Below are 72,089 nucleotides of genomic sequence, written 5' to 3'. Positions count from 1 at the left end.
CTCATTGAGGAAGGCTTTCTTATCTCTCCTTGCTGTTCTTGGGAACGCTGCATTCAGATACTTATATCTTTCCTTTTCTCCTTTGCCTTTCTCTTCTCTTCTATTTGTAAGGCCTCCTTAGACAACCATTTTGCCTTTTTGCATTTCTTTTTCTTGGGGACGGTCTTGATCACTGCCTCCTGTACAGTGTCATGAACCTTGGTCCACAGTTCTTCAGGCACTCTGTCTATCAGATCTAATTCCTTGAACCTGTTTGTCACTTCCACTGTATAATCATAAGGGATTTGATTTAGGTCATACCTGAATGGTATAGTGGTTTTCCCTACTTTCTTCAATTTAAGTCTGAATTTGGCCATAAGCAGTTCATGAACTGAGCCATAGTCAGTTCCCAGTCTTGTTTTTACTGACTGTATAGAGCTTCTTCATCTTTGTCTGCAAAGAATTTAATCAACCTGATTTCAGTGTTGATCATCTGATGATGTTCATGTGTAGAGTCTTCTCTTGTGTTGCTGGAAGATGGTGTTTGCTATGACCAGTGTGTTCTCTTGACAAAACTCTGTTAACCTTTGCCCTGCTTCATTTTGTACTCCAAGGCCAAATTTGCCTGTTACTCCAGGTATCTCTTGATTTCCTACTTTTGCATTCCAATCTCCTATGATGAAAAGGACATCTTTTGGGGGTGTTAATTCTAGAAGCTCTTTTTGGTCTTCATAGAACCATTCAACTTCAGCTTCTTCAGCATTACTGGTTGGGGCATAGGCTTGGATTACTGTGATATTGAATGGTTTGCCTTGGAAACAAACAGAGATCATTCTGTCATTTTTGAGACTGCATCCAAGCACTGCATTTTGGACTCTTTTTTTTTTTTTTTTTTTACTATGAGGGCTACTCCATTTCTTCTAAGGGATTCTTGCTCACAGTAGTAGATATAATGGTCATTTGAGTTAAATTCGCCCATTCCAGTCCATTTTAGTTCACTGATTCTTAGAATGTCGACGTTCACTCATGCCATCTCCTATTTGAGCACTTCCTATTTACCTTGATTCATGGACCTAACATTCCAGGTTCTTATGCAATATTGTTCTTTACAGCATCGATTTTACTTCCATCACCAGTCACATCCACAAGTGGGCACTGTTTTTGCTTTGGCTCCGTTTCTTCATTCTTTCTGGAGTTATTTTTCCACTCTTCTCCAGTAGTATATTGGCATCTACCGACCTGGGAGTTCATCTTTCAGTGTCCTATCTTTTTGCCTTTTCATACTGTTCATGGGTTTCTCAAGGCAAAAATACTGAAGTGGTTTGCCAATCCCTTCTCCAGTGGACCATGTTTTGTCAGCACTCCACCATGACCCGTCTTGTCTTGGGTGGCCCTACATGGAATAGCTGACAGTCCCATTGAGTTAGACAAGGCTGTGTTCTATGTGATCAGTTTGATTAGTTTTCAATGATTTTGGTTTTCGTTCCATTGAGGAAGAAGGATAAGAGGCTTACAGAAGCTTCCTGATGGGAGAGACTGACTGTGGGGGTAACTGGGTCTTATTCTGGTGGGTGGGGCCGTGCTCAGTAAATTTTTAATCCAATTTTCTGTTTATGGGTGGAGCTGTTCCCTCCCTGTTGTTAACCTGAGACCAAACTATGGTGGAGGTAATGCAGATAATGGCGACCTCCTTCAAAAGGTCCATGCAGGCAATGCTGCACTCAGTGTACCCAACCCTGCAGCAGGCCACTGCAAACCCACGCCTCTGCTAGAGACTCCTGGACACTCACAGGCAAGTCTGGGTCAGTCTCTTGTGGGGTCACTGCTCCTTTCTCCTGGGTCCTGGAGTGCACAAGGTTTTGTTTGTGCCCTCCAAGAGTCTGTTTCCCTAATCCTGTGTAAGTTCTGGTGGCTCTCAGTTCAGTTCAGTCACTCAGTCATGTCTGACTCTTTGCTACCCCATGGACTGCAGCATGCCAGGCATCCCTATCCATCACCACCTCTTGGAGTTTACCCATTAAGTTAGTGATGCCATCCAACCATCTCAGCCTCTGTAATCCCCTTCTCCTCCTGTCTTCAATCTTGCTCAGCCCTAACACTAACCCTAACCCTAATTTGTCTTTTCTAATGAGTCAGTTCTTCAAATAAGGTGGCCAAAGGACAGGAGTTTCAGCTACAGCATCAGTCCTTCCAATGAACACCCAGAACTGATCTCCTTTAGGATGGACTGGTTGGATCTCCTTGCAGTCCAAGGGACTCTCAATATGCAAACTTGATGTACTCCTTTCCTGATTTGGAACCAGTCTGTTGTTCCATGTCCAGTTCTAACTGTTGCTTCTTTACCTGCATACAGATTTCTCAAGAGGCAGATCAGGTGGTCTGGTATTCCCATCTCTTTAAGAATTTTCCACTGTTGGTTGTGGCCCACACAGTCAAAGGCTTTGGCATAGTCAATAAAGCGGAAGTAGATGTTTTTCTGGAACTCTTGCTTTTTCAATGATTGAACGGATGTTGGCAATTTGATCTCTGGTTCCTCTGTCTTTTCTAAACCCAGCTTGAATATCTGGAAATTCACAGTTCATGTACTGTTGAAGCCTGGTTTGGAGACTTTTGAGTATTACTTTACTGGTGGCTCAATGCTGGGGTTAATGTTGACCTCCTCCAAGAGGGCTTGTGCCCTACCCAGGTCTGCTGCACCCAGAACCCCTGCCCCTGTGGCAGGCCACTGCTGACCCAGACCTCTACAGGAGACACTCAAACCCTCAAAGGCAGGTAGTCTGGCTCAGTCTCTGTGGGGTCTCCTGGTGTGCACAAGGTTTTGTTTGAGCCTGCTGAGTGTCTCTGGTGGGTATGGGGTTTGATTCTAAACGCAATTTCACACCTCCTACCATCTTGCTGGGGCTTCTGCTTTGCCCTTGGACATGGGGTATCTTTTTTTGGTGGAATCTAACATTCTCCTGTCGATGGTTGTTCAGCAGCAAGTTATAATTTTGGAGTTCTCACAGGAGAAGATGAGCATACATCCTTCTACTCTGCCATCTTGGGTTTTTTCCTGGATGGTTCAGGACTCTTGAATTCACTATACTCAACTGATTTACTCCTGATGAACTAAAAGATCAAACTGATACTAGGTTGAGAGTCATAGCAAAATAATCAGGTGTGTGGAGCTTGATGTCTTTTAGTTTTGAAATACTAGCAGGGTGAGTTTTGACAGATTTAAGAGATAATGGTAATGCTAGCTTTTACAATAGTATTCTACTGTAGATATTTCATAATCTAAAAAATACATTATATTTGAATAACATTGTATCTTTCTTTTTAATTTATTAAGCCATCTTATTTTTTTCAAACAGTTTAAAATAGGCATTTGTTAATGTTTAGCTTTGCCTTTAGCACCTTTTGTTTCTGACTTTAAAATTAAGGAGTCAGTAACAAGGGAAGAGTTATAAGCTGCTCAACAGTGACATATATTCAAACTGCAAACTTTTATAGGGATGTCTTTAAAAGATGAAAAAACAAAACAAAAACTTCCCAACTTGAGCTCCCCAATATTGGGTTAAGTATTAAACTTTAGACTAATAATAAATGGAGCTCTAGAATACACAAAATAAAGTGGGTTGAGCTTGATTTGCACCCTTAATGGGTACAAAAATGCAAAGGATAAATTTAAATTTTATTAAACAGGATTCTCAGAAACAGAGAAGCCATTTTTTGATAATATGGAAAAATGAGAAGAAAGTGTTCCTTTAAAAACTCTCTACCTGAAGATTATGAAAAGGTTTATAATAGAGAAAGCTGTAGGGAAGAGAGAGATATTTTTAAATTTAGTTTTTCAAAACTCCATATGGATATTTAAATTTAGAATTATCAAGCAAATTTATTTTATAAAATATCAGAAACTTCTGCAACAAGCATCCAGAGAAATCTTTATTTTAGGAGGTATCAAGTATTACATTGGTAGCTTTGGCAGTGGTTATACTTGGAGATTTCATGCTCAGCTTTCTTCCAAACTCATCAATATTTTCTTCTTCAAGGGAAGAATAAGAGAGGAGGCAGAGGAAAGATAGAAGTGTTCTTACCATACTATTCTGGAAATTTGTTTCCCTTCAGTACATGAAAATGGTGGGAACAAATGTGCTTTTCTAATACACATCTATAGGGTGAGCAGAAGTTTTGGTGTGCTGGCTTAGTTGCTCAGCTGTATCTGACTCTTTGTTACCCCCATGGACTGTAGCCTGACAGGCTCCTCTGTCCATGGAATTCTCCAGGCAAGAAAAATGGAGTGGGTTGCTCTTTCCTTCTCCAGGGGATCTTCCCAACCAAGGGATCAAACCTGGGTCTCCCACATTTCAGGCAAATGCTTTATGTGCTAGGGAATGTCACAATTATACCCATTATCCCAGGTGATTATTGGTAGTGCACCTTTTAACTCTTAATTTAGCTCCATTCCAGACAATAAATATGTACATCCTAGCATATATAGTAAGTGCCCTATATAGACTGAGTAGAAGAATAACACAAATCTTTCTCAATTTACCATGGGATTAAGTCCTTGTGGCTCAGCTGGTAAAGAATCCACCTGCAATGCGGGAGACCTGGGTTTGATCCTTGGGTTGGGAAGATCCCCTGGAGAAGGGAAAGGCTATCCTCTCCAGTATTCTTGCCTGGAGAATCCCATGGACTGTATAGTCCATGGGGTCACAGAGTTGGACACAAATGAGTGACTTTCACTTTCACTTTCTTAAGTCTCAATAAGGCCATTATAGGTTGAAACTCCATTTAGTAAACCTAACCTATAGAACATCATAGCTGTGTGTAACCTACCTTAACCATACTCAGAACACACACATTAACCTCCTGTTGGCCAAAATCAACTAACAAAAGTCTATTTTATAATACAATGTTGAATATCTCATGAAATTTATTGACTACTCTAAGGAAAAGGAAAAAAAAAAAAAAGAACAGAATGGTTGAACGGGAGCAGAATGGTTATAAGTGTATGAGCTATTTACCCCCATGATCATGTGGCCAGCTGGAAGCTGTGGCACTGCAGCTGCCCAGCATCACAAGAGAGTAAGTAGGGCAAATCACTAGCCCCTGGAACAGATCAGAATTCAAGACCTGAAGTATGGTTTTCATTGGATGAATACTGCTTTTGCATCATTGTAAAGCAGAAAAATCATGGAACCACCCTAAGTCAGGAACCGTCTGCACCAAAAACAGAAATTTCAAATTTCAAGGATCATTTCTATGAGCTTCCCTCATGGCTCAGACAGTAAAATCGTCTGCTTGCAATGCTGGCAACCCGGGTTCAATCCCTAGTTCATTATGAAAGAAGTTTCTCTGAATGTGTAGAGCACCCGAAACACTAAGTAAGAAGCTCAGTGTTCCCTCTTGAGTGTGAAGCTGCTTCTTGGTGTTGGTTCTGCAACTGCCATTTGCCACTGTGATCATTCTTCTTTTCCTTTGGGGCAAGAGGGAGAGGACACTGCCTGAGTAAAACAAAGGACAAAAAAATAAGCTTTAAAGTACTTTCTAATTTGCCTACAAACTGGAGTAATATGTGAAATTGCAAAAAATGTAAAATCGAAACAATAAATTGGTGACATCAGTTGATATGAGAATTTTATTAACTTTATTCTTTATTTATGGAAATTTAACAGCTTAGAAATGAGTAGGTTTTTTTATTTTAAAATTTAACTAGAGAATTATTTATACTTTTTCCCCTCTTTCTTCTCATGAGAGGAAAGTCTTCATATAATCTTTGGTTCAAGTTAGTGAACACATTGAAATATTTTATATATCTGCAAAAGAATGTTAACATCCATTCATACAGAATAAACAAAAATTTCTTTTCTGGATTCATAACTACAATGCTACTCCCAATCCTGCTAAATACCACTTAAATTTAAGAAATAATAGTTTTGGACACATAAATTGATGGAACAGAATATAGAGTTCAGAAATAAATCCACTTATATACATAGTCAATTAAGTTATGAGAAGGGAGCCAAGAATATACAGTGGGGAAAGGAAGCCTTTTCAATAAATGGTGTTGGGAAAACCAAAAAGCCACATGCAAAAGAATGAAATGGGACCCCTAACTTATACCATATGCAAAAATTAACTAAAAGAGGATTAAAGTCTTGAATGTAAGACCTGAAACCATAAAACACCTAGAAGAAAGAACAAGTCACAAATTCCTTAAATTCATCTTGGCAATGATTTTTTTTTAATTTGATACTAGAAATAAAGGCAATGAAGTTGAAAATAAAGAAGTTGGATTACATCAGAGTAAAATGTCTACACAGCAAAGGAAACCATCAGCAAAATTAAAAGGCAACCTACCGAATGGGAGAAAATATTTGCAAAACATATAGGATCAAGAGTTAATATTCAAAATATACAAAGAACCAAAACAACTCAATGAAAAAAAAATGATTTTAAATGGGCAGAAGATCTGAATATTAATTTTTCCAAAGAAGACAGAGAAGGCCAACAGGTACATGAAAAGGTGCTCAACATCACAAATCATTAGGAAATGCAAATCAAAATCACAATGAAATACCACCTGACAGCTATTAGAGTGAATATTACTAAAAAAGCTAGAAATGGCAAATGCTGGTGAGGAAGGATATGGAGAAGGAGAACCCTTGTACAGTAAATTGGTGTAGTCACTATGGAAAACAGTATAGAGGTTCCTCAAAAATTAAATGTGCTACTATCACATGATACAGCAATTCCACTTCTGGGTATTTACTAAAGAAAACAAAAATATCTAACTAGAAAAGATACATGCACTCCCATGTTCAATGAAGCATTATTTACAAGAGCCAAGATATGGAAACAATCTGTGTTCATGGATCAATGGATTAAAAATGTGATACATACTTATGTATATATAATGAAATGTTATTTAGACATGAAAAGTTATATCTTGCTATTTTCAACAACATGGGTGGCTCTTGCGGGGATTACATTAGGTAAAACAAATCAAACAGAGAAAGGCAAATACAATAGAGTTCACTTATATGAGGAATAAAACCAAGCTCATACAGACAGAGAACAGACAGCTGGTTGCCAGATTAGGGAGTGGGAAGGAGGAGATGGGAGAAATGGGTAAAGTGAGTCAGAAGGTAAAAACTTCCAGTAATAAAAGAAATAATCCATGGAGATGTAATGTACAGCATAGTGATCATCATTAATAATACTGTATTTCATATTTGGAAGTTAAGAGAATAAATATTAAAAATTCTCATAACAAGAAAAAAATGTTGTAACTATATATGGTGACAGATAAGTTAACTAGACTTATGATGGATACCATCTAGCAGTATATTCAAATATTAAATCATTATGTTCTACACCTGACATTAATTTAGTGTTGTATATACGTTATGGGGCTTCCCTGGTGGCTCAGACTGTAAAGCAGAAGACCCTGTAAAGCAGAAGACCTGGGTTCGATCCCTGGGTCAGGAAGATCCCCTGGAGAAGGAGATGGCTGCCCACTCAGTATTCTTGCCTGGAGAATGCCATGGACAGAGGAGCCGCTCCCCTGTTCCACGGGGTCGCAAAAGAGTCAGGCATGACAGCAACTAACACTTCACTTCATAGATTATATCTCAATTTCTTTTTTGTTTTAGTTTTTAAATGTTGTAGTTTCATAAGATTATTTCAAGTGTTTCAGTATAAACCAAAATTAATAAGAAAAATAAGTAAACATCAAAATTGATCACATCCACATGAGTCAACAAAGGACAAGAAACGAGCAGCTGACAAAGGAAAATTAATGAGGCTTCAAGAGAATGAAATAGACAGAAATACAAATAATAAATTATGTTTCAAAATAACATTGAGATTTGAAATGGATGCATATTATACTAGAAAGAATTTTTAAATGCAAAGAAACAGTGACTGCATTCTAATTAAATCATAACAGATGACAGACTTTTTTGACTTTTCAAGTACCAAAAGAAACATCTATTTTTACTTTATAATGAATTCATGTACCAAAAAATGTATTCAGAAAAAAATTCATATTGGGATTGAAGTCAAAGAAAGACCTAGTTTAAAATGCAAGACATTCATTGTAGAAAAATATGTCTGCTAAAAAGAACAAAAAAAACAAAAAATATGGAGCCAAAATGAATAAATAAAAAGTGATTAACAAAAATGTTAACAAAAGAATTCATAATTGCCTTTCACAGTAGTACATATTTGAAAAGATCTAGGAAAATGAACTGCTCATGAAAGAGTAAGGAATTGAAAATATTACCTAAAAAGGAGCTATGAAAATAAGTCATTTTTTTCTTGCCTCATAACAAGAAAATTACAAGCAATGTACAATTAAGAGATAACACATCTTTATGTAAGGCCATGAGGGGAAGGAAGAGAAGAGAATACTTTGAATGTGAATCAGTCAAAGAGAAGTGGCACTACTATTTAACAATATGAGAGAAGTTTGGAATAAGTCTACTGATGTATTTAGAGTTAACTGATAAATACGGGTTCCTCACCTGAATGACTGTAATACCCTCTTACAAGTCTTCCATGAGCTTCTCAGGTGGTGCAGTGGTAAAGAATATGCCTGTCAATGCAGGAGGCCCAAGAGATGCAGGTTTGATCCCCGGGTCTGGAAGATCCCCTGCAATAGGAAATGCCTGGAAAATTCCATGGACAGAGGAGTCTACAGTGGACTACAGTCCATAGGGTCACAAAGAGTCAAATGCAACAGAGGACATGCACACACACACACACACACACACACACAGAAGTCTCCCAACTTACACTCCTGCATCCTCCAATCTAGTTGCAACATGGCAACCACGGTTCAGTTGAGTTCAGTCGCTCAGTCGTGTCTGACTCTTTGCGACCCCAGGAATCGCAGCACGCCAGGCCTCCCTGTCCATCACAAACTCCCGGAGTTTACTCAAACTCATACCCATCGAGTCAGTGATGCCATCCAGCCATCTCATCCTCTGTCATCCCCTTCTCCTCCTGCCCCCAATCCGTCCCACCATCAGGGTCTTTTCCAATGAGTCAACTCATCGCATCAGGTGGCCAAAGTATTGGAGTTTCAGCTTCAGCATCAGTTCTTCCAATGAACACCCAGGACTGATCTCCTTTAGGATGGACTGATTGGATCGCCTTGAAGTCCAAGGGACTCTCAAGAGTCTTCTCCAACACCACAGTTCAAAAGCATCAATTCTTTTGCACTCAGCTTGCTTCACTGTCCAACTCTCACATCCATACATGACCACTGGAAAAACCATAACCTTGACCAGACGGACCTTTGTTGGCAAAGTAATGTCTCTACTTTTCAATATGCTATCTAGGTTGGTCATAGCTTTCCTTCCAAGGAGTAAGCGTCTTTTAATTTCATGGCTGCAATCACCATCTGCAGTGATTTTGGAGCCCAAAAAAATAAAGTCTGACACTGTTTCCACTGTCTCCCCATCTATTTCCCATGAAGTGATGGGACCGGATGCCATGATCTTAGTTTTCTGAATGTTGAGCTTTAAGCCAACATTTTACTCTCCTCTTTCACTTTCATCAAGAGGCTCTTTAGTTCTTCTTCACTTTCTGCCATAAGGGTTGATGTCATCTACATATCTGAAGTTATTGATATTTCTCCCAGCAATCTTGATTCCAGCTTGTGCTTCATCCAGCCCAGCATTTCTCATGATGTACTCTGCATATGAGTTAAGTAAGCAGGGTGACAATATACAGCCTTGACATACTCCTTTGCCTATTTGGAACCAGTCTGTTGTTCCATGTCCAGTTCTAACTGTTGCTTCCTGACCTGCATACAGGTTTCTCAAGAGGCAGGTCAGATGGTGTGGTATTCCCATCTCCTTCAGAATTTTCCACAGTTTATTGTGATCCACACAGTCAAAGGCTTTGGCATAGTCAATAAAGCAGAAATAGATGTATTTCTGGAACTCTCTTACTTTTTTGATGATCCAGCGGATATTGGCAATTTGATCTCTGGTTCCTCTGCCTTTTCTAAAAGCAGCTTGAACATCTGGAAGTTCTCGGTTCACGTATTGCTGAAGCCTGACTTGGAGAATTTTGAGCATTACCTTACTAGCGTGTGAGATGAGTGCAATTGTGCAGTAGTTTGAGCATTCTTTGGGATTGCCTTTCTTAGGGATTGGAGTGAAAACTGACCTTTTCCAGTCCTATGGCCACTACTGAGTTTTCCAGATTTGCTGGCATATTGAGTGCAGCACTTTCACAGTGCCATCTTTCAGGATTTGAAATAGCTCAACTGGAATTCCATCACCTCCACTAGTTTTGTTCCTAGTGATGCTTTCTAAGGCCCACTTGACTTCACATTCCAGAATGTCTGGCTCTAGGTGCGTGATCACACCATTGTGATTATCTGGGTCATGAAGATCTTTTTTGTACACTTCTGTGTATTCTTGCCACTTCTTGTTAATATCTTCTGCTTCTGTTATGTCCCTGCCCTTTCTGTCTTTTACTGTGCCCATCTTTGCATGAAATGTTCCCTTGGTATCTCTAATTTTCTTTTCTTTTTTTTTTTTTTTTTATTAGTTGGAGGCTAATTACTTTACAGTATTGTAGTGGGTTTTGTCATACATTGACATGAATCAGCCATGGTTTTACATGTATTCCCCATCCCGATCCCCCTTCCCACCTCCCTCTCTACCCGCTCCTTCTGGGTCTTCCCAGTACACCAGGTCCGAGCACTTGTCTCGTGCATCCAACCTGGGCTGGTGATCTGTTTCACCCTAGATAATATACATGTTTCGATGCTGTTCTCTCAAAACATCCCACCCTCGCCTTCTAATTATCTTTAATTTTCTTGAAGAGATCTCTAGTCTTTGCCATTCTATTATTTTCCTCTATTTCTTTGCATTCGCTCTTATCTCTCCTGGCTATTCTTTGGAACTCTGCATTCAGTTGGGAATATCTTTCCTTTTCTCCTTTGCTTTTCGCTTCTCTTCATTTCACAGCTATTTGTAACCACAGAATGGCAACCACAGAATCCTCTTAAAACCATTAAGTCAGACCATACCGCTCCTGTGCTCAGAGCTCTTCAATGATGCGCCATGTGCCTCAGCATAAAAAAAGATTTTATATGATCCTGGAAGGCCCTGCACGATTGGGACACAGTTACCTACCTCTCTAACTTCCTCTCCTGACTCTCCCCAGGATCACTCTCTGTAGTCACATGGGCACCCTTGGAGTCATGACAATAGGCCAGTGAGGTGCCTTCCTCAGAGCCTTTGCACAATAAACATTATATCTATTGTCTACCTCTACAAATCTAGAATGCAAGCTTTGAAAGGGTGAACACCATGGTCTCTTTCATTCACTGATCCATCCCAAGAACATGGTAGAGTCTCTGATACATAGTAGATGCTTGCTGAGTGAATAAATGAATGATGAAGAGTTAATAAAAATAGATTTCCAAGATATGTTGAATTAATAGGTTTATAAAATAAAGCAAATGCTACACGCATTCATCAAAATTTAATAATTGGGGAAAATGTTTGCACTGTGCTTAGTTGCTCAGTCAGAGCTAACTCTTTTCAACCCTACAGACTGTGTAGCCCACCAGGCTCCTCTGTCCATGGGGATTCTCCAGGCAGGAATACTAGAGTGGGTTGCCATTCCCTTCTCCAGGAGACCTTCTCCACTCCGGGATCAAATCTAGTCTTCCACATTGCAGGTAGATTCTTCACTGTCTGAGCCACCGGGGAAGCCTGTAAACACATAAACAATAAACAACAATAAAAAGCAACATAAAGGCTACAGCTTTATTTGGTGGAAACAGTGGCTGACTTTATTTTTGGGGGCTCCAAAATCACTGCAGATGGTGACTGCAGCCATGAAATTAAAAGACGCTTACTCCTTGGAAGGAAAGTTATGACCAACCTAGACAGCATATTAAAAAGCAGAGACATTACTTTGCCAGCAAAGTCCATCTAGTCAAGGCTATGGTTTTTCCAGTGGTCATGTATGGATGTGAGAATTGGACTGTGAAGAAAGCTGAGCACCGAAGAATTGATACTTTTGAACTGTGGTGTTGGAGAAGACTCTTGAGAGTCCCTTGGACTTCAAGGAGATCCAACCAGTCCATCCTAAAGGAGATCAGTCCTGGGTGTTCATTGGATGGACTGATGCTGAAGCTGAAACTCCAATACTTTGGCCACCTGATGCGAAAAGCTGACTCACTGGAAAAGACACTGATGGTGGGACGGATTGGGGGCAGGAGGAGAAGGGGACGACAGAGGATGAGATGGCTGGATGGCATCACTGACTCGATGGGTATGAGTTTGAGTAAACTCCGGGAGTTTGTGATGGACAGGGAGGCCTGGCGTGCTGCGATTCATGGGGTCGCAAAGAGTCAGACACGACTGAGCGACTGAACTGAACTGAACTGATGGCAGAGGAAAAAAATCTTTGAAAGACTTTGCATCAGTAATTATATGCTCTTGTCTGGGAATTACATATAACACTTCCATCACAGCTCATTATTCATTAACTAGAAATAGTCACGTGGCCCCATCCAACAAAAACAGGGACCAGAACATACACTCCTACCATTTATCTGAAGGCAGGAAGCTAGAAACACTTGATGAATTAAGTGTTCATGATTGAGTATCAAACCCAAGTCTCCTGCATTGCAGGTGGATTCTTTACTGTCTGAGCTACCAGGGAAGCCCTAAGATATGCTACAGTCACCATAACGAATTTCATTAATGATTTGGACTTGAGGGCATTAATTTGTTACCCACATCTTTCCTTCCTTCCTTCTTCACTTTCTTCCTTTTTCCCTTCCCTCTTCCTCCCTTCAGCATAATATTTAGTGAACGCTTCTATGTACAGCTAATGGTACTGGACTAGGAAGACACAACAGTTCATAGCAAGATTCCTGCCCCCACAGAGCTTATAGTCTAAGAACAATAAACAGATGAGCACAATTTTAAAATGTAAATAGTTATGGATTGTAGTAAATGCTATAATGGATATAAACACTTGATAAAGAATGAGCAGAATAGTCAGGAAAATCTGAAGAGATATTAGAGATGAGATCTGGGGACTCTGAGGCAGCTAGGATTGCAAAGACCCAGCTGAATTCTGAAGAGAATTCCAGACCTAAGGCACATGATTGAGAAATAATAGAGTCCTGTATGGTCTAAACTGTGAGAGGGAGAAGGAAAGTGATGAGGAATGAAGTTAGAGAAGCATGCAGAGACCAGCCCATGCAGAACCTTACCCATGCAGTGCCTTGTTGATGAAGGTGATGGGTTTCGATTTTATTCCAAGATCAATGGAAAGTAATCAAAGGGTTTTAGGCAGGATTAATATGATTTTTTCTTATGTTTTTAAAAGATTACATTGACTTCTAGGAGAAATATAAAATAGATGGGAAACTATTAGGAAGTCAAATGCAGAAATAGGGTAGGTTTTGATTAATTTTAGAAAATGAAAATGGGAAGAAAGGAAAGGATTCAAACATATTTAATAAGAAAGTCAACAAGATTTCCTGTTGGATTAGTTGTGGAGATAAAAGGGAAAACTCAAAGACTGAGGAAATTGACTGAAGAGTGAGGCCATTTACTGAAATGGAAAAGACAGAGAAGAAATAAATCAGAATTGAGGACAGTCAAGAATTCTTTATTTAACACACTAAATTATAAAGGCTTCTCAAATATCCAAGAAGAGATGCCATGTATGCTAGAAGTTTTAATCTTGATTTAACATTTATTGAAGCATCCCAGGTAGTGCTAGTGGTGAAGAAACTGCTTCCCAATGCAGGAGACATAACAGACACAGGTTCAATCCCTGGTTGGGAAGATCCCCTGAAGGAGGGCATAGCAATCCACTGCTCTATTCTTGCCTGGAGAATTCCATGGACAGAGGAGCCTGGTGGACTACAGTCCATGGGGTTGCAGTCAGACCTAATTGAAGCAATTTAGCATGTACACACACACACTTATTATGAGCATTGGATGCATTATATGTATATGGATGCATCTAATGTATATAGCATGGTCATAATTTTAAGTCATATTGTGTCATATATACATTTCACATATATATGCTTATTTATGAATGTACTTATTGTCTTAAAAAAACTAAATAAAATGCAACCACTTTGTCTATAACCACTTTGGTTTTCAGTTTGAATCTTCTACATCTGAATAAGAAAAATTTTAACTGTCCAATTCCATTTAAATTTAATCCAGTCTAACCTCTTTAAAAGAATAATGTTTCTTTCTACAGTATCTGGTCTCCTCAATTTTGCCTCTCCCCTAGAGATGGTGTCCTTTCAGGCAGGGGTACGTGGGGGCAACTCCTACAACCTCAACAGGGGTCTCAAGTATCATGTCCTCTGCCTCTTCTGGTTTCAGTGGAATTTCTTTATCCAGCAGGCTGTTGCTGAACGCTCTCCAGCCCGATGTTCAATTTCTTGAGGTCAGCTTATCCTATATAGGCTCAAAGGCAAAAAGGAAGCCTAAAGCTCCAGGCCTTCCTCCGCCTGAGCTTGGTTCATTCTCAGGTTGGGATATGACCGCCCACGTGTTTGCTTCCTCCCAGAGCCTCAGGTGCAGAGTAGAGGCTGAAAGTGAACATCTCCACTCTGGGTGTTCCTCTCACTTAAAGAATGCCCAGCTCCAGATGGGAGCCACAACCCAGAGAGGGAAAAGTGTAGAGAGACATCCTTTCTCTTTACTCTCATACTCTTCTCTTCTTCCCATAATTACCCTTAATTTGAAAGTGGTGAATTTTACCCTACAGAGGGCCTGGCTGCTGCCACAGGTAGAAGGGGTAAGATCTCTCCATCACTGGTGAACTGCTAAGCCAAATCCTCCAAGCTTATAAGGCTGTCATCTTACTACACGATCCAAATATATAAGTCAGAATCAGAATTTATTAATATATTCTATTTGTATTCCTCATATAACAAATTTTAGCTTTATCCTGCACAGATAGAAACTTTCTTAAGACCAAGATAAAAGTCATGAGTTCAGAAAAGCCAAAAAGAAAATTATTTATTTTAAAAATTACTCAAAATACATTTATTATCTAATTTAACCAACTCTCACATCAAACTTCTAAGATCAGTGTTTTTATTAATCCTATTTTAGAAAGGAGATGAATGATATGAAGTTTCTGTAACACAAGTTATGAAATGACTTTATTGGGATTTCAACCAATTCTATCTACCAAGTTCCTGCTAAAATGCCTTTTCTCGAAATTTTTGTGGTTAATCCTTACAAAGAGAAGAAAATGAAAGTCAAGGATTCCAACACAATATGTAATACAGATGAACATAGATCGATTTAAAATCTATACGCTAACAAGAGCCCCAAAGCTAAACAATCTGAAATGGATTCAAGTCATGTATTGGTTAGGAATGATGAGAACATATTTGCTGAGAGAAAGCTAGCATTATTCTGGGCATGTGCTCAAGGGTTACGATCAACCCAAAAACCTGAGTAGCTTAACATAAGAAGGTTATTTTTTGTCCACATTACATCTCCCAGTATGAGTTGGCCAACCTTCTGCGCCACGCGGTCATTCAGAGACGCAGGCCAGCGGAGCTGCCGCCATATTGTAGCTGCACCAGCCTGAGCATGCGGCTTCCTCAGGTGTTGTTAGGGCGAAAGGGGAAACGAGCCACTTGCAAAGGCGTTTCAAATAACACAGTTACACCCATTAGTATTTCGCTGGTCAGAACTAGTCCTTCGGACCCATCTAATTGTGAGGTGAGGAGGAAATGCTGGAGAGCAATGGAGTGTTTGAGCTGCTCTGCCACGGCCCCCTGAACAGAATCCGCATATCCAGCCTCCTGCCCCCTCCTGACTTCAGCTCCTTCATTTCCAAGGTTGCTTTTAAATTCAGGATAAATATTATTATCCTTGTTTTAGAGACTGCTTTACACATCATGGTCAAGGAAGAATACTGCAAAATCTTTACAAATCTTTATTAAAGGCTAAATTACAGTTCTAAGATCATTGTAGGTAATATCGTGTGGGTGTTTTATAATGAAGCAGTGTTTATGGAATGAGAAAACATCTATTCTTGTACCTGTCAGTAATAAGGCACCACACAAGTAGAAGAGTGGAATCTGCTGGTTGCATGGTTTCTATCCCCACAGCTTGCCCTTAACTTTGGCCTTACTTCTGGTTTAAACACACAAGAGTGACTTCAGTTAAACATCTGAATGTGTTGCAGCCGGCTTTTCAACTACAACTGACTGGGTTCCATGTACAAAATTCTTTATTACATTATGAGTCTCGAATAACAGAAGTTTGAGAATTTGAATATTAACACATAAACCTGAAAAAAGTTACTTCAGAAGTTGAGGTCTTTAGGAAATGTAAGGAAGTAGCACCACCTGGTGGGTAAGAATGACAGGAGACTCTGGAGATTTGTTACGAAGAAATTATAATTGCTATAAATACAATCATGTTCTCAAATAAAAGCCTTGAGAGCTTTGGAATTGAGACCTGAGGAATGAAATTCTCTTCTTAGAAAACAGGGACAAATAAAGGGTGTATGACTTAAAAAAAAAAATTCTCACCTTTTCATTTCTGATTGAGGGCTACTCAACAGGACCTGGGGAAACCCAGGTCAATGGAAGTGGCCTATGGTAATGATGAGAGGGTGGTTTACAACTAATCCGACACTATTTTCACCAAAGAGCTGAGTGTCTTGGAAAGTTGAGAAAGTTTACACGTGCTAGACCAAGGCACTGAGCACCAGCTCCAACTCACCTAGTACCTGAGTCAGCAGGACATCCGTCTTCACGTCTGTTTATTGGTCAGTATCGGAAATTAATGGTGAGATTTTTTTTTTTGACAAAAGTAAGAACAACAAAAGTTTTGCGTTTTCAAGTATCTGTGCCCCATTTATTTAGCTGACATTTTCTCACAGTGTGAAGATTGCTTTGTTAACCTGAAACAAATATTTCTGCCAGATATTTCTCCAGCAAAGATAGATTTGTTTGGGATCAGTAAAGAATCCCAGTTCAGGGTTTGTAACAAGGTCAAGCCAATAGAGGGGCAAAGGACGTTGGGAGGGCTCTAGTAACAAAGAGTCCATGACTTTTCATTGGCTGAGTCCTTGCCAGGAAAAAAGACGGGTCTTCTCTTGTTGGGGTCCAAGCTGAAATGGCTCTCACCATAGTACAATACCATGACTCTCCCTGGTAATTATTGTACTTTCTATTAATTCTATTTCTGATTAATCCAGTCAAGCTGATAATCATGTAGACTACATTAATAGTAAGCTCTCAAGTCCTGAGGAGCTCTATTTCAAAAATAATGACCAAGAGATCCATGGATCTCAGATTTTATCACTGTAAAATCAGTTTGCTTGGCGTAAAGATAAAATATGCTTTATAGTCATCTGTCTAGCAAATACATCGAATTGTTCTTAGCAAAGAATACAGAAAGGGACTTATATTTGCTGAGAGCTTACTATGTTGCACATACTAGTTGCTATAAGGAATATTTTGGACCAGGTCCAGTTTCAGCATAACATAAGGTCCTCTGTGTGTGCCTGATAACAAAACTTCTTCTCACAAAATGTCCCAGGGGGGTTGTGACCATCACAAAATGCTCTTAATGACTGATACAGATGCCCTGACACACATCTTGTTTTGCACGGGTCCAGGATATCTGTAGGTGAGAACTTAAACCTGGTCCACATATTGTATTTGGGCATCCAAACCAGTCTGGGGGACCAGGATTCCTTGAAGAAGGTTGGCCTGGAGAAAGGGACCTCAGAAGCTATAAGAAGATACGGAAGGTTGCTTCCATGTCCTGGCTATTATAAACAGTGCTGCAATAAATTGGGGTGCACGTGTCTCTTTCAGATCTGGTTTCCTCAGTGTGTATGCCCAGAAGTGGGATTGCTGGGTCATATGGCAGTTCTATTTCCAGTTTTTTAAGAAATCTCCACACTGTTCTCCATTAAAAAAAAAAAAAAAAATGACTGCTGTGAAAGTCTTCAAGGGCTACAGATACTCCCTGAACCAGTCATTTCCATAACTTTGTAACTACGTATTAAAACAAGCTTTTTCTGAGTCTATAAAAAAAAAAGAAGAAGAAGATACGCAAGAGCCACTCTAAGCTAGTAACTTGTCTGAATGTCAAAGGGAGGCATGGATGTGGCAGCAGGAGGCGGCACATGACCTTCGCTGACATTGCTCCTCGTCAAGTGTGAGTGTGCTATGGCTGGGGCCTACCTGAAGACCTGGTTCGAGGGAACTTACTTGAAATATCTTTCAGCATGAGACCCAACAGGAATTTTTCTACTGTTCACAGAAGGAAACATGAGAGTGGCAGCCTGGGACTAAACACAGAGGATGTGAGAACAAAGTGACTGCAGGCAAACCTTACCCACAGGGCCCCCATACAAAATTAAGTTAATGGGAAGAGCTGTCACCAAAAACCTGACTTTTTTATTAGTTTAGCAGCTATAGACTCAGAGCCTTGAAATTTGGGATATTATCAGAAATGTGAAATACTTATCTGTCCTATCAGCTAAAGTCTAAGGCTATAGATTATTTGCATTTAACCAATACAATTAATTTTACAGAAAAGAAAATTTGAGGCTGGATGAAATAAGTCATCTAAGCACACAACTGCACTCATCTCACACGCTAGTAAAGTGATGCTCAAAATTCTCTAACCAGGCTTCAGCAATATGTGAACCGCAAACTTCCAGATGCTCAAGCGGGCTTTAGAAAAGGCAGAGGAACCAGAGATTAAATTGCAAAACATCCGTTGGATCATCGAAAAAGCAAGAGAGTTCCAGAAAAACGTCTATTTCTGCTTTATTGACTATGCCAAAGCCTTTGACTGTGTGGATCACAATAAACTGTGGAAAATTCTGAAAGAGATGGGAATACCAGACCACCTGACCTGCCTCTTGAGAAACCTATATGCAGGTCAGGAAGCAAGAGTTAGAACTGGACATGGAACAACAGACTGGTTCCAAATAGGAAAAAGAGTACGTCAAGACTATATACTGTCACCCTGCTTGTTTAACTTATATGCAGAGTACATCATGAGAAACACTGGGCTGGAAGACGCGCAAGCTGGAATCAAGATTGCCAGGAGAAATATCAATAACCTCAGATATGCAGATGACACCACCCTTATGGCAGAAAGTGAAGAGGAACTGAAAAGCCTCTTGATGAAAGTGAAAGAGGAGAGTGAAAAAGTTGGCTTAAAGCTCAACATTCAGAAAACTAAGATCATAGCATCTGGTCCCATCACCTCATGGGAAATAGATGGGGAAACAGTGGAAACAGTGGCTGACTTTATTTTGGGGGACTCCAAAATCACTGCAGATGGTGATTGCAGCCATGAAATTAAAAGACGCTTACTCCTTGGAAGGAAAGTTATGACCAACCTAGATAGCATATTAAAAAGCAGAGACATTACTTTGCCAACAAAGTCCATCTAGTCAAGGCTATGGTTTTTCCAGTGGTCATGTATGGATGTGAGAGTTGGACTGTGAAGAAAGCTGAGCACCGAAGAATTGATGCTTTTGAACTGCGGTGTTGGAGAAGACTCTCGAGAGTCCCTTGGACTGCAAGGAGATCCAACCAGTCCATCCTAAAGGAGATCAGTCCTGGGTGTTCATTGGAAGGACTGATGCTGAAGCTGAAACTCCAATACTTTGGCCACCTCATGCAAAGAGTTGACTCATTGGAAAAGACCCTGGTACTGGGAGGGATTGGGGGCAGGAGGAGAAGGGGACAACAGAGGATGAGATGGCTGGATGGCATCACCGACTCGATGGACATGAGTTTGAGTAAGCTCCGGGAGTCGGTGATGGACAAGGAGGCCTGGCATGCTGCGATTCATGGGGTCTCAAAGAGTCGGACATGACTGAGTGACTGAACTGAACTGAAGTGCACAGAGATAATAAGCAGCAGAGCCAGGATCAACACCTGAGCTGTGTGACTGCAAAAACCAGGATCATTCCTTGTATCCTTTGCTTCATGAGACACAGAAGTTTCGGTGGAGCATAATCAACATGCATTATAGTCTTCCAAATAACACTGACAGAAAGCAACGTATGTTGAGCAACTATTCAATGCCTGTGCATCAATGTGATTACTGAAAAATTAACCTGTTGACTTTTTTGAGCTTTCACCAAAGAACAATGCCAAGGCTCTATACCTCTGAAATTCAGATTTCTTTTAGCCTCAGAGTGAGAGTATAGGACTCTATTTCAAAGCCCTCAGCCAAAATAGGGATTAAACTGGGCTGTCGCAAAGGAGATGAAAATTGAGGCTTTGGGAGAGTGGCTCAACCCTGGAGGTGGTTCTTGAAACCTGGGGAGGATTGTAGTTTTCTTCAAGTGCCTAGACTCAGCATTCTAGAGACAACAAGCCCTTGTATGAGAATGGATGTGTGAATACCTGTGAGAATTATCTTTAAATGTTGTATCCTGAGTACCTCAAGTAAGACATTTTTGGCTATGAAGTCAGCAGAAAGGAATACTTGCAAGTATAAGTATACATTGGTCAGCTCACCCAAGGAGGCCCTCTTCAGTTTAGAGCATAGAAGCAGTGCCTAACTATTGTGGAGCATTTAAATGACTGAGCTGCCATCCATTTCTTTGAAGGTTGTACCCCAATATATAGCAAGCAGATGGAGCCAATGGGGAAAATAGTCATCCCTATTGACCCAGAGCCAGGCTCTTCCCCATTTTCCTAGGAATATGTAAGCCCCAGGGATTTTGTAAGCTTCAGTGAAGATAACCTCATCTAATCACTTAAATTGGATTCAGTAAGTTGATCTTGATAAACAGTGATTTGGAGAAGGCTTTATTTACAAAAGGGCTTCCCTGGTGGCTCAGAGGTTAAAGCATCTGCCTGCAATGTGGGTTTGATCCCTGCATCTGGAAGATCCCCTGGAGAAGGAAATGGCAACCCACTCCAGTATTCTTGCCTGGAGAATCCCATGGACAGAGGTTCCTGGTGGGCTACAGTCCACGGGGTCACAAAGAGTTGGACACAAATGAGCGACTTAACTTTAACTTTATTTTCAAAAAGAGAACCATGACATCTCTTGCACCTTGATTGTTATGGAACTAGTCATATCCACTATACATATGGTAGGCTTCCCAGGTAGCACTAGCGGTAAAGAACCTTTGTGCCAATGCAGGAGATGAAAGAGATGTGGGTTTGATCCCTGGTCCTGGAAGATCATTGGAAGGACTGATGCTGAAGCTGAAGCTCCAATACTTTGGCCACTTGATGCGAAGAACTGACTCATTGAAAAGACCATGATGCTGGGAAAGATTGAAGGCAGGAGGAGAAAGGGACAACAGAGGATGAGATGGTTGGATGGCATCACCAACTCAATGGACATGAGTTTGAGCAAGCTCTGGGACTTGGTGATGGACAGGGAAGCTTGGTGTGCTATAGTCCATGGGGTCACAAAGAGTCAGACATGAGTGAGTGACTGAACTGAGCTGATACATATAGTAACTCACTTTCTATTCACACAACATATTCTTAAGGTTCTAGAATCTTCCTCCTTTTTAAAGATAAACTAGACCTTAAAGAAGTGGAGCAACTTGCCCTTGTTCACACAACTCTTGAGCCTTTCTTAATATAGGTAATTTAGACTTTTTTTTTTACTTGCCAGCCTAATAAAAGGCACTGCAATACAGCTTCTTCCACATGCCTTGAAAATTTTATTCAAGGAATCTGTCACTGCGAGCTGTATAAACAAATAGTTATCCAGCATTAATAGAATTTGTAGCAGAATTAATTCTTTAAAAATGTTTATTGATAGTCAATTATATATAGGGCATAACAGGGTTATCTGTAATAAGGCAAGTCTTAGAATTTAGTTGGAGATAGAATACATATCAATAAAAGAACAGTTAACTAAGTGTCAGAAGAGTGTTACAGATAATGTGTACTATAGGAATTTGGATTGGAAAAGTAGTAGATGGTGCAATGAAAAGATTAGATGAGTCATAAGACATCAGTTCCTTTCTGACACCAACTGTGCCACTTTTAGCTCCTTAACCTTCAAGATTCTGAATTTCTCTGGGCCTCAGATTTGTCATTTAGAAATTGTTGGTAGCAATATGTTCCATGATTTCCTCACAGGGTTTTTTAACGTTATACGTGAAAAAATGTTTACAAAACTATGATGAACTATACAAAGATACTATTTCTCTCTTTTTATTACTGACAGGTTTTCATGATTCATTGTAACTATTCATATGAAGATACTTTCATGTGTCAACTTGGCTGTAATGCCCAGTTGTTTCATCAGATATCAGTCTAGATGTTGCTATGTATTCTTTTGTTTACATTTTTTACGTTATTATTTAAATCAGTAGACTTTAAATAAAGCAGATTACCCTGCATAATGTTGCCGGGCTTCATCCAATCAGTAGAAGAACTCAAGAGGAAAACTGAAGTTACCTGAAAAAAGAAGGAATTTTGCTTCCAGGCTGACTTCAGACTCAAGGCTACAACATCAACTCCTGCTGAAATATCCAGCTTATTGGCCAGCCCTCTAAATATCAGACTTGCCACCCACTACAATCGTATGAGACAACCCTTAAAAAAGCTCTCTCCCAAACCAATATGAAATGTATACACACACACACACACACACACACACATATATAAATGTATATGTATATACGTGTGTGAGTATACATAAATAAACAGTCTTCCCTTGATGTCCATGGGGGATTGGTTCCAGAAGCCTCTATCGACACCAAATCCATGGATACTCAAGTCCCTTATATAAAATGACATAGTATTAATACAATGAATACCGTTGGTGCTCCTTATCTGCAGATACGGAGAACTCACCATATGAGTATATACACATCATTGAATATGTACACATGCACACACGCACACACACACACACACACACACATCCTATTGATTCTGCTTCTCTGGAGAATACTGACTAATATAATAACTGTTCTGAATGAAGAACTTACTTTGACAAGAAAAACGTGTAAAGCAATCAAAGAAAACTCAGAAAATACTATTTTATCCTTAACATATTTTCTGTTGGTTGATTTTTAAATATATATGAAATAGTAATTAAAGAGTATATGTCATGATAATACCTTTCATTATTTAATGAAATATTTACACACATTTAATATATCCAAGTAGGAAGTATGATGAAATACAAATGTTTGCTACTGGGGGAGCTGATTCACCTGTTGTGGCCTGAATGTGTGCCTTTGCTCAAGGCACTCCTTGTATTTGAAATACCTTCCCCCTAGTTATCCTTTGTGTAAATAGTATGCAACCCATTTTTCTAAGGCCCAGTTGAATGACTCCTCTAAGGGGAAATGCCCAAATCCTCTAGCTGAAAGTTGTCACCACCTGTTTTACTCTGTTCCTCTTACAGTATTCATCACTTTATGTTCTGAAGTACAGTTATTTGTGTTTGTGTTTTTTCCATCTCTGTAAATAGTATTTTCTTGAGGACAGTAGTCACTGATAAATCATAGTTTCCATCAGGGCCTGCAGCAGCTCCTTGCCTAAGATATCTTGATAAATACGTACTGCAGAAATAAACCTTCATGGGTCATTTTGGTCTCTCAATAAGCTCTTTTCTCTAATTTGCCTATAGCAAGTGCATTAAGGAGTTTCTATCAGAGTGACTGTGATCACTCACATGTGGCAGAGCTCCGGTGGTGAGTATTTATTTATTAGGTAGTGAAAGAATGAAAAGCAGCATCATGGGGCTTTAGCTGCAAGGTTGAAAGTTAACTTAAAATGACATTTTAAATGAGGGAATTTTATGAACAGACGTAGCTGAAATCACACAGGCTTTGAAGTGAACTCTGGTGACTTCACAGTAACCAAGGTACTTCCTTGTTCTCCCATGAAATGTTTTTGATATTTATCAGTGATGTAAACTCACTGCTAAATATGTAACAAAAGCAAACCACAAGTAGCCATGTACACATCAAATATTTCACTTTCAAAGATATTTCTGTGTCTTCAATGAACAGTGTGTACTTTATATCTGAATTCAGAACACTTTATTAACTTTTCTCATTGTTGTCGCTCAATCACTCTTTAGACCCCATGAGCTGCAGCACACCAGGCTTCCCTGTCCTTCACTATCCCCTGGAGTTTGCTCAAACTCATGTCCATTGAGTCTATGGAGCCAACTCAATGTCCATCCAACTATCTCATGTCCATTGAGCCATCCAACCATCTCATTCTCTGTTGCCTCCTTCCCCTCCTGCCCTCAGTCTTTCCAGGCATCAGGGTCTTTTCCAATGAGTCAGGTCTTTTCTAATGAGCTGATTCTCTGCATCAGGTGGCCAAAGTATTATAGCTCAGCATCAGTCCATCCAATGAATTTGTTGTTGTTCAGTGGTTAAGCTGTGTCTGACTCTTCGTGACCCCATGGACTTCAGCACTGCAGGTTTCCCTGAACTTCACTATTTCCTGGAGTTTGCTCAGATTCATGTCCATTGAATCAGTGATGCTATCTAACCATCTCATCTTCTGCTGCTCCATTCTTATTTTGCTTTTGATCTTTCCCAGCATCAGGGTCTTTTCCAATGAGTCAGCTCTTTGCATCTGGTGGTCAAAGGATATGAGCTTCAGCATCAGTCCTTCCAATGAATTTGTTGTTATTCAGTTGCTCAGTTGTGTCTGACTCTTTGTGACCCCATAGACTGCAGCACGCCAGGCTTCCCTGTCCTTCACTATCTCCCAGAGTTGGCTCAAATTCATGTCCATTGAGTAGATGATTCTGTCCAACTATCTCATCCTCTGTCATCCCCTTCTCCTCCTGCCCTCAATCTTTCCCAGCATCAGGGTCTTTTCCAATGAGTCAGTTTTTCACATCAGGTGGCCAAAGTATTGGAGCTTCAGTTTCAGCATCAGTTCTTCCAATGAATAGTCAGGGTTGATTTCTTCTAGGATTGATTTGTCTGATCTCTTTGCAGTCCTAGGGACTCTCAAGAGTCTTCCCCAGCATCACAGGTCGAAAGCATCAATTCTCCAGCACTCAGACTTCTTTATAGTCCAACTATCACATCCATACAGGACTACTGGGAAAACCATAGCTTAGACTATATGGACTTTGGTCAGCAAAGTGATGTCTCTGCTTTTTAATTCGCTGTCTAGGTTGGCCATAGCTTTTCTTCCAAAGAACAAGCATCTTTTAATTTCATGGCTACAGTCACTGTTTGCTGTGGTTTTTGAAGCCCAAGAAAATAAAGTCTGTCATTGTTTCCATATTTTCCCCTAATTATTTGCCATAAAGTGATGGGACCAAATGCCATGATTTTAGTTTTTTGAATATTGAGTTTTAAGCCAGCTTTTTCACTTTCCTCTTTCACCCTCACCAAGAGGATCTTTAGTTCCTCTTTGCTTTCTGCCATAAAGGTGGTGTTATCTGCATATCTGAAGTTACTGATATTTCTCCCCGAAATCTTGATTCCAGTCACTTGTGATTCATCCAGCCCAGTGTTTCACATGATGTACTCTGCATATAAGTTAAATAAGCAAGATGACAATATACAGCTTTGACATACTCCTTTCCTAATTTTGAACCGGTCTGTTGTTCCATGTCCGATCCTCACTGTTGCTTCTTGACCTGCATACAAGTTTCTCAGGAGACAGGTCAGGTGGTCTGGTATTTCCACCTCTTTAAGAATTTTGCACAGTTTGTTGTGATCCACGCAGTCAAAGGCTTTAGCATAGTCAATGAAGCAGTAGTAGATGTCTTTCTGGACATCCCTTGCTTTCAGAACAGAATATAAGCTATTAGAAATTCAAATGTAGTAGAACTTTTCAGTTAAGAACTGTAGGATTAGAAGTTGGGGAGTGGGAAACCCAACAATGTATTTGTTGAAGAAAGAATGCTGCTGCTGCTTAGTTGCTTCAATCATGTCCAACTCTGTGCAACCCCATGGACTGTAGCCAGCCAGGCTCCTCTGTCCATGGGATTCTCCAGGCAAGATTACTGGAGTGGGTTACCACGCCCCCCGCCTCCAGAGGATCTTCCCAACCCAGGGATTGAACCCAGAGCTCCTGCATTGCAGGCAAATTCTTTACCACTGAGCCACCAGGGAAGCCCTGAAGAGAAAATATGCATTATAATAAAATAACAGCAACAGGCAAATGAGAGAAACATCAGGAATTGGCCTTGGAAAGCATATCTTTGGAAGGAAGTAAAGACAGCTTTAGGAAGAGTAAAGTGATAAAAAATGAAACCTGACCTAACAAAAGAGAGTGATAGAACATATCCAGAGAATAAAGCTCCTTGTGACCATGCTTTGCTTCCTATTCCTTGGTATGAAATAGTTTTAGCCATAGCCTTGGCTTCAACTGTCTTAATTGAAGTTTTTTCTCCAATGAATGATTACATTTTAAAACCTTGACTGGCATAAATCCATAACATATTATAGCCCCAACAACTGTATATTGTTAATTTCTCTCTTTACTTACAGGCTTGGTCTCTCTTTCCTATTCCTGCCCAACTAGCTTAGAAAACAAGATTGTTCTATACAGGCGATATCACCACTTGATTACCCTCTTTCTTCATTCTCAGTGTAACAATTCATTTTCTTTATCACTTGTAGCTTTGTTAATTCAAAAGAAATAAAGACAAGAGCTTCCAGACAAAGGTATGTTCATTTTTCCATGAGAAATTTACAAGTTTTCTGATTAACATATACTTTGAATGGTAAATAAAATATTCAAAATGATCAGCTTCTGTCTTTAATGTTGCATTTTTGCAGTGGAAGTGTATTCTATTATACTATTATTGCATGCATTTATGTCACTCACAGTCATTGCCACCTTCAAAATAAACTTGCTTTCTTTGCTTATGAGATGATTATGTATCAGGAGTGTCAAGAAAGGCAAGTAAGATGGGACAGGGAGCTGGTACCTGGCAAAAGCTCGCCCAATGAAAATGGGAGAATTTTGAAGGAACTTACCTGGCTATAGAGGGAAGCTTTAGCATTGATATCCTGATGGATCAGAACAGAAGTCTCAGCAGGGATTTAAAAATTTTGCATTGGGAAAAAAAAATTGCATTGGGAAAGCCAAGATTATTTAGAAGAAAAGGAGATAGAGAACTACAACAATATAAAGTACTTTCTTAGAACTCTGAACAGTCTTATTTTAGATTTTCCCTCCCTTCCTTTCTCTCTTCCCGTCCCTTCTATATTTTTTCCAAGTTTTAGACAATAAATATTTATTGAGAATCTGTGCTAGGCAATGGGGAATCATGTAACTGAAAAATACAGATATATGGGATTGTATGCACATCCAAATATCACTTGCCCATATGTTCATGAGAGTAAGGAATTCTATTTGCAGTGTAATTTCCCACTTACATTTTCCATATTTTAAGAAAAAAGAGTTGGGAGAACCCTAGAGAAAAGCAAAAATAACAATGAAAGGGAATTAAATAAGAACTTAATTTGCAATGTTGTGGACAAATACAATTTGAAGGAAAGGTTAAAGAAATATTTTGGGCTTGAGCCAAAACTTGTGGTTATTATAATTTTCCACTCTCATTTATAGAGAAAAAGGAAGGGCAAGTAGTCAACAAATTGCATTTAGAAATTTTAGGTAGGAAGTTAGGCATGAGCAACCAGGGGTGGCCTAGCCAAAAAGGATGTAAGCTGATGTCTAAACTCCATCCAAGACATGCCCATAAACCAAGTCAACAGATACAGATAAGATGTTGAAAATTTTCTGACAGAAAAAAATCAGTTAAGACATATATAATCAAGGCTAGCAAGTGGTTGTAAAAGGACTGGAACCCAGCAGTTCTCAGCATGGGATAGATATCCATTCATCTGTCCTCCTATATAGCTTCTTTTTTTCATAATGCTTTTCCACATCTCTCTCTCCCATCTTCAAAATAGTTTGGTAGTCTACAAGTTTAAAAACTGGCATTCTGGCATAAAAATTACTATCTTTCATATTTTAATAATTAGAAACTAATATGGCTCTTTCTCTAGACTTGTAATTTTAAAAAATTTTGGAATTTCTCCCAAAACATTTCTGGGATACATACAGCCTACATGGCATAACTTAATAGCCTTATTAGAAATTCTGCTAACAAAGAAATTATGCCCCAAATCTACCACTATATATTTGAAGAATTACAATGCAGATTCTTTACCGACTGAGCTATGAGGGAAGTACTTGAAGAATTACATAGGATGCCAAAAATGAAGGACAGTTTCAAAGTAGCAGGCTTAGCTGCAACAAGGTAAAAATAACACTTCAATGCAACAGCTTGTTCCCTTAGCTAAGCTGAAGGCAGAGCAGACCACAGGGGACGATGGTCAATGACAGAAGAAATAGTATTTGAGTAACAACTCTGCACTGGCACTTTACACATGCAAGCTTGGTGAATTTTATAACTTTCAAGAAGGATTAATGATTTCTATTTCTTTATTAAATAAAAATTATTTTCATTTTATGGATAAGGAAACAAACTTAGAAAAGCAACTTAGCCAAACCCATAAGGTTCAAGTGGAAGAACCAGAACTCCAATTTAGGACTATCTGAAACCTATATTTTTGTCACTATCCTGGTTCACAGGTTTGAAACTATTAGGGATCTAATCTCTACTTCTCAGGAATTTATAATGCTTTCCACTCTCAATGTGGCTTTAATTCATAGGAACCTCCCTTTTGATACTAGAGGTAAACTGATTCAGCTTCTATCTTGTTAGTTCTGAAATTCAGGGTCAATTCCTGGTTTATATTTCTAATATTTCCCTTCTAAACCTGATTATTTTATAAAAAGCTTGCTTGCTTTTTAAAAATCACTTTTTAACCTAACATTATTAAAGAAGTTTAACCCAAATTTCATGTGAAAATTCCTAGGACTATATGATCTCATTTTCTTTTGTAGATTTATTACTACTTGGCTAATTTCATTATGAGCAGCTTTAATTTTTTGTAGCATTTCTTTTTGCTTGTGGCCAGGCCTCCAGGCTGTGTGGGATCTCAGTTCCCCCACCAGATACTCAACCCAGGCCTAGGCAGTGAAAATCAGAATCCTAACCAGTAGGCCACCAGGGAACTCCAGATTTTTAAATATATTTTTAAAGAAAGTGAAAGTCCTCAGTCGTGTCCCACTCTTTGAGACACCATGGACTATACAGTCCATGGTATTCTCCAGGCCAGAATACTGGAGTGGGTAGCCCTTCCCATCTCCAGGGGATCTTCCCAACCCAGGGATTGAACCCAGGTCTCCCATATTGCAGGTGGATCTCCGACATTGCGGGTGGATGTTTTACCAGCTGGGCCACAAGTGAAGCCCAGGAATACTGGAGTGGATAGCCTATCTCGTCTCCGGGGGATCTTCTGGACCCAGGAATCCAACCAAGGTCTCCTGCACTGCAGGCGGATTCTTTACCAACTGAGCTATGAAGAAAGCCTCATATTTTTAGAGTGGTTTAGCAATCTGTTTAGTACATTCATAATTTATACTGTAAGCTTTCAGAAATGTTAAAATCAAATCGTTCTACCAAATTTTATTCGGCATAGATGTCTTAAGTTTAATATAGGGAACTTTTTTATTTATTGAAATGAAATAATCGTCAAGCATAATAAAATTTATGCAACAAACTTTAATTTGTTTAAAGTGGAGATGCTTACTCTATAATTCACACCTGTGGTTATTATAGATCATTTCCATACTCCAAAACTTCATTTTAAGGCAGTTGTCTAGTATTTATCCTAGGCAGTTTTCAATATTTTGAGGCATACAAACTAAAAAAAAAAAAAAAAAAAAAAACTCCCGAAATTTAGTGTAAGGATTAGATCGGATGATGTATTTTTCCTGAGTGACATCCCTAAATGGGTACATTCATTTTCGATAAAAAGAAAACAAGTCCTTTGGGGTCTGAGAGAAAGAAAAGGCGAGAAGGTGGGGGAGAGGAATATTTTTCAATTCACAGAACTGGAGGTGCGAGATGTGTGGAGTTCTCTCAGAGACACAAGCCTGAATTGCAATATTACATTTATCCTATGAGACACACCAGCAGGCGGTAGAAACCTTTTCTATGTACGTGGCTTTTTTCAAACACCCATCAGCAAAAACTCTTTCACAATCCTGGGAGAGGCCTGTTCGTCCATTCCCAAAAGTTTGGACAAGGTTTGAGAAACCGCGGGCAACTGCTAAAGAAATCGGCAAAGAGCTCGGAGGAGCGCGTCCGTTCTCCCATCTTCGTCTCCAGCGTCTTTTCTGATAGGAGGTGCAAATGTCCCGCTGTCACGCCTCAGAAAGAAGAGCTATTTCAGGAAGGGAGAAGAGAATCTGCACTGACGCACCGCAAAGATGTGCGTCGCAGAAGAGAGGCGGGCAGCTTGGCCGCGGAGACCTCCTCTCTCCCGGGATCTGCTAACGGAGAACACCGGAGGAAAGAGCCTAAGACCCGGGAGCGGACAACCAACCCACAGCTCCGCCTTGGACTGAGCAGCCCTCTCTCGGCTGGAAGGGGCGTGGCCTCGGGCGCCGCCAGCCTCGACGTTGGCGGGGGCGTGTCTTCCCCACGTCTGGCGTCTGGTGGTCTCATCAGCCCCCGCCTGGTTGGATTTGTATGGCGTCCCCTCTGAGGGGCTGGATTGTGCGGCTGCCCGCGCAGCTGCTGTCAAAGGAGGGTTGGAGGAGTTGGGAGTTTATCCCACTCACAGGAGGAGACGGCGCTGGCCTTCCTACCCCGCCGGCGAAACATGAGCTGCGGCTAGCAGCAGCAGCCGCTGCCGCCGCCGAGGAAGATCACCAACGTGGGGTCCCTGCAACTCATCCCGCAGGAGAACGAGTCCGTCTTCACCTTCCTCGGCAAGAAATGTGTGGTCAGTGGCCGAGACCCGCATCGCCGCCCCCAACCTTAGCCTCCGGGGCCCGGGAGGGAGCGCCGGGAAGTGGGAGTGGGGAAGGAGGTGGGAGCGGCGCGGGGAGGGTCGGACTGCTGACCAGGCCTCTCTCCGACCCGGCTCCCTGGGTGCGGGCCGGAGGCCGCCTCCCGGACCTGCCGGGGGAGCAGGGAAGTGTCAGGTCCGCAGGCCTGTCCTGGAGCCCGTGCCTCTGCTGCTGGTTCAGACTTTATATAGTCAGGCCTCGCGGGAATCTTCTTGCAGGAGCTGCTTGATCGTAGTAACTGGGCTCCTGGACTGGCCCTCGCTTCTCCTCCTACGACCCCGATGTAGGGGACACCTTCCTTCACCTCGGCTTCCCAGGCGGCGCCTTGGTAAAGAATCAGCCTGCCAGTCTACCAATGCAGAAGACCTAGGAGGTGGGGAAGGGGTTGGATACCTGAGTGGGAAAGAACCCACTCCAGTCTTCTTAGAGGAAGAGTCTCCTGGGCACAGGCGCCTGGCGGGCTGCAGTCCATGGAGTTGCTGGAATGGACTGAGCACGTGTAGTGTTGTGATCTTCACAATGCCAGAAGTTTCAGGAGTGGGTGGATCGGGCACTGAAACCCAAATATGAATGAATCGGACCCTAAGGTGGTTTTTTTAATCTCCCTTTAAAATCTCCGGAGGGAATGGAGTCCAGTGCCTCGGTTCAGAACAGGGGGCAGGAAATGCTACTGCTCCCCACTGCAGACAAACGAGGTTTATTTCTACAGCAGTCTCGCCCAGGCCTGGTTTCTCTCTTCTCTCCATTCTTTTTGTTGTTCTTTGTTTGTTTGCATTGGTGGGAGATGCTGCTCTCCCAGAACCCAGCTCAGGGGAACCGCGATCTCCAGCAGTTCTTGGCTTTTTGGGATCTGAGAATGGGTCTTAGGTCGGTTCTAGGCGGTCTGTTCCAACTCCAGATGGCCGGTTGGAGCCAGCAGCCCTGCTGTGGGAAGGGGAATGTGTTGTTGATGAAAGCATTCATTACATTGGCTGCTGGCGCTTCTGGGGGTGGGGAGGTTGTGCTCTGGGGGCACAACCAGTAAGATGTCAGCCTGCATCTTCCTGGGGTGGCCGAGTTGAGCTGTGGTTGAGACTGTTGAAACGCTGTTCAGGTCCCTTTCTCCCCACTTAAGTGGTTAACACTGCAGAGTCTGTGCCACTGGCCCCAGGGAACCATCAAGGGAGATGTCAGCAGTGAGTGAACATGCTAAGTTGCTTCAGTCCTGTGCGACCCTATGGACTGTAGCCCACCAGGCTCCTCTGTCCATGGGATTCTCTGGGCAAGAATACTGGAGTGGGTTGCCATGCCCTCCTCCAGGGGATCTTCCTGAACCAGGGGTCAAATCTGTGTCTCAGGTCTCACACATTGAGAGGCAGGTTCTTTACCACTAGTGCAACGTGAAGCCCATGTGTTACATACCAGACACAATAACTTTAGGCAGAAAGGATGTTACATTTATGCACAAGTATACTGTCTAATTGCTTTGTGTTTACCTGTAATGTTTACTGGTTTAGAAAAAAAAATGACAGGCACGGAAGAATACAAGAGAGAGAATGAATTTTTGTCATTTAAGTGCCTCAATGTTGTGAAATCAAGATGCCAAGTACAACTATTCACAAATAGCCCACTAGGTGTTAAACTCTTTGCAACCCCATGGATAATCCATGGAATTTACCAAACCAGAATACTGGAGTGGGTAGCCCTTCCCTTCTCCAGGGGATCTTCCCAACCCAGGAACTGAACCCAGGTGTCCCACATTACAGGCAGAATTTTTACCAGCTGAGCCACCATAATTTCCTTTCTTTGTTTCTGCACTTCTCTGTATAAGTCTCACCCCTGGCGCCTGACCTCAAAGTACCCCTAACCACTTCTGGTTTGGTGCTACTGAATTCTCTTTGTTTTTTGCTCAGATAAACTCTTAAAATTGTTGATTTGCCTCATTTTACCTTTTAGAAACAAACACACAAATTCACTTCCTTATTCCTAGGGAATTTCTGGAATTACATACAAGAAATCATAACCAGAAGTTATCACTGGTAGAGGGAAGAGGAACAAGGACTTTTGATTTTCCACTGTGTAATCTTATATTATTCTACTGTGAGCAGTAATAACTTTAAAAGAATAAAAAAAGATTTTAAACCAAAACAATATAAAAGACTATACTTGTTGACACGTGTATAAAAAATTATTGGAGCTTAAAAATGTACAGTAACACTGAATCATCTTGATTGCTTTTGCAACTCCATCAAAGTTTAGACATAAAGAGAAAAAGTCTGTAACAAATAGAACATGTTCTTCTTTCCTCACAGGAATAGAATGCCTCAGACAGTTTACTTTTAAGATGTTAGTGACTTTGTACCACAACCTGCAAGTCTGCAGCCCCCTGTGGATTTGGCACATACCAAACAGTGCCACTAAGGCTATATGCCTTAGTGTTTGCTTCTTAAAAGAAATCCGAGGCCCAAGTAGAAGGGGGAGGCGGTAACGTTTGTGCAGATGAACCCAGGTAGGGCATTCGAGTACAAGCACTCTTCTATTTTATAGGGAATTGAAGACTAACTGTGGCTACATCTGAAGTTCATTTCAACCCTGTGCAAATTAAGCCCTCAGTGGAATCAGAAAGTATTTTATTTCTTTTTCCTTGTCTCTTCTCTCCTTTTATCTTCTTTTCTCCCACCCACTCCCCCTTCCCTCCTTTCTTCCCTCGCCATCTGACTGCAAGCAGAGGAGAAAAGAAAATACTGAATTTTATTGATGGGTTTTGTTGATAGGTTGTCAATTTCCAAAGTTTAACCACTCCATATGAAATTTCAGTGTCATCAAAATGTCAGTATCTTGTGCAGGATGACTGTGTTGACACAATCCTAACAGTTTTGCCTGTGAAACAGATCATGTGAGTCAGTCCTCTAAGCTGGGGCAACTGATGGGCAAACTGCTGAGTCCTGAAATATCAGTCCTAGACCCAGGATTGAGATTGCACTGTTTGTCAGGTTCAAAGGAAACTGCCATTAACCAGGTATAGTAATTCAAAAAGGTCTTTCCAAAATGAGTTCCCCATGAGAGATGCTCCTTTGGGACCCAATTAGTATACAAAGCACACCTTAAATAGAGAAAAAGCACGTAGACAAAGATGTTGCTCAGCTTGAAAAATAATTTCATTGTCAAAATAGTGTAAATTAAGATAAAACTGATGATCATTTTAAAAGTATGAAAAATATAATAAAAATGAGAAATATTAATAGAAAAAAAATAAAATGGGCATATTGTTCATTTCAGCTACCAAGTAGGCTTATGAACTTATTACAGAGGAACAAAATACTAACAAAGGGAAAAGAATTTTTGCTTTCCCATTTGTTCTCTGAGTCTTCATGTATAAAGGTAACTGAGTGACTACACAGAGGATCACGTGAGAAACATCAGATTTTGGACAAAACACAGAAGCAGAAGCAGGGGAGAACTTACACCAGGGTGAACAGTTGAGTACAGGTTCATTTGAATAACTTCAGCTGGCTTTGGGCTGCAGGGAGGAAAACATTCTATTTGACCCTCTTACAGTCCTTGGTTGGGTCTGAAAATTAAACTGACAAAGGCAGATTACCAGGAGAAAAGCATACAGGTTTATTTAATATAAGTTTTATAGGACATCAGAGCCTTCATTAAAAATATGAAGGCCCCAAGAAAGTTAAACCTGTGTATTTTTATTCTAGGCTGCATTAAGAAGAGCAGTGGGAAAGAAATATAGGTTAAGGAGTATGAGGTAATTGTAGGAAACTGGGGTAACAGCAAGGGCTATTGATTAGGTTCTTCTTGGCATCCCTTTTTCTTCAATAAAAAAGCTGCTGCTTTCCTCCAGGTCCACAGGGGATAACTTTCACATGAGGATTCTAGTGTCTGTTTTGGAGAAGAAGGGTGAGGTGGGGAGGTTCTTAAAGTGATGTTCCTGCTCCTACTGTTTTCTCAAAACTCTTTCAGCTTAAAATTTTCAGTATGCCAAAGTGACATATTTAGGGAAGTATGTTCTGAGCCTCATCAGGGCTATTGAGGTGTTCTCTAGTTGCCTGGTACCTGGCCCTGGGATAATGAAGACAGAGGAGTATTGCCTCCTGGGGCTTCTCTGATAGATCAGTTGGTAAAGAATCTGCCTGCATTGCAGGAGACCCTGGTTCAATTCCTGGGTCAGGAAGAGCCCCTGGAGAAGGGAAAGGCTACCCACCCGAGTACTCTTGGGTTTCCCTTGTGGCTCAGCTGGTAAAGAATCTGCCTGCAATGAGGGAGACCTGGGTTCGATTCCTGGGTTGGGAAGATCCCCTGGAGAAGGGAAAGGCTTCTGTATAGTGAGTGCATGGGGTCACGAAGAGTTGGACACGACTGAGCGACTTTCACTTTCACTTTTCTGTGCAGGCCGCAGAGGAGGTAGGACTCTGGATTTGTTAGTTTTCATATCAAATAGCATGTTTTTTGCTACCTCTCAGGATTGACTAGCTTTGGAAGAGGCAGTCCCTTCCCTGCAAGAAAGGTGTTTTAAGATGTTAGAACATCCAAGTATGCAGAAAATAAAAAATATAATTATTAATGTTTTTATTAAACAGGAATTTAGGAGTGACATCATTTTCAGCATGAGCCCAAAGAAAGAGGAGAGTGGTGAGGAGCATTTCCAAAGCTGAAAAACTATTTTTAAATGAAGTAAAAAATAATTTTAAATGAAATGTTTCAAAGTAAATACCTTTCTAGCAAAGAAAAAATGCATTCATCACATGGTAGCTAACCAACTAAATTAGAAACATATCAAATTGGCTGTCAATCCATAGTAATTATATTCAGTAACCATTGCAACATTTTTTGATCTTTTTATTGAGCACCTATTCTGTGCCAGGAATTGTGCTGTGTCATAGATCTCAGCCCGTGGTTGTACCTTCACTAAGCTTATCTGGGAGTGGGGTGGAGAGAATACAGGTCAGAAATCCCTAGAGCAGTGCTGTGTGAAGATACATGGCAAGTAAATGTCCCCACCATCCTCAAATATCTAGTCACACAATAAGTGTGTGCCTAACTGTCCTCCTCCTCAGTGGTCAGTTATGCACCTTCTAAAGTGAAAAGTGAAAGTGAAAGTCACTCAGTCATGTCAGACTCTTTGCAACCCCATGGACTACACAGCCCATGGAATTCTCCAGGCCAGAATACTGGAGTGGGTAGCTTTCCTCTTTAAAGATCAATAAATTTGCCAGCAGCCAATTTATTTTTAAAAATTGATAAATTCCTTTTATTGTCTCTACGTTACCAAATAAAGCTCAGAATTTTGAAAATACTTCTTGTTTCATAGCCTTCTGCTCTTCCTTTTATCATATCTATTCCTGTGGGCTATCATTTTCCTGTTAGTCATTTTTGTGTTAGCATAATCCAACAACTAATTTTCCTAAATGAGTATATTTATCCAAAGTTCACTGCTTAGAGGTTTTTAACACTACATCACATTACTGCTTAATACCCTTAATTCATTGCATTAGTGAATGTCTGTTTACTTCCCACAATATTGAATTATATCTATACAGGAAATCCAGAGGTCTACTATATATTATTCTCCTTTCAAATTCACTTGCAGAAAGAAAAGCATATATTCTCTCTACTAACTTTGGGACCGAGCCCTCTGCTGGAAAGGAGACAGGTTTTGTATGATAGTTGAAAGTTCAGAGATGCTATATGATAGTTGAGAGTTCAGAGATGCCATCTACATCTAACAAATTAATTCCCTATCTTTTGAAATGAAATTACACAATTCCTTTGTACTCTGTTAATTAGATGAATCTTTTCTCATAGCACTTTTTTTATGCTTCAGAATTATGCCACATTCTATGGACAAATTCTGTTTACACACCTAGCATCCCTATCATTGTGCAAGTTGATGAAGAGCAGGGGTACTATTCTACTAGTCTCTTAGTACCTCAGATACAAGGATGATCCCTGCAAAAATCCTGGATCTAAATGGAAATACAACTTTGCTTCTATGAACCTAACCATATACAAAGTTATATAGAATATTCCTGCCAAGTCTCTTGCTCTGTTTAATGGCCTCTTTTCTCATGGGGTTCATGGCAAAGTCTGCCATGATGGAAGTCTACTGTTTTGACATTCCCCCAACAATAGTAATATAAGCATCTTCCGTACCCATTGAAAACATATCCACCCCTCCCACAGACATTTACTGTGTTATTTCTAAGGCCAAATGCTTTTCATGTACCATTCAATAATCTCAAGAACCCCTACAAGGTATAATTATTGCCATTAAAATCTAGACAGCATATTAAAAAGCAGAGACATCACTTTGCCAACAAAGGTCTGTATAGTTGAAACTATGGTTTTTCCAGTAGTCATGTACAGATGTGAGAGTTGGGACCATAAAGAAGGCTAAGCATGGAGGAATTAATGCTTTCGAACTGTGTTATTGGAGAAGACTCTTGAGAATCTCTTGGACAGCAAGGAGATCCAACCAGTCAATCCTAAAGGAAATCGATCCTGAATATTCAATGGAAGGACTGATGATGAAGCTGAAGCTCCAATATTTTAGCCACTTGATGCAAAGGACCGACTCATTGGAAAAGACCCTGATGCTTGGAAAGATTAAAGGCAGGAGGAGAAGGGGACAACAGAGGACGAGATGGTTGGATGGCATCACTGACTCAATGAACATTAGTTTGAGCAAACTTGGGAAATAGTGAAGGACAGAGAAGCCTGGCGTTCTGCAGTCCACTGGGTCTCAAAGAGCTGGACATGACTGAACAACTGAACAGCAACAAAATAGGAACTGATCCAAGTTAACATCAGGTTCATATAGCTAGTCAGTGTTAAAAGTTGGGATTTTCCCCTGTAACTGTCCATCTCCAAAATTCATACCTTTTTCAATTCATCTTGCTGTCTCCATTCTATCACCTGACAACCATTTATGTATTCTAAGGAACCTAGTCCTTATATAGCATACTTTCCAGAGCATTATCAGATTTTCTCTTTTGTGGTTTACTTGTGAAAACATGGCTTTCACAGAAGAATTGTAATTGGAGCAAAAACTGAAGGACAGAACTAAGGAAAAGGGCAGCATTAGTTCGAGAGGATTCAAGTGACCATGACAACTCCCACACTTAAAATTCTTTAGTGGCTCCCCATTGGCTTTGATTTATTCAACAAATATTTAGTGGGCATCTACTAAGTCCCGGAGAAGGAAATGGCAACCCACTCCAATATTCTTGCCTGGGAAATCCCACAGACAGAGGAACTTGGTGGGCTACAGTCGATGAGGTCACAAAAGAGTCCACCATGACTTAGCGGTGAAACAATGATGACTAAGTTTCAGATGCTATTCACTACACTGTGGATTACAGCAGCAAGATATTTCCCTTATAGGAAGGTGATGGGAAGTAAAAATAGAGAAATATGTCATGCTGTGATATATGTGCTTGGGGGAAAAAAATGAGTTAGGTCAAGAAGTTTGGGAGCATCTTCCTTGTAAAGTCCAGACATCTTAGTGTGTTTACAGCAGTCCTCACCAGGTGACTACCGTGTACATCTACTGAATACCACTGTAATAACCATATTCAGTATTCTGTTCTACTGAAATTCCATTTTTCTCATGTCTTCACATGAGCTAACTGCTATTCAACCTACAACACAAAGGACACATCATATCTTTTGTGATATTTCTGAAATCCTTCTCTGACACCCTCAGATTCTTGTTTGTATGCAAGAGCATACTGAACTATATCATAGCACTTCCCACACATTGTGTTGTAGTTTTCCACTTTCAGTGTCTATCTTCAAATATACAGCAAACTCATTGATGGCAGGAAGCATACTATTTCACCTTGAATCTGGAACTCTTAATATTATGCCTGGCAGAGAATAAATATTCAATAAATGCTCTATGAAAGATGCAGATGCTTAAATGAAATAAGACATTTTAGATATACAAGATTGTCAAATTTGACAATCAAGGGTGAAAAGAAAATTAGAATAATTTATATAAGAATTCTAAAGACATATTAAACCATGTACAAAAGTTGACAGGCTAATCACTTTTTAAAGATTATCTTTTTATAAAACAGAACTTGAACACATTATCAAGGTGAAATAAAAAATATGATTCCATGTTTCAGATAGACTAGTACACTTCAGATATTACATTTTAAAAGATAAGGTATTGGAATTAATATTTTCTTGACACTTTTATTACATATTACAAACTACTTGTAAAGACATTTATTTGTAGTAAATTGGTATTATTCACATCTTTACTTTTCTCAGAAGAAAACTAGGCCTATAAGTATTCTAGGCCTTGTAATCAGTCTTAGGTAGAATCAAGAATATAACAGGTACCTCCTAGTATATATACACTCACAGTATGTGAAATATTTGCAATATGTTCATGGCAATTGGGCTTCCCTGGTGGCTTAGCTGGTAAAGAATCCACCAGCAAAGCGGGAGACCTGAGTTCAATCCCTGGGTTGGGAAGATCCCCTGGAGAAGGGAATGGCTACCCACTCCAGTATTCTGGCCTGGAGAATTCCAGGGACTGTATAGTTATGTAGGGTCTCAGAGTCAGGCACAACTGAGCAACTTTCACATGGCAATTAGAAAATACAAAATTGGATATCTTACAAAGCAAATTCTATCTATCTTCTTTATCAAGTGTCTACTTTGAATTTCGAAAGCAAAATGTGGTATCAGTGGATTTATTAACACTGCCCCGACTATGAGTTTGAAAATTAAAGGCACTGGTCTTTATCAATTCTTTATCAATTAATAATAACTTCAATTTGATCATAAAAAAACAATCTTTGCTCAAAAAATTAAAATACTATCTTCACAATGAGTTTTGATTCACATTTCAAATGTAAAACTTTATATAGGTATCATTACTTGCCTAAAAAAAATCATCTAACTAAATATTAAATATAAAAATGTACAAAATATAAAAGCACAAAGCATGTAGACAGGAAACTTAATAAGTACTGAATTTGATTTTAATTGGTTGTTTGATTTTTAAGATTTTGAATACGTGACTGACCGGGAGTGTTCTTCCATTTAACACTTTGACACCCCTTTTTTGTGACGCTGGAGATGACTTCCAAACACTTGACTTTGAGGCACTCAGGGGACTGTTTCTCAGGAGTACATGGAGGTACTGTGGCAGTTGTAGTGGAGGGGGAGGTACTGCCGGAAGTGGTAGCAGATGCCTCATTCTGGCTAGAGGAGTGATCACTGGGCTGTAACTTCACAGGGCCTTCTACACAAATGTCTTCTGCCATACATACATTAACACTACGAACATTTTTTATATCAACTCTCTTCTTACAGTGGATGTTGGCATAACAACTGCAATAAAATTTATCAGAAAACTTCTGCAGGTCTTCAAGTGTGACTTCCCCAGGTACTGTGTATTTTCCATCTTTCCCAGTTTGAATAGCAAAATTCGTTGGGTTCAGGTGAAGATAGTCGCTTGAATCCCAGTGTTTCCTTGTACACACTCCTTCATCGTGGCAAAGCACTTGGCTACACATTTTGGCTGCTAGGGTGACGTTGATTATGTAAGGATTCAGTGTAGTGTTCAAGTAATTGCCTAGGTTCATGCAAGATTGCTGTAAAATTATAAGATCAGATTATTAAGATCCAAGTAAGTTAGTTCATATATGAGTTAATTCACCACATAAAACAGTTTTAAAAGAAGCACCAAAAAGCAATAAGAGGTAGGAAATACTTCATCTTTTTTGCTTTATCAAGACCATTCCAGCTATTTTTTTGTGTGACATCTGTAAGTAAGTTTCACATGCCATTTCATGTCACTAAATCATTAACCAATTGAGGTTCAATATACCCGAGGCTCAGTCTTCCTCAATAATTCCTACACTAACAGGGATGGAAGGGGTGGAATGGTACAGTGGAGTTGAGTCGGGGTGGGGGGATGAGAGCATGTAGTCTGGAGTCCATCTGCCCAGACAGGAGTCGCAGTTCCATCAGTGGCTAGCTATGTGAGCTTGGGAATCCCTTAAGCTTTCTAAGTCTTGGTTTCCTTTTTGGGTGACCTTGGGAAAATTAAGTAACCTGACCATGCTTCAGCTCCATCATCTAAAGGTAATTATAGAACCTACTTCATAGGGTAGTCCTGAAGATGAAAGGATACAGTGTACATAAAAGGGCTAACCACAGGGTCCAGCATATCATTTTTTACCTCAATGTATAGATAATATGAAGTACAAATAAAGGTAAGAAGTAGCACATTTGTCAGACCCTGTTAAGTGCTGGAAAGAGTGGTTGCTGAATTGCTAGCTCACCGGCTATCCCACTGTAACACCTGATAGTGTATGTATGTTGGCGCTACTTTCTCCTTCCATCCCACTCTCTCCCTCCCCCACTGTGTCCACAAGTTCATTCTCTACATCTGCATCTCCACTCCTTCCCCACAAAGAGGTTCATCAATACCATTTTAGATTCCATACATATGCATTAATATACTGTATTTGTTTTTTCTTTTTGACTTTCTTCGATCTGTATAACAGGCTCCACGTTCATCCACCTCACTAGAAGTGGTGAGAAGTTGCTCTGTAGGTCAAGGAGCCCGATCTGGCACTCTGGGATACCTGGAGGGATGGGATGTGGGGAGGGGAGGAAAGCTGAGGGAAGGGATTGTATATATAATTATGGCTGATTTGCACTGTTGTATGACAGAAACCAACACAACCTTGTAAAAAAAATTTCAAATATTTAAGTTAAAAAAAAGAAGAAAAAATCGCTAGCTCAAAATACCTAATCAGGTTCAACTGAGTATATATTAAATGTTATATATAATTCAAGTATGGTTGAACTATGACAGCTGTTTTGCAGATATACTTATTTGGCAGAGTATGAGTGATGAGTCACTAAAATTATTCATCTTGAAATGGATACTTCTTAAAAGTAGAACTCCATCCTATTCAAAACATAGAAGGTAGTTGCTTTCTTTCATGATCAACAGTTCCATTGAGTGAGCTGGCTGTGCTCATCCTTCATTAAGATCAAAGGAAGTGTTTGTTTGTGGTAGGTTGGCGGGCAAGTTGAGGAACCTTGGCAGCTTCCACTTGAATCTATTTCTTGTTGCCTTCTTGAGATGATGCCATCAATGGTAGGCAGAATAAGATCCTTCCAAGGATGTTTATACTCCAGTCCCTTGGAACCTGTGACTGTGTTATACTTTACATGGCAAAAGGGACCCTCTAGATATGATTAAGGCTGTGGATCTTGAGATCAGGAGAGTCTAAAGCCAAACCATTCTGAATATACCCGATCTCATCTGATCTCAGAAGCTAAGCAGGGTCGGGCCTAGTTAGTACTTGGATGGGAGGAGATGGGGAGAGTATCCTGAACCATCTGACGGGCTCAATCTAACCACGAGTCCTTAAAAATGTAGAAACTTTTTCTGTTTGGATTTTAAAAATGAGCTGGGAGAAAGAGGACAAATACAAAGGTAAGGGAGACTCAACCCAGCATTGCTGGCTTTGAATGTAGAGGAAAAGGCCAAAAGCTAAAGAATATGGTGACCTCATGAGAAACGAAATCGCCTTATCCATAGCCAGACAGGAAATAGAGAGCTTGATGCTACAAACACAAGAAAATGAATTCTGCCAACAACCCAAATGAGCAAATGAGGGTCTTTCTATAGAAAGGAATGCAGTCCTGCTGACATCTTGATTTTAGTGCATTAAGGTCCATGTTGGACTTCTGCACTACTGCATTGTAAGATAATAATTTTCTGCCGTTTAAACCACTGTTGTATTTTTTATGGCAGCAATAGAAAACCTCTTCTTAACCGTCTAATAGCTTTATGGTTAATAGCTTAAACGTCTAATGGCATTTAGAATATAATTCACCTTGTATACAGCCTGCTGAGGTGTAACCTCTCCCATCTCTTGTACCGTCACCCACCTGGGCTTAGACATACTAGTTGTTTTACAAGCATGGCAGGTTCATTTCAAGCTGCACTTACTGTTTCCTCTGCCCAGAATGCTCTTCCATCTCATTTTTAACATCACTGACTCCATCTTGTCATTCAGATTGCAGTTTTCATTAGACCAGACCCTTCTTAGACACCTTTCCTGTTCATTTTCTTACATCTCTCTATTTTAATTTTCTGCATAGAACTTACCACATAAAATATTTTTATTGTTTTGTATTGCCTCTGTTGGGCTTACCTGGTAGCACAGTGGTAAAGAATCTGCCTGCCAATGCAGGAGACGTGGGTTCAATCCCTGGGTAGAGAAGATCCCCTGGAGTAGAATATGGCAGCCCACTCCAGTATTCTTGCCTCAGAAATCCCATGGACAGAGGATCCTGTGGCCTACAGTCCATGGGGTTTCAAAAGAGTCAGACACAACTTAGCGACTAAACAACAAGAACAATTGTTTTTATCCCTCCAACTGTATGAGCTTCATGAAGGCAGGGACTTTGTCAGTATTCTTCAATACAGTATCACCAGTGCCAAGGATATATGAGAATTTATACCAAGATCAAAAGACATTGATCTGGGCTGCCCAGACGGCGCTAGTGGTAAAGAACCTATGTGCAAATGCTAGAGATATAAGAGACAAGGGTTCAATCCCTGGATCGGGAAGATCCCCTGGAGAAGGAGATGACAACCCACTCCAGTATTCTTGCCTAGAGAATCCCATGGACAGTGGAGCCTGATGGACTACAGTCCATAGGGTCGCAAAGATTGAACACCACTGAAGTGATTTAGCACAGATGACATTCGAGTTGTCTACAGAGACAAGAACTAGGCAGGAAGAGGAGTGAAAGGATGAGAATGTTTGAGAATCAGTAGCCTACACAAGATGCAGTCTTCATAGGCTTAAAGTCTTTCTCTAAGACATAAAGTCTAGTTTATAGTAGTTGTCAAAATCCATGCTGTAAATACTCCTGCCATGGCCAATTTTAAGCTACCAACATGACATCACCATTACATAGGACAGTATTATGGTAGGACATAATACACCATTGCATTATACCATTTCCACTTATACAGATATGATAAGATATAAATAAAAGTATGGATAATTGGAAAATGAAGTAAATAATTGATATGTTTTTAGTATTTATTTTGTTTTTAGCATACTTAGCATACTTTTGGTTTTGCATACTTATTCTAAGTTTTTATAACTTAATTTTTAACAAACAGTTCACAAAATTTCTGAATATTTAACAATGAGGTCTCATGAACTAAAGCCAGTAGAAGCTGACTCTGTCTCACAGTTGGGTCTAGTAAGATGAAATGGAAGGAATGGTTTGCCTACATTTGATAACCATTGTTTTAAGTCAGTTCCAGTCATTGCAAGTAAACTTGCAATTACCAATTTTTTAAGTTGTCAGTGGATTAGAGAAAACACAAGCAATCCATGACAGTATTTATGACACAGGAAAAAGGCAAAGTAATGATAGAATTAACATTCAAAATGATTGTAAATTGGGAAAGGTCTACAGGGAACAAGTTCAAATCAGTGTCATTAACTAGGAAGTCTTCATATTAAAGTTGAAGGACTGTCTCTGTGTGAATAATACTGAAGGTGATTTGAGAGTCATGGTAGAAGAATGCGAATATAAGATTGAAGTGCAATTTTTTAAAAAAGTGTGGCAGTTAAATTCTATGCCATGTCATGCTGCTAATGTCACCCTAATTGGAGAATGCCTGATTCATTCCTCATCAGAGTGTGAAGTTCTCAATTAAAAAAAAAAAATTATAAATGGGGAATTTATAAATGGTTCCATCAAAGAGCTAATGGGATCCTTGAGAAAAGAGTTTATACATTTGAGAAAACAACTGATAAAAATTAGGAATATTCTTAGGGGAATTACAATTCTTAAATAATTTTCTGACATATAAAAGATTTTACAAAAGGGACATATACCATTCTCTGAACTTATAGTCTATATTATTTCCCTTTACTGGTAATCAAACCAGAGATAACAGAATCTACCAAATAGGTAGGAGGGCTCAGATAATCTTGAAAAGAATTTCAAAAAGCTAAATACCTTTGTAAATGAAGGAGAAATATGGCTAGTCTATCTGAAGGACAAGATACAAAAGATCTCTTTTGGTCTTAGAGTGTAAATTCTGTTTTTCGTAAGTCCTAGGATGACACCTCTGGACCAAGAGCTTCGTTAGACACACTCCATGGCACCTAGGTTACTAGTATTTCCATATCGATTAGAGAAGGAAAGTTCAGCTCCAACTCAGCAGTGTCCATGTGACAGCTCTACTAATGCTTTGAGTCAAGAATACTGAAGAGGTGAAGGAAAAGACCTGATATGGAGAAGGAAAGAGAAAAAAGAAAGAAAAGGAGTAGGTCATGATGGAATGGTTTAAGGCTTTTTGAAGTAAAGAAAATGCATTAGGAAAAAATGAATACAATTCATACTATGTAGAGTAAAATAAACCTTCCTTCCTAATAAAACAAGTTTTGCTTAAAATAGACACTATTAAATTCAACCTGTGGAAAATAAACTGTTCCTTTTCCTCTCTCTTAGGGAAGCTTTGAACAATCTAATAACATTTTCAAAAACTAACTGCCAACTGCCCACACCTCTCCATCCCAGTTGCTGACCCTCCACAGTAAACTGTCATTAGCTTAGTAAATAAATAAGTGCTTAATAAAACAGTAATTGGGTGAATGAAAGAATGAGTGAATGAATATCGACTAGTTGAGCTCTTCTTTTGAGAAGCAACACGGCACAATAGAGTAAAAAAAAACGCCACACACCAAGACTGTGGTCCTGTTTTTGCTGCTTCTCAGCCAGGTAGTCTAGAGCATTTCAATTAATCTCAACAAATTTCTGTTTCCTCACTGGAAAAGAGCCTTACAACACAACCATACAATTGATAGTTTGATTTAACCGCTATTAAGTGAGCACCAACTACTTTGTGCCAAAGATCATGTTTATTACTCAATCCCACAACAATTCTCATAACCATCCAAAGTAGAAATGTTTTCATCTGTTTCCACATCTATTTTCATCATTTCAACTTACCATAGATAGGCTTAGATTGAGACTGCCCCACATTATAATCCCAGAGGCACCTAGAGCAACGATCTCACCAACCGTATTCACAAGGTCACCCTGGCAAAGGTGATAGGTAGAGTTAACAGGGAGGAATACAATCAAATGTTACACATAGGACAGTAACGCCAAAGCCAAGAATGCTGACCCAACAATACTTACGTAAGTATTTCTCCACTATTCATTTCTATCTTTTATGCCACCACTGCCCTACTATAACAAAAACATGAATTTTCTGCTACTATTTTAATTACTTTTATTGACAAGAGTGGAGGCCCATAAAAGGAGCTGAATTAATACATTGTCTATACTACCCAATTCTCTATGGTTGCTAAGATATTGTATGATTACATTAAAAATGAAATATGTTCTTATTTTACATTCATATAAGGATGCAGAACTACCTAAAGATTATTAAAAGCTAAATTTTACTCCCTTCAAAAGTGATGTTCCATTCCACTAAACACCATTTGTGGACAATATTCCATAGCCTTCTTACCTTGCTTGATTTACTTACCTGAGAAAGGTATGTTGAAGACCCATCAGTAAAAACTGGGCGGGCATATACAAAAACCGGAAGTGGACTTTCAACACTCGCTATTTTAGACAACCGAATGGCTTCCTGGACACGATTGCGAACATAGAAGGCAGCTTTTGGAGTAGATTTTAACTTGATATTCAAATAAACAGAAGGGAAAAGGGCAGTGCTTTCCTTCCACAACCAGTCGAGATCATCATTTCTCTTTTTTTCTAAATCAGGGCAACTTCCATTGTAAGCAGGATGGTTATAATTATGATTGTAACAATCAGGAAAAAGATAATAACCCCATAAGTGATTTGGCCGAAGTAATTTTCCCAATTTTAAAGTCTCTTGCATGAAATTCTTTCCTGCCGTCTCAAAATCCACTTTTGCAATCTTGGAAGCCTCTGGGAAATTGAGTTGCAGATTTTTTTGCAGAACCAACTCAACAGACTCATCCCTGTAAACATCTTTAGGTTTCCAGTTTCTTGCCCAGGTAGGCCTCCAGTTTTCCCAGTCAATGACAGCCAAGCCCACACTGTCATTTGGTATGTAATAGGCAATGTCGTTTTTTGCTTTCTCCAAATGATTTTTTAAGTTTCCCAACTGGGGAATTCCTCCGTGTACGGTGTTGCCCGTTTTTTCGTCTATATGAGGATAGTAGCCGAGTCTATCAGCATAAAATAATGTAATAAATTGTCCCGTAGCACTTTTTTGCGGGCTTCCTCTTACAGAGAAGAGTCTCAGATCTGGTGGTAGTTTGAATCTTTTGTTAACACAACGTTCAACTGGGGCATTCCAGGCCCAGAGGAAAGAAGTGTTTGAAATAAGAGGGGGTGCTCTGAAGTCCAGAGCCAAACAACATGGAAGCAGAAGGAAGGTGAACACTGCCTGGGGTGTTCCACTAGACCCAACAAAGCTCCTAAAGGAGATATACTGGTGCCTTAGCATTCTCATCACAAAGAGCGATGACCATGAAAAGCACTTTTTTCTCCTACACGCTTTGATTTATCTAATATTTGATGCAAGATATGAACACAGAGAGAGTGGAATGAAGCCACTTTGATGGATAAAAATGAATAATGATGATTTACATTTAAATATTCTTCTTCCTTCGTATTTAGGAATGTTTTGCAAGTTGCTTCATCTGTAACTGAAAAAAATAATAATAACAATAAATGTAGAATGTGTCATTACACTACATTTCCATGTCAGAGATTGTAAGCTTCACAGTCAAGTTCTTGACTTGAAGTGCAGGGAGTTTAATTCAATGTTTGAAGATGAAGGACTCCTATGTTTGCATTAATAAAATTATTTTCTCTTGTGTGTGATACAGATCATATAGTGACTAATACTTGTCTCATGTTTCCAAATCACTGCTGAACCTACAGAGACATGAAGGTGGCTATTTTACCGTGTGCCTTCCTAGCTGGGGAGAATGGTGCACCAAACGATGCCTTAGCGACAAACTGTTAAAAATAAATTCCAAGTTGAATCTCAACTTGTTATTTCTTGAAAGAACATTTTTTAGTGTTCTGCCAAAAAGTGGGAAAAAACCTCTCATGGAATGGTGAGATTTTACCATTATTTTTTTTCCCCTTTCTTAAGGAAGGCAGGTAGAGGAGGAGGTAAAAGCCACTTCTGCCAGAGGAAATAAGTCAAAAGTTTGCTCAAAACTATTGAATCAAATAAAATCTCCTTTTGAGGGGTATATTGAAGTGCTATTTTAACAGTGCTCCATACTATATCAAAGTAATGTACATTCGTGCTTAAACATATTTTATGACTTTATGTCTTCCAGTAAAAGGATTGGTTCTGGCCTACCTCATGAAAAGGAATATATGCACTTTGGCCTTTTATAGTCTTCTATAGTTGAGATTGTATTATATCATTTTGATTGTCACAATGTGAAGTGTTAGGGCACATTTTGTGGTACAATAAAACAATCTGAGTCAAGGATAAGAAATTAAGCTATGTATTATTTAACATTTGGTATTTGTAAAAATTACCAGCAAGAAGACATATTTAAATGTTCTGTGATTCTAGAAGGAAACTAGAATGTTGAATTGGATTACTAGCATACTGCTATGTAACTGTATAATGAGAATTTAACGTTTTTCCCATGAACATGTGGTCTTACCATAGATATCCGCTTATTCCCATTGCTGAAAAAGCAATTACTCTAAAGAGACCACCACAGACAGAATAAAATAAAATCTTAAGAACCATTATAGTCTCTTGCTTTGAAGAAAATGGATTTTCCCTGCTAATGTTTAAAACATGTAAAAGAACTAAAAATTGTCACAGTTTAAGCACTTATAAACTTTCTTACTTAGGACCTAGAAAATCTTCACCTAAAGTAGCATTGGAGGAAACACTTACTCCTTGAAACTACCAATACAAACACCTGAATGGCAGCTAGTGAGACAACTACATGGAATAAAGAAAGGATTAGGTTAAACTTGTTGAAATAATGTTCAAACCTAATTTCCACATGATCATTTTATATAAGAAAAGCTTGGGGAAGAATGAGCCTAATGGGAAGATCTCTACTTACAGAAATTGTCAAAAAAGAACAGACAAGTCCATCCTTCATTGTGAATTTAAACTTTAAAAAGTAACAAAGCTGTGACATTTGAAGGAGGATAGTTACTCTAATGGGTTGAACAGTGCCCCCCTAAATGCAATTCCACCTCAAACCTCATAAGAATATGACCTTATTTGGAAATAGAGTCTTTGCAAAAATAAATAGTTAAAGATATAAGATGATATCATCTTGGAATTAGAGGAGGCCCTAAATTCAGTGACTGGTACCCATATAAGAAGAATAAAGGGTACCAAGATGTAGGGAAGAAGGCCATGTGACTATGAAGACAGAGACTGAAGTAACACAGCTACAAACCAAGGAATGCCAAGGATGCCGTGAGCCAACAGAAGCGAGGAAAGACAAGGAAAGATTCTTTCCTGGCGTCTTGAAAGGGAACACAACCCTGCTGACACCCTGATTTGAACTTTGACCTCCAGAACTAAATCATAAATTTCTGTAGTTTTAAGCCACTAAGTTAATTGCTATTTGTTTCAGCAACCCTAGAAAACTCGTTCTAATCACCAAAGGTAAAAAGGGTTGTAGTTTCTACAAGTTTCTTTTCTGAAGCCAGTTTCATCTTCAAGATTAAAAATTAGCATGTTTATATGCATCATAATGTAATTTTTACTCAAACTGACCTAATTATAATAAACCAATGACAGAGCCAGAACCAGAAACTACATCTTTCAGACTCATTCTGTGGAATAAAACCTTCTTGAAGTCTTCAGAGTTTAAGTAAAACTCCATCCTTTGGGCCACCTGATGATCGTCAACCTAATCTCAAATGTCACTGTTTCACATGCACAGCAAGATGTTTGGTATCTGTGTGAGCCAAGGCAATGACCAGAGGCAAAAGCCCATGAGGCCAGGAAGACTCACTTGAGCTTGAAACTGATGCAGGTTTGAGTTTCAGTGGGAATAGCTCTCTCTGTGTGTGCTCAGTTGCGTCAGACTCTGCTACCCCTCAGACTGTAGCCTGCCAGACTCCTCCATCCATGGGATTCCCCAGGTAAGACTACTGAAGTGGGTAGCCATTCCCTTCTCCAGGCAATCTTCCCGACCCAAGGATCGAACGCACGTCTCCTGAATTGCAGGTAGATTCTTTACTGCTGACCCACCGGGGAAGCCCTAGGAAGAGATCTACAGGAATTTAATTTCTCCAAGCAAATAGACAGATAGTTGGGACACTGCTGTGTTAATACATAGGTGAGAGAAAAGAAAGGAAACAGGAACATTCTTAGGTCTCAAATACAAAGGCAAGATTGAGAAATCACAGATCAGAGGTTTCTGACTCTGGTCAGAGAATTAAATGGATTACATTTAGAGCAGAAACTTCGAGGTTCTCAACGTTCACTTCTGAGACCCAGTTAAAGGAACTAGCCTAAGTCCAGAGCTTTATGAGAAGCAAAGAGCATATGTGGACTAGCTGGGATCTTCATTGTCATAAGCAATTCTTGTTAATAAGAATAAGTCATGATATTTTTTAAGTAATGTGGCCAGAAATAGAGAATAAACTTGATTCAATAAGAGAAGTTAATGACCTTTGTGGCTGACCTTTGTGGCTGCATTCCATCCACTCTTTTCCCTTTATTATTATCGTCACCAGTATTCTTTATTATTCATTCCTTCTCCTACTTTGTCTCGGGTTTGTCAGTATCTCCCACAGATTAAATTTGCACAGACACGACCCTCAAGGCTAAAGAAATTGCTAAGTCTTAATCTGTGTGTCCCCTGCAAGGTAAGTTGCTTCAGTTGTGTCCAGCTCTTTGCAATGCTATGGACTGTAGCCCACCAGGCTCCTCTGTCCATGGGATTCTCCAGACAAGAATACTGGAGTGGATAACCATTTCGTTCTCCAGGGGATCTTCCCGACCCAGGGATCAAACATCTCTTATGTCTCCTGCATTGGCAGGCAGGTTCTTCATCCCTAGTGCCAACCTGGGAAGCCCCTAGCAAGCACAATTAAATGCCAAACAACCTCCAAACCCAGAGTGTTAGTCTTCAAAACAGCATATTACAGAACTTCTAATTTTTTTCACCAAAAGCCATACCTCATTTTCCCTAAAAGCTTATGCAGTACAATTTTAAAAGACAACTTATTTTTGAAGCACCTTTAAAAGTTTTCCTCTAAGAAGCCAATAGGTTAGAAACTGTTTCAATCTATTAGCTCTGCAGTGTTTAACCTACTGGGTGAGAAAACGCAGCTCTTTGCCCAGTCAGTTAAAGAAAGACTTAAATCTTTTGAGATGTTATTGTATGATGGGGGGAAAGGGGTTTTTTTGTGTGTGCCTGTACATGTGTGTATATGTTTGAATATGTGTGTGTTTGAATCCTGGAAACTCAAGTGCCTCCTAACCAAGAGGGTTAGCAATGATGGTAAATTAACATAAGAATGCTATAAATTTTTCTATTAGCATTTGAAATGAGTTTAAGAATGCAATGATAGAGCAAATTCTCATTTGCAATAATTTTGATGTGTTTTGTTAAATAGTGACAAATTTCTGTAGTATAAAATAGATGAAGAATGGACTCAAGGCACCCATTTCAAGGAAATACACCATTCACTGCAAAGGTAATCTCTCCTTACAAAATTAGTAAAAAGAATTAGATTTCACCTTTACAAAATGTATAGCTATATTTGATATTTGTTAGCTAAAGGGAAATATTAATTTTCTGAATTCTGCTCCTTAAAATGGGAAGGGAGAGGAGAAAAAGAAGAACCAAGTAAATAACAAAGTTCTTCAAAAGGAGTTCTGAAACTCTAACTTTATTTAATGGCTGTAGTGGACCACAGAGATGTAATCTATACATACTCACTTTATGCAATAAAATTTGTCCTATTGTGCCATGATAAAATCAGGGAGATATATAGCTAAGAAGCTAGAAAACCACAGTATCCTTAAACATGAAAATTCTAAATATTGAAACTGTAAGCAGTTATATTGTTACTTTGTAAAAGATATAAATATTTCAGCTTTGGAAAATGCTTGGTAGGTCAATACCTGGGACAATGTTTAATTGAAAATAACAAAGCAATTTCATCTTATTCTTAGACAAAAATCCCTTTGGAAAGAGTATGAATGTGCTTATAAGGACTTTCTGTGTCCAGAATACCTTTGCAGAATCCAGAGGCCTTGTAAAAGATGTACATAATATACCTTTAACTGTAGGATTAGGTTATTGTCAACTTTCTAAGCCACTAGTTGATACACAATAGATACACACGGGAATTAGTTATTAAAGGAATGAACAGCATACTTTGAATTTCAATAAGCTCAAAATCATGGCTTATGGTAGCACTTTAAAATGAAGATGTTTAAGCAAGAACCAAAATGTATCATCCAGAAGCCAGAGAACTGTCAAAAACCAGAACAAGACAGTAATTAAAGCAGTAAAAATAAATTTTATGAAGACAAACTACTGCAATAGGGGAAAAGAGACTTCAGTATACAACTGGGCTCAATTTTTGAATACAGAAGGACTTTAAGAATTTATAACCGAGGAACAGAGGGCTGAGGGTGGTGAATAGGTGTAAAATTACTAATGGAAACATCAGGGCTATGGGGAGTCTGGCTAAAGTCACCTGACAGGATTCTTGCTGATGCAGGCCAGGTGGTCAGAGGTCACGTGGGGGGTGGTGGCAGATGAGGAAGCTGCTACAGGTCCAGGGGATCAGAGGAGGAGGATGAGGGATTCGTGGTAAGCTGCCTTCAGAAGGTTCCTGCTAGAATTGGACTCTACAAGAAAGGCTACAGAAGAAGCCCAGTGTTTGAGGCAATGGTGAAAAGAGACAGTGAGCCTGACACGTAGGGTCCAGTGGAGAATCTGTCAGCCCCCTGTTTGTGGATGCAGAGTGAGTTAACCAATTAATGACATAAATGACTCTGACGTACCTGGAATTTCAGTAAACTGAAAACCATAGTTTGTGGTGACTTTAAAATGAAGATGTTCAAATAGAATAAAAAAGAAGTGTAGCATCCATAAGCCAGATTTCAAACATTACTCAGAAAACAAGTATGTCTTCTATAGCCAAGCATGACTTCCTGACACACCCAGATATGACTGAAATGAAGTAATTGAACATTGGAATAGAGCCATGGAGAGTCCCTAAATCCTAGAGGCTAATTAGAAGCACAGTAGCTCCTGTCAGACCCCAGGCTGAGCACCATTACTCCTGACTTGCAGTCATCCCACCAACATTCCATCATGTAAATCTGGGACCAGGGCTGGTTCTTCTGTGGTTCCAACGGCTCAGCTGCCTGATACTGATGGGCAAAAGGGGCTTGGCAGGTTGGAGTTCAGGGCACACAGCCTGCCCCCAAAGATGCCAAAGCTGCATATTGATTATTTCTAACTAAAGTTACTTGGAAAGCAGCACATATATGCCCTTTGATCCTTCTTTGTCTCCCTGAATACAGGAGATAAATCTCCCCTGTGAGGGCTGCTAATAGAGACATCTTTTTCACCAGGGATAATTCATTTCAGGGTTGAGAAGCCCATATACACAAACCCTGTTCCTTCTCTAATAATTTACTACCCATGTTTACTAAACTTTCCTTAATTTTCTTATTAATTATGGCTCCAAACCTAAACTTTATCCTATCCAATGCTCACAAATTTATTCTTTACATAAAAGATATAAAAGCTGCCCACTTTTGATCACTAAGCATCATTTTATGATCTCTGGTGTACATGAAATTAATTTTTCTCCTGTTAATCTATCTTGTGTCAATTTTATTACCTGTCCATGCACAAAAACTCAAGAAGGGTAGCAAGGAATAGTTTCCCCTTCTGGACAATACCAGTCAAGTTCAAGTTCAGGAAGAATAATGAACACCTCCAATCTTACCAGTGCTTTGCACAATGAAATTCACAGCAGTAAAATAGATATAACATGGGCTATGAGTTTGCGCTTGGCCTCCTATTAGCCATAAGCATTGTTTCTCCTCCCTTGATGAGTCAAATGACTTTTGGGTTTTATTTCTCTGAATCATCAAAGTCCCAGTTACTAAACCTACATATGGGATTATAGCATAGGTCCAAATGGTCACTATAGTCTAACATAAACAGAAAATACCTGTCTATTCATAAATTTCCTTTTTCCAAAAACAAGAGGGACCTAATGGCATTAAATGTACGTGAGCACATTTATTAAGGGTGAAGATAAATACTGTTAAAGAAAAAGATGAGCACAGCTTCAGAAGACAATACAACAAACAGATGTTTTCATATCTGTTTAAGATATCAGAAGCCTACAGAGATATCAGGTTTCTACATGGAGCACTCAGGATGCACACTGAATTTTTCTTCTTAGAATAGAGGACTGGTTCAAAAATGTTGTCAGAATTTTAAGTGGTTTAACATTTATCACCCTAAAAACTACGTTCTTCAGTCTACCATAAGAATGCATAACCATGCTTTGCTTTTGTGAAAGCAAAACCGTGGCTGAAGTCTCAAGCAACTAGATGACTTCTCAGCAGGAATGTGTGACAATCCAGTCTAGGCCAGCTTTTCAGCCAAGATGTAAACAAAAATAAAATTCAAATTTTTCAGTGTGTATGAAAGTTCCTGTTCCTTTGAAGGAGAAGTTTGGGGAGTTACAGGTTCTCACAGACAGAATTAATTCTATATGTGAATTCTGTATGTCTTATTCCAGTGAGATCCTGCTGTGTACCTCTCATGTTAATCATTCTTAGATTTTAAAAATCTCTATTACAAGCCTAGGGATATACCTCTATATGACTGTTCCCACTGTGCAGCCTTTCCAACTATCAACAGATCTGACTACTGAAGTGTTAATCTCTGATCGCCACCAAGGCTATTTTAAGTGTACCAAAGTGGTCAGAAAAATTGTACTTATTTCTTAGCACCAACCACAATTTCTGTTCAAATTTGAAATGTCTGCCTCCCTCACAGACTGTAAATTCACTATTATGTTCCAATTTCCAGTACTGTGCCTGTCATGTAGTAGGAGGTCCCTAAGTACTTAATTGAGTGGGTGAATAAGTGAATCTATCTGTTAATCCTTTTATCAAATTATTTTTTTCCTTTCCCTAAGTTTCACTGCATCAGTTTTATTGTCCTACCATTCTCCCTGCCTTCCCTGTTGGCTCAGTCAGTAAAGAATTCGCCTGCAATGCAGGAGACTTGGGTTCGATCCCTGGGTTGGGAAGATCCCCTGGAAGAATCCACTTGCCATGGGGAGTTCCCATGGCAATCCACTCCAGTAATCTCCAAGCCTGGAGAATCCCCGTGGACAGAGGAGCCTGGTGGGCTACAGGCCATGGGAGTCACCTAGAGTCAGACACGACTGAGCAACCAAGCCCAGCACAGCACATTCTCCCAAAGGCAAGTTCTCTATTGGATAATATTCAGTTTATCTGCAGCCACTATGGGAAACAGTATGGAGATTCCTTAAAAAAATACTTGGGAAAGGAGTAGGTCAAGACTGTATATTGCCACCTTGCTTATTTAACTTTTATGCAGAGTACATCATGCAGAATGTCAAGCTGGATGAAGCACAAGCTGGAATCAAGATTGCTAGGAGAAATATCAGTAACTTCAGATATGCAGATGATACCACCCTCATGACAGAAAGCAAAGAGGAGCTAAGAACCTCTTGATGAAAGTGAAAGAGGAAAGTGAAAAAGCTGGCTTAAAACTCAACATTCAGAAAACTAAGATCATGGCATCCAGTACCATCATTTCATGGCAAATAGATGGGGAAACAATGGAAATAGTGACAGACTTCATTTTCTTGGCTCCAAAATCACTGCAGATGGTGATTGCAGCCATGAAATTAAAAGATGCTTACTCCTTGGAAGAAAAGCTATGAAAAACCTAGACAGCATATTAAAAAGCAGAGACATTGTTTTGCAGACAAAAGTCTGTCTAGTCAAAGCTATGGTTTTTCCAGGAGTCATGTATGGATGTGAGAGTTGGGCCATAAGAAAGTTGAGTGCTGAAGAATTGATGCTTTTGAATTCTGGTGTTGGAAAAGACTCTTGAGAGTCTCTTGGACTGCAAGGAGATCAAACCAGTCAGTCCTAAAGGAAATCAGTCCTGAATATTCATTGAAAAGACTGATGCTGAAGCTGAAGCTCCAATACTTTGGCCACCTGATGTGAAGAACTGACTCATTGGAAAAGACCCTGAAGTTGGGAAAGATTGAAAGCAGGAGGAGAAGGGGAAGGCAGAGGATGAGATGGTTGGATTGCATCACTGACAGATGGACATGAGTTGAGCAAGCTCCAGGAGTTGGTGATGGACAGGGAAGCCAGGTGTGCTGCAGTCCATGGGGTCGCAAAAAGTCGGACAAGACTGAACTGAACTGAACTGATGACACAGCAATCCCATTCCTTGGCATATAAGCCTGAGAAAACCATAACTGAAAATGACACGTGTATCCCAATGTTCACAGCAGTACTGTTTACAATAGCTAGGGCATGGAGGCACGCTAGGTGTCCATCGACTGATGAATGGATAAAGAAGATATGTATATACAGTGAAATATTACTCAACCTTACAAAGAATGAATTTGAGTCAGTTCTAATGAGGTGGATGAACCTAGAGCATATTCCAAATTAAGTAAGAGAAAAACAAATATCGTTCATATATATATGGAAATTAGAAAAATGATAGTTATGAAACGATTTGCAGGGAAGGAATGGAGACGCAGATGTTGAGAATGGACTTGTGGATACAGTGGGGGAAGGAGAGAGTGAGGTGTATAGAGAAAGTAGCATCAACATATGTACACTATCGGGTGTAAGATGGATAGCTGGTGAGTTGTTATGTAATGCAAGGAGCCCAACCTGACTCTCTGTGGTGACCTACAGAGATGGGATGGAGGGAGGAAAGGGAGGCTCAAGAGAGAGGTGATATATGTGTAATTATGGCTGATTTGCTTATTGTGTGGCAGAAACCAACACAACATTGTAAAGCAATTGTCCTCCAATTAAAAGATAAATTAAAAAACTCAATTTGTCATATATTAAACATTAACAAGATAAAGAGTTGAGGATGTGACAAATTATCATTTTTAAGTAACAGTAGCTACATTTTATCTTGTTATATGGAAAGTAAAATGTATCTTAGAGGTTACAATTAGCAGGACCTTTAAATGTAATCTTACTCTCTCAGAAATGCTCCAAATTGCCACCATTATCTCTAGTTAGTGATGTGATATAGTCCAAGATTAGAATACAGCACACAGATCAGCAGTAGAAATATTTATTGGTGTTTTCCTTTAGAAAGACTTTTTTCTCTCTACTTCTTACATTTACTTTAGCATTTTTTTCTGTCTTAACCAAGTCTTCCACTTGTCAATGGGTGAAGGCTGGTGACTTCAAAGATTAAGGCATCTAGATCCAGAAAAAGATTGAGTATTTGTTTCCAGTTATAGCTTTATTATCCAATGACTAGTTTAAATGATTCAATTTTTAGGTATCACTCAACTCTTTAAAAATACATTGGTATGGAACTTCCTTGGTGGTCCAGTAGCTAAGAATCCACCTTGCAATGCAGTAGATGTGAGCTCAGTCCCTGGTTGGGGAACTAAAATTCCACATGCTGAGCAGCAATTAAGTCTACAAGCTTCAACTAAGACCCAAGGCAGCCAAATAAATACAATTTATATGTGTGTGTATATATATATATACAATATATATATATATATATACACATATTTATATACACATACACTGGTAATATTACTCCCAGCATTGCAGGAATGATGTGTGAAATGATACCTATGAAGTATTCTTCACTAGAAGCTCTGTATATCTGAAGTGTAGTGTTATTTCCTCTGTCTTACCTATATTATTAAATCTTGCTTATCATGGTTCATTTGAATTTACCTCCAAACTGTAAGAAAGATAGCTGTAACTAGTTTAGAGAGAATTGTTTTTAACTTATATGGTGGTTTAGTGGCTAAGTCATGTCCGACTCTTGTGACACCATGGACTATAGCCCTCCAGGTTCCTCTGTCCATGGGATTCTCCAGGCAAGGATACTGGAGTGGGTTGCCATTTCCTTTTGACTTATAGGAGCCTGTAAAAGCCAATATATGTAGTTAGATTAAAGATATCTCTGGAAAAAATTAAGAATTGTGAATTCCTAGTCCAAGAACACCAAAGGAATGTTTACCATAGCTACTGAGACTGTTAGTACAGAGAATTTTGAGGGTAATAGCAGTAATCTATTGTTGTTCAGTCACCAAGTCATGTCAGACTCTTCGTGACCCCATGGACTGCAGCATGCCAGGCTTCCCTGTCCCTCACCACCTCCTGGAGTTTGCCCAAGTTCATGTCCATTGAATCAGTGATGCCATCCAACCATCTCATCCTCTGTTGCCCTCTCCTCCTTCTGCCATCAGTCTTTCCCAACATCAGGGTCTTTCCCAACTCAGTCAGATGTTCACATCACGTGGCCAAAGCACTGGAGCTTCTGCTTCAGCATCAGTCCTTCCAAAGAGTATTCAGCATTGATTTCCTTTGAGATTGACTGCAGTAATATGCTGCTGCTGCTGCTAAGTCACTTTAGTCCGACTCTGTGCAACCCCATAGACGGCAGCCCACCAAGCTCCCCCGTCCCTGGGATTCTCCAGGCAGGAACACTGGAGTGGGTTGCCATTTCCTTCTCCAATGCATGAAGGTGAAAGTGAAGTTGCTCAGTCATGTCTGACTCTTAGCGACCCCATGGACTGCAGCCTACCAGGCTCCTCCATCCATGGGATTTTCCAGGCAAGAGTACTGGAGTGGGGTGCCACTGCCTTCTCCAGCAGTAATCTAAGTCTCCTTTAAAGAATGTGGTCAATGAAAAAGGAAGAGTCATACCTAGCAAAATTCACTTCAAATTGTAGAAATTCAGTAAAAGTTGCATTTACAATTTCTCTTTTCTCTTCACCTGTAGATTGTGAGACTGCTGACGGTTTGCCTCAATGAAGATCACAGACTATCAAGGAAATATGAGAGCTCACTAGTGCTTCCATAAGAGCACAGCTAATCTCTGCACCGAGATCGTCGCTGGTCAAAATCTACTCACAGAGAGCATCTCAGAGCAGAAACTAAATCACCTAAGTAGTCTGTGCATTTTAGGCACAAATGCAGGGTAACTGTGAACATGATTATCTAAGAAAGTGATGCTGAGTAGGCTTATCTCTAACATTTCCCCCCCAAACTGTAGGTCACAAACTATCAGTGGACCTCGGAATTGATTTAATTGGTTGGAATGAGCATTTAAAGAAAATAAGTGAAATAGACAATCATAGAGTGGAATGCAATAAGATAGAATACAATGGGGCAGACTAGGAAACACCGAAAGTACTACACCCCCATACAGTAAGCATGAGTATGAATTTATAAACCTTTTCTGTATATATTATACATGCATGCACTGGGTCACAGTGTAAGATGTATTTTTTACTGTGGAATGGATCAAACCACTTTGATACTTGAAAGCTTTCAGTCTGACACACCTGTATACTGCATCCTCACTGCAGCTGTTTTCTAATTATGTGGCCTTGGGTAAGTTATTAATTCTCTTTAACCTCTTCAGCAACCACAACAAAATTCAGAGCTGTCTCGGGGCTCCTTCATGTCTGTAAATGAATAAACTACTGGACTAAGCAACTTCGTTTTCTATGTGAGGACCAGCAGGCCTAGAATCTGGCTTCTCAACTTGGGAGCAATGTGACTTTGCCCAAACTATTTAACTTCACTACACTTTAGTTTTTCTTGTCTTTAATTTTTTTTTTCTAACTGAAAAAATGTGGGTGTTAATAGCAGCACTCTCACAGGTCTGTCGTGAAATTTTCATGAGGTAAAGTGCACTGACCGCTTAACACAAAGCCCATGAATGGTTCAGAGCATGCTACCCCCAAAGGTGCCACTTTCCCATATTATTGTGATTATTTTGAGCTGAAGATGATGCAGCAACAGCAAATACAGACAGTCTCTCCAACTTCCCCCTTTCTTCCTGAAGATTTCCCATGTGAAATGTGTACTCTGTACCAGGAAGCGGGGAACATCTTATCACCAGAGGAAGGTAGTTGATGCCAAAATGGATCTGCACAGACCTATGAAAATGACCCTTATCTTCCAGTAGTTTCCCTCAGATATTTCCTAGTCACAATGTACTGCTCATCAAAGCTCTTTCTCTTTGTCTTGTCACTCCATAATTTATCATTCTCTGTTGAAAAGATCTGTAAACTCTTGATCCTAACTTCTCCTTTGGGTCTCCCTTTTTGCTATGGAAGCTTCCATGGGCATGTAAAAATGTTCAATAAAGTTTGTATGCTTTTCTCCTGTTCATCTGATTTTTTTGCCAGTTGAATTCGCAGGCCCCAGTTACAGAACCTAAGAGGATAAAGTTCCTTTTCCACTATTACACCAGACACATAGTACATACCAAATAAATGGAAGCTGTTCCTGTTGTCATTATTAATAAAATCATCTCTTATCTACACCCTCTTCTATATGAAGGGAAAGAAGAACATGAAAGAAATGGAAACCCAAAGACCATTTAATGATTCACAGACCTGCTGACAATAAAACTTCCCTAGGAAACCACTCCCCCCCTCGCCCCAAGTTTTTAATGTAAATGTGTGACCCACGGGCAGTTGTCCTGGTGGAAATGAAATACTAAGCACAGTCATAGTACAAAGAAGCCAGATCTAATGAGGGCACTGTGCCTCAGTTTATCACTGAAATATGCCCTGAGAGGGAGCCTACATGAGGTCTCCATGGATTCTGAGTTCTCCATGGGCGTTATCAGCACACCAGACCGACTCAAGACTTAGTGTGTGCTGTGTGTTGCATTAATATGTCTTCCTCTCTTTTTTATTTGTTTGCCTCTTTGCAACTGGTGGAAAAGTCTACCAAGTCTGACTGGAATGTTTTTCTGACCTGTCAAATATGACTTCTTTTCAGTCTTTTAAATTGGATTATGGAATAAGCAAGTGGCATATAAGTAAGTAACATTTTAAAACAAATAGTAGCAGAATAAATTATTAGTATAGATTCCAGATCTTTTTACAGTGTTATGTTTTCAAATATTAGTATGGCCAAACAGGCCTCTATTTCACAAGAAAAAAGGAAGAGTAGTTACCAAAAACCAAAGCAGCAATAGTTAACAGGAGTGTTTCTCAGCATCAAACTTACTTTGGCTGTTAACAGGTTTATTAGTCAGTTTACTACAACTACACAATAGGAGTCATCATTAATAACCATTATTATTGCTGTTATCAAAATAAATAATACACCTAGCACATCACATATATATCAAAACATGTGACCGGTGCTATCAAAAAGAAAAACCAACTACGATGTTAGCCTTCTAGTGGCATTACAAAGGTGCGTGAATAGTCCCTATCATCTCTGCCCCTCTCCACTACTCCATAAAAAGCTGAGCACATTTACCCTTGTGGATGAGCACAGAAGTCAATTCTGTCTGTCTCCTCACCAAGAACAGAGGTAAACGGAGTCCCCTGTGATTCCCACCTGAGACCAGAGAATTAGGAACACAGAACTATTGTGACAGGCGACTAAGAATCTGGCGAGTTTATGACAGGATAGGAGTGCCCTTGAGGTTCACCAACTGGGAGAAGGCACAGGGAATTCAGAAGTCTGAGAAGACAGGGAAATCAGCCACAGAAATATCCAGAAATATTCGTAAGGATGGTAGGCTGCTCCACCTACCATTCTAAAGCAGGATTAGAATTTTTGAAGAATTTGAACCTAGTTTGAGATTGGAGGGTGGATCAACTGTGAGTTTGAGGGATGGGGATAAGAGCTTCAGAAGACCTACGGTTCTTGCAACAACAACAACAAGTCAGAATAGATGGATAATAAGATAACTTCAAAGGCTTAAAAAGAAATTTCAAAGGCATGTGCTCACTTGTCAACATAACCATAAGGCAGTGGGTTTCCCAAGGTTGCATCTATTTAATACTTTAGCTCCTTAATGAATGTTTATAGTTTGGACAAAGAAAACTGTTTTTATTCATTTTTATGGCTTACTTGATTTTAATGCTTAACATATAATAGTTTTTAAAAAACCCAAGATATAAGTAGTATTTATTGATGGCCTAAACTGCCATCAATCAAGTGTGAAATATTAGATTTTGAGTGTTAACATGAGAATAGCAAGAGTTTCATCAAAATTAAAGAGAGTGTGTTCACAGGGAAGCGATTTCAACCAAATCTCTAAAAATCAGACAATTAACCATCGATCATGAAATTATCTAAGGACTTCCAGTAAACAGTTAATTATGGTATTTAAATATTTTAGTAATGCCCTGGTATAGGAATTATCTTCATTTCCCAAATGAAGAAATAAGCGTTTGAAAAAGATTAAATAACTGGCCCACCCATCCTAAAGCTAGAAAACCCAGTTCTAGCTAATTCTCATGTTCAAGCTCTGCCCAATGCTCTCTATTATATGAGCCACCATCATAGAGATGAAAATATGAGACAACATAGGACATTTTCCTAAATGGATGCTTGAATATTTTAATTATCTAAGTAGATAGATGATGGACATCTTTCTGTTTGTATATTTAGCCATCATATGGCTATTAGAATTAACCTCACTTGAAAAAGGAATTAAAACTGTCTAAATATCTTCAAAGGTATGCATTTAGTTAAACCCTAGTGCAGTTCTCTTGCCCCTAAACTATTATCTGCCTGTTTTTGGTTTAGATAACTTTTACAGAATTGTTAGTTCTTTTATTAATTTTTTTCACTCAGCTATTTGTGTGTCTGTGTGTGTGTATGTGTGTATGTATGTGTGCATTTACTCCAAATGATTAGGAGTGTTAGTGTGGCAATTATGTCTTATGTTTTAAGTTAGTTTACTCAGTCTTGATTCAGAAAATGGAAATGCTCTATTTATATTTACTAACTTTCCACATCCTGGGACCCAGGAAGTGAGAACACGAAATCCTTTAAACTAAGAGTTCAACACTTAACCTAAAAGTAGAAGTGAGTTGAATTATTAATCTTTGTGGAGGTCTTTCATCTCCTGGTTAATGTTGTGACCTTCTAACTTTGCCAATAGTGATTAATTAAAGTTATATATTGAAGCCTTGTTCTATCTTCAAAGACATAGAATACAATTTTCATCATTTTTAAAAGTTTGACCACACCACTCACTTTGTGGGATCTCAGTTCCCTGACCAGGGATTGAACTCGGGACCATGGCAGTGAAAGCACCAAATCCCAGAAGCCTTGTTCTATAACTTTCTCAGAAAAAAATGCCATGGAGAATGGGCAAGTTTGGGCCATCAGTACTGAGCCTACACACGTTTTGGGTATAAAGCACCACAAGGGAAAGGGAAAAGTTTAGTAGCTCAAGTCTGGTCTTAGCCCCAAACCTGAGAGGAGCAGAAGCGTCATTAACATTTTAACTTTTCTTCTTTTTTAGTCCCTCCTTCTTCCTTCCTTCCTTCTCTCTCAGACACTGTACACGCATTAACACCTTTAATACTAATAACAACCTTATGAAGTTGGTTGTCACTCAACAGATGTCTCTCAACTTCTTTTTACCTCAGGCTGAGCAAATTTCAGTTTAGTCCCTTGGATTCAGATTTCAGAACCATTCTTAGTCCATTGGCAAAGTCCTGGAGAGCCGTAGTGCAGAAGGTCAGGTGAAGAAAATAAACCAGTTGCATGAGGCCCTGTGGGTTCTTCAGCTCAAGAGAGTCATTTCATCAAAAGACTGGTTGGGGTGATGTCTAAGATGTTTCTGGCTATCTTCAAAGACATAGAATAAAATTTTTATCATTTTTAAAATGTTGGCCACACCACTCAGCTTATGGGACCTCAGTTCCCTGACCAGGGATTGAACCTGGGGCCATGGCAGTGAAAACACCAAATCCCAATCATTGGACCACCAAGGAACTCTCCCTTAGAATAAATTTTTTTAATCTGAAGAAGCAACTCTAGAAAGTGCCTGAAGAGGTGTGACTGGAACCAAAGGGCCAAACCAGTGGTTTGGCTGACCCTAGGCTGTGTCCGGAACCCTCTGTCTCCTGTAGTGTTGGTCTGCAATCAAGTGTAGCCCTGGCAGCATCTGGACCATGACAGAGGCTCACACAGGGAAGGACAGAGACTGCTCCACAACTCAACCCTGCCCCTTCCATAGTCCTACTAGTGGTAAAAGTGGGGAGTCTCCTTTATTTCAGTCTAAAATCACTGGCACCTCAAATGCTTCCCCTCCACCCAGAAAATGGATTCTACTCTCAGCCCTGCTGTTCTCTCTAGGCTCTTGCTCTAATCTGCAGCTTCCCTCTGCTTGAGCTGTCCCAATACATTCAGTTTTCCTCCGTGCCCTCGCCTTCACTTCCCTGTTCAGAGCATTCTGGTGGACACTGTAGTCTTCCATCTGCTTTGGTTTGGAATCTGGTTTCTCTTCTGTACCATCTTAAGACATCTTTTGTCCTGCTTGGGTTGGATAATCTCCACAACCCAAGTGAGGCTCCCCACCCTCCCTCCAAGATCTGTTATCTACTGTTTGCCATCAGTTAAAATCTACTGCATGATTCTGATCTCATCTTGTCCACAGCCTCAGTTCAAGTTTACTCCTTTCCTGCTCCAGTTCCTTAGCTAATTTACTTCTGTTGTATTTTCATGAAGGAACAGTTTAATAGGCTCTCTCTGTCTGTTCATTGACTGCCTAAAAGAGAATTTCAAATACTGCAGGGGGCTGTAGAGAAAGTGTTCTGGAATCACTGGGGCATCTCAAACCACACTACAAGTGCCAACTACTTAATGATTCATCTATTTAAAGTGAGGCATTCATCACAAGCCAAGCACAGACATGGAGGATACCACATAGACCAGGATCTATTTTTCTGGAGTTTACATTCTAATAGGAAGAAACAATCAATAAGAAAAACAGTAAACAAGTATTTTCAGACTGATAAATGCTGACTTAATCCATTTGACCTGCTGTAACAAAATACCACAGACTGGGTAGCTCATGAACAACACAAGTTTATTTCTCACAGTTCTGCAGGTTGGCAGGCCTCAGACCAAGGTTCCAGCATGGTCAGATGAGGGCTTGCAGTCCTCACTTGGAGGAAGGAGTCTTGCAAACTCTTCAAGCCTTCTTTATAAAGGCACCCATCCTTCATGATCTAAACACTGCCAAAAGGCCCGCATCCTAATATCATCACAAAAGGCATTAGGAGGTCAGCATATGAAGATTGATGGGCACAAACATTCAGAATGCAGCAAATGTTGTTACAGAATTCAAAGAGAAAAATGAGAAAGGGCAGTCAGAGTTGAAAAGACAATTCTTATCTATTTTACAGTGTATGATATATAAAGTTGACTCCTAAAGAGAGTGTACCAGTTAACACTTCTTCCAAAAATTAGTGCTTATTCCCCATACCCAAACTACACTGTATTATTATGCTTTGCAGAGCCTTTGCCAATCTGAGTAATGTAAAAATGGTATCTCATTTAATAATAATTTACTTTATTTTGAGAAACTGAGCTATGAATCTTTTCTTTGCTTTAAGTTTAGGTCCATCTCCTTTTCCCATGTTAGGCTTGAGTGGTTTTGAATTGATTTGCTTAAGAGCTCTTATCGCCTCAGTGCAGGTTCGATTCCTGGGTCAGGAAGATCCCCTGGAGAAGGAATAGGCTACTCCAATATTCCTGGGCTTCCCTTGTGGCTCAGCTGGTAAAGAATCCACCCACAATGTGGGAAACCTGGGTTCAATCCCTGGGTTGGGAAGATCTCCTGGAGAAGGGAAAGGCTACTCAGTCACTCCAGTATTCTGGCCTGGAGAATTCTACAGACTACACAGTCCATGGGGTCACAAAGAGTCGTACACGACTGAGTGACTTTCCACTTTCAAGAGCTCTTATATATCAGGGAAATGAGTGTTTTGTCACATGTCCCAAATGTGTTTTTCCAATTTGTTTTGACTTGTCTATGGTATTGTTTCCATGCAAAAGACGAGCTTCTTTTTTCATGTTTTTTTTTTCCTAAATATTTGGAGAGTAAATGATATTCAGTCGGTATTCCCCTGTAGCAGACCCAAGGATGAGGTTTCATGTGCAAGTGATTTGAGGGAAGGTTTTTCAGGAAAAAAAAACTCTTAGAAAATGAAAGCCACAGAGGAAAGGGCATGAAGCTAAGAAAGGGTGCAGCTTCACGTAAAGTCCTGCAGGAGGCAGCATTAGCCTGACCATATCAGGGATCCGTGTAAGGGCTGCAGGAAGCAAAACCACAGTGATGGGAGAGAGGGAGGAGGTAAGCACAGTCAATCTGGGCGAGGGGATACACAACAGACAATAGAAGGGACCTTGGGGGAATCTGCCAAGCGTCTGTTAACATTGGGTGGGCCAAGAGTCAATGAAAGGATAGAATTAGAGAAGTTCAAACCCAGCATTTAATTTCAATGTGGATATATCTTAGTATTTACTTGTGATTATTAAATGAGATGACAGAAGGAATCCACCCACTCAGGACAATTTAGTCCATCCTGCTTTAGCCACTAATGATTAATCATGTCTAATGCATTTCCTCCTCTTCTTCACCTCTTTTTGGATTTCCACAGTCAGGCCTGATGGTGACAAAGTTATTAGGAAAATCAGTTCTCAATAAGTTGAAGGCCAAATAAATCACTGTAGATATTGATCTTGAGAGTTTATGAAAAGAGGTACTGGATTGAAAAGAAGATGCTTGGTCTCAGTTAAGGTACATGGAATTTGGTCCTGCACTATCCCTCATAAAAGACATCCTTGCTATATTTTTGGAGTAACTAGGAAATAGTCCCTGATACTGACTTTAATTAGTATCACAGATTATTTTTTTTCTGAAGGATGTGTAGGGTCCACTAAGTAAATGTCTTCATTTCCTTGTGGAGAAAAATTTGATCTTGTAAGGTATTAAGTAGAGAGCATTGAAAGACTTACAACTTTTTTAGTGACAAACAGCTGTATAGCAGAACACATTACCCAATTAGGCCTAGTGTCCCCTCTCAAATGTCACTCCCACATATGCCCATGTGTGTTTATGCAGATAAGTGATTCCCTAAGGAGGCTGGGGATTGGGTGCAAATAGATAGTGACTGCTAATGGGCTTGGAATTTTTTGCTCGGGGTGATATCAGGATCAGTTCAGTCACTCAGTTGTGTCCGACTCTGCGACCCCATGGACTGCAGCACGCCAGGCTTCCCTGTCCATCACCAACTTCTGGAGCTTGCTCAAACTCATGTCCATCGAGTCGGTAATGCCATCCAACCATCTCATCCTCTGTCATCCCCTTCTCCTCCTGCCTTCAATCTTTCCCAGCATCAGGGTTTTTTCCAGTGAGTCAGTTCTTCACATCAGGTGACCAAAGTATTGAAGCTTCAGCTTCAGCATCAGTCCAATGTTCCAAAATATGATAGGGTGATGAAAGCATAACTCTGTGGGTAAACTAAAAACCATTAAATTTTACACTTTAAATTGATGTAATACATGAGTTATATCTCCATTAAAATGTTATAACTTTAAAAATTCTTTCTAAAGGAAAGCAACCCAAATTTTGACACTTAGAGTTCCCACACACTAAGTTTAACAACATACAAACTCATAATCAAAGGTTGGGCTTCCTGGATGACTCAGCAATAAAGAATCCATCTGTAATGCAGAAAATACAGGAATTGCCATGGGTTTGATCCCTGGGTAGGGAAGATCCCCTGGAAGAGGGCATGCAACCCACTCCAGTATTCTCGCCTTGGAGAATCCCATGGACGGAAGAGCCTGGCAGGCTACAGTCCATATGGTCGCACAGAGTCGGACACAGCTGAAGCACCTGAACACACAAAGGTTGCCAAACACACAAATAAATAAACTACCATGACTGAGGTCAGCAAGAATTTAAGATGTGTAGCTACAAAGTCATTCAGCATCTTGAGAAGCAGTGAGTCTGACAACTGTTGTCCCTCTCTTCTTTGTAGAGCAGAGCCTTGAACTATCTGCCTCCAGAGGGAAAAATAAACTAATATTTTTTAAAAAGAGAATAAGAGCAGTAAGTAAGCCAGAAAGATAAAGAACATTACAGCATACTAACACATATATATGGAATTTAGAAGGATGGTAACGACAACCCTTTATGCAAAACAGAAAAAGAGACACAGAAGTACAGAACAGACTTTTGAACTCTGTGGGAGAAGGTGAGGGTGGGATGTTGCGAAAGAACAGCATGTATATTATCTATGGTGAAACAGGTCACCAGCCCAGGTGGGATGCATGAGACAAGTGCTCGGGCCTGGTGCACTGGGAAGACCCAGAGGAATCGGGTGGAGAGGGAGGTGGGAGGGGGGATCGGGATGGGGAATACGTGTAAATCTATTGCTGATTCATGTCAATGTATGACAAACCCACTGAAAAAATAAATTAATTTAAAAAAATTAAAAAAATAAAAGAAAATAAGAGGAAAAAAAAAAAAAGAATATCGCACACACAAATGTGAGACACGACCTGTCCACAAAGCCTAAAATATGTACTACTCTTAATAAAAGCTTGCTGACCCCTTGAAAAAAAAAAAAAAGAGAATAAGAGCAGATTTCTTAAATCCAGAGGGAAATATTGATTGCTAGAATATAGGCAAATTAAAATCGACAAATGCTCCTAGGTGAAAAGTGTGGCACCCTATTACAGTTAGGTGTACAAACACAGTGCAGTCATTAGAAGATTAGAAATACATTTACTATATATATATATTGTCTTGACAAAAGAATTTTAAGTTATTTGGGGGTTACAAAAAATCTGATTGCAGAAAATTTCTTTCTTTCAGTATCTGAATAGAACAAAATGTAATAAGTGAAGGAGGTCTTCCCTGGTGGTCCAGTGGTTAAGAATTCGCCTTCCAATGCAGGGGACATGAATTCGATCTCTGGTTGGGGAACTGAGATCCCACATGCTGCAGGGCAACTAGGCCTGTGCATTGCAACTACTGAGCCCACTCGCTCTGGAGACCACGCCAACACAAGTGGAGAGAAGTCCCAGTGCAATGAAAGATCCAGCATTCTGCAGCAAAGATCCAATGTGTCATAGCTAAGACCTGACACAGCGGAATAAATAAATAAGTGTATTTTAAAATGCAGTAACTGGTCTCAATAATGACCTAAGACTTCTACTTTCTAGACACAGAACAGAGTACTCTGTTCTAAGTTTCCACAATGAAAGTGGTACTTGAAATGAAAAACTGATGGTTCTTGGGCTCGCAGAGAGGAACAAAGTGTCAAGTTCATAAACGAACATTCAGTAACATTAAACATTTTCCAAGTTCTTAAGATTAGTAATAAAGATAAAGGAAGAAGCAACTTTATATATTTAGTCCTCTGATAGAAACAAAAGGGATAATATTAATACGAGCGTTCACTTTGACAAAATACTTTCCCAGTATTAGATTTTATTCTATAATTTTAAATTATAATAACAATAGAGCTGCTGCTCAACATTTAGAATAAGCAAATAGCTTAAAAATTGATAGCTCTATATATCACTTTATATTTGACGTGCATGGCTTGGCAATGGTTTCCTCTGGTTCCCTTTCCTTAATGAGATTATTATGTCCTTGAACTTGGTCGGCCAGTCACTTATGGCTTTTATATTTGTGTACTTTAGAGTTCCATTCCCAACAGATGCTTAAGAAACTTTTGATTAGTTTAACTATCTCCGGGAATTCTTTCTAAAATGTAATCGGAAATGGGTAAGATTGAGTCTCCTTCATTATAATCAGAGAGAAGTCAAAATAAAGCCTAAACAAAACACTTGATTTTAGACTTCTTTGACATTAGCAGACAGAGAGCTTCCTCATTCCTTTTTAAGCTGAATGCTATCCCACTGTACTATTGAAAGTGCTTGGTAATACATTTGGTAAGGGATTTCTATGTGCCAGGTATTATGCTAAATATTTTATCTACTTGATATGATCAAAACTGTATAAAAGGGGAAAAGATACCATTATGATCTTCCTTCTGTCAAGGAGAACACTGAAGATCAGAGAGCCTGAACACCTTGCTGTTTCCATAAAGGGACGTTAGGATGGTCCCAAGAAGCTGCGGCCATCATTAAACAGCTTTTAGAGGTGGACTTCCTGTCCAGGAGCATTGAGCCAAATTAAACAGAGTCTGCAGCTGGGAGATCTGGAGACTGACAACATAACCAGTAGTCACAGGCCAAATTAATAAACACATATTAAGTTCATGGTCAAAAGCTGAATGGATATATTTGGATTCTGTTGCAACAAGAATTATGGTGAAGAGAAAATGTGGCAACTCAGATTCCAGGTTGCTCTCTTTTGCAAACTGGCTCTTTGACTTTGCCGAGTGATTTATTCTCTTCAGGCCTCAGCTCTTCACAGGGGAGTTGAACTATGTGATTTCAGAGGCTCATGCACTAGGATAAGAAGAGAAAAATGCTGGAGAATGATTTGCAGTAACTATCAATGTGCAGAATTTAAAAAAAAAAAAAACCTGTAACACATAACTTCCACTGATTCAAGTTTCTGAAACATTCATTGATTCTTTCACTGAAGTATTTAAATTGGGCTCCTACTGTGTGCCAGGCACTGTACCAAGTAGTGTTCTGGCAGTGAACAAAATGAAATCCTCATTTTCCTAGTTTACACTCTAGTAAGAGAAGACAGAAAATAAGCAAATATATACAACCTGTACTATGTCAGATGGTAATAAATGCTAAAGACCAGAAAATGGACAAGGGAAACTGATGGTAAAGGGAAGTATCCCACCACAGTGCACTCTAGGCTCTTCCTTGAACATACCAGGCCCACTCCCAAATGTCCACTTCTGATACATTTGCCTGAAATACCCTCCCCCAAATATCCCCACAGCCAACTCTCTATCATTCAAACATTATCTGCTCAAAGCCACTCAACATATGAAAATCCACCCTCCTTGACTTTGTTCTATTTTTCCCATAGATCTAACATCTGATTCAAACTGCTTATTTGTGTGTTGAAAGTTTATCTTCCCAGAGAGACTATGAGCTCTATGAAGGCAAGGCCTTTTGTTTTGTTCAGGGTATATTTCAAAGCCCAGAACAGTACCTGATGAGAAGTAATGTTTAATATGTTGATTAATGTACAAATTAATTAATAGGTGAGTGAATGAATGAATTAGAAAGGTGATACAGAAATTGTCTTCTCTAATGAGGGGCTGATAGATGGGGAAACAGTGGAAACAGTGGCTGACGTTATTTTTCTGGGCTCCAAAATCACTGCAGATGGTGCTTGCAGCCATGAAACTAAAAGACGTTTACTCCTCAGAAAGAAACTTATGACCCACCTAGACAGCATATTAAAAAGCAGAGACATTACTTTGTCAACAAAGGTCCATCTAGTCAAGGCTATGGTTTTTCCAGTGGTCATGTATGGATGTGAGAGTTGGACTGTGAAGAAAGCTGAGTGCTGAAGAATTGATGCTTTTGAACTGTGGTGCTGGCGAAGACTCTTGAGAGTCCCTTGGACTGCAAGGAGATCCAACCAGTTCATCCTAAAGGAGATCGGTACTGGGTGTTCATTGGAAGGACTGATGTTGAAGATGAAACACCAATATTTTGGCCACCTGATGCGAAGAGCTGACTCATTTGAAAAGTCCCTGATGCTGGGAAAGATCGAGGGCAGGAGGAGAAGGGGACAACAGAGGATGAGATGGTTGGATGGCATCACCGACTCAGTGGACATGGGTTTGGGTGGACTCCGGGAGTTGGTGAGGGACAGGGAGGCCTGGTGTGCTGTGGTTCATGGGGTCGCAAAGAGTTGGACACAACTGAGTGACTGAATTGAACTGAACTGAATAAGGGGCTGATGCTGTTATATAGTTGAGTCCTGTCTGACTCTTTGCAACCCAAGGGACTGCAGCATGCCAGGCCTTCCTGTCCTTCACCAACTCCCAGAGATTGCTCAAACTCATGTCCATCGAGTCGGTGATGCCATCCAATCTCATCCTCTGTCGTTCCCTTCTCCTACTGCTTTCAATCTTGCCCAGCATCAGGGTCCTT

The 72,089-nt window shown here is 39.7% G+C and overlaps 1 protein-coding gene and 1 non-coding gene across 2 annotated transcripts; one reads left to right on the top strand and one right to left on the bottom strand.

The window, feature by feature from the left end:
- Positions 1–5,260: 5,260 nt before the first annotated feature.
- On the top strand, positions 5,261–5,477 carry LOC122675050. The gene has a single exon (XR_006335200.1). It is a non-coding gene; the product is annotated as a small nucleolar RNA U3 (small nucleolar RNA).
- Positions 5,478–39,876: 34,399 nt separating this feature from the next.
- SPAM1 (sperm adhesion molecule 1) lies at positions 39,877–47,726 on the bottom strand. The gene is made up of 3 exons (XM_043873185.1): positions 46,473–47,726; positions 45,926–46,015; positions 39,877–40,509 (listed from the first exon to the last, which is right to left on the bottom strand). The coding sequence occupies exons 1-3, from the start codon at positions 47,430–47,432 to the stop codon at positions 39,895–39,897; spliced, it is 1,665 nt and encodes a 554-aa protein (XP_043729120.1). The 5' UTR covers positions 47,433–47,726; the 3' UTR covers positions 39,877–39,894.
- Positions 47,727–72,089: the final 24,363 nt, after the last annotated feature.

The sequence above is a fragment of the Cervus elaphus genome, chromosome 18, assembly GCF_910594005.1.
Source record: "Cervus elaphus chromosome 18, mCerEla1.1, whole genome shotgun sequence".
In the NCBI taxonomy this organism is placed as follows: domain Eukaryota; kingdom Metazoa; phylum Chordata; class Mammalia; order Artiodactyla; family Cervidae; genus Cervus; species Cervus elaphus.
The sequence above is the reverse complement of the archived record's forward strand: the minus strand, read 5'-3'. Positions and strand labels throughout refer to the sequence as shown.

Excerpts from the sequence above, each read along its gene's own strand:
- SPAM1 (XM_043873185.1), bottom strand. The coding sequence starts at position 47,432 with ATGAGAATGCTAAGGCACCAGTATATCTCCTTTAGGAGCTTTGTTGGG. Across the intron at positions 46,016-46,472 it reads CTTCAACATACCTTTCTCAG|GGTGACCTTGTGAATACGGT; the intron begins GTAAGTAAATCA and ends CACCTTTGCCAG. Across the intron at positions 40,510-45,925 it reads TCAATCTAAGCCTATCTATG|CAATCTTGCATGAACCTAGG; the intron begins GTAAGTTGAAAT and ends ATAATTTTACAG.